Here is a 72,089-nt window from a genome sequence, read left to right as displayed (position 1 = left end):
CGGCCTGATGTCCGGAGCTGATGTCCTCAGCCTGATGCCTGGACCCTGTCAGTCGTTGCCAGTAGTCCGGAGTCCGATGCCATCGCACCCCGTCTTGGATCCTGGCGTGTCCTTGCATGCACCCTGCCTTGTACTCTTGTGTGTCTCTCAGCGCGCACCTTGTTTTGGACTCTGGCATGTCCTAGCATGCATCCCTTCTAGGAACTCTTGTGTGATCCCTAACACGTACCCTGCCCTGGACCGTGGTATGTTTTCGTGCACGTGTTATGCCTGGAACATTTGGCGTGCTCTTGCACGCATCTTGCCGTGTTTCACTGTTTCTGCCCTGCATCTGATTCCCTGCTTATGCCTTGCACCTGAATAAAGTGTGAAACCACCTTTGCTGAAGAAACTCTGTGACTTTGCTTTATGTTTGGTATCCTGTCCGTCCTGTTGCCAGACACTCAATAGTGTCTCCCTGAGCCGGCCGTCTGGTCCAGCTGACGTGGTGGCTCACCCCCTTGGTCCTGCCATTGACACTCCCTGTATAGGGGGTGGCTTCTCACTAGGTTAGCTCGCCCAAGGTGGGTGAGTGCCACGGCCCAGAGGGTCCACTCATTCAAGAAAAAATGACTCGGCGTAAGCTGACGCTCGTCACAGAGTCGGTAACAGATACTCTTCCTAAAGGTGTTTTCTTCACACCTGTATGACATTACTCAATTATAAGAGGGCAGCATGATACATGCAGGGCATAAAAATAAAATGCCAAAAGAGAAGGTCAAAGCAGGTTTTTTCCAGTGAGATCTAAGGAAACTGATATCTCCTCACTGTCAGTACTTACTGACATTGCAAATGCCGGGAGGGGATGAGAGCTGCAATGTATTGTCATTACATACAATCTCTCTCTGGATCCACAGTATCTCAGGTATCAGGGATGTAAAGCAGCAATGTCCATGCTGTGCAGTGAGTGATGAGGCAGTGACTCAAGCAAGTTCAGAAACAAAATGTGTTTAATGTCCAACAAAACTCACACAGTGCACAGCACCCTGCATCCTCTGGGTCGCAGCTGGGAAAACAAAGAGACGGTATGGGACTAGTTGCTGTGAACGACCGCACTGCCGTGTATGCAGGGGGCACCAGACCTTTTGGCTCCGCTTGGCCCTGTGTTGCTTCACACAGGAAATGGTGCTCTGCAGACCACCTGCTCTGTCTGCTTGCAAGACCAAACTGACTCACCCAAACTGTTCCTGCAGGTTTTTTTTCCTTCATTCCAATCTGTGGCCATAGGCCACTTATAAAATTTGGACTGGAGGAAACAGACCGGACCCCACTACCTTCCTGCAGTTTGTTTCAAAAATAAAAGCCCATACCGGGTTTTCCTGAACAAGCTCCTTCGTCAAAATAACTTGACCAGGTTCAAACTTACTTTTATTCTGCCTTGTGACTCACAGGCAACCTGCTGTGACCAGAAGGCACTCCAGCAGATCTAATACGCTAATGAGCGCATCCTGGGGGACACAGAGCGACCCTTATCTATGTCTCCGGTCACTGCCTCATAGGGAATAATAACCTAACACCTGGGATAGATCTAGAGCATTGTTACAAACACTTCTCACACTATCATCTTTATAACTGCTCCTCACTGCAGCTTTCCTCTTCCATCACTGTCATGTCATTACATCATGATTGTCTTTAAAGCACCATGAGAAGAGAGCTGAAGTGGAGATCAGTGAGGAAGATCATTGTGCGAGCAGCGTTTGTCACATACCTGCATTAGATTCAGAGCATTGTATCAAGGCAATATTCCCCAATGCCTGGGATAGATCCAAAACTTTTTATGTAATGTATTTCTCTTCCTATGCCAGCACTTCTAATGAGAGTTAGGACGCATTCAGATATTTTTATCTGGCAGCCTGATATCGGCCCCTGACAGCTCTATGTATTTTTATGAAGCTGTCACTTTCAAGTCAGAAGACCTGCTGCCAGTCCATGCATTGCGGTCTACTCTTGAACCAATTTTACGTAGGTCTCAATGAGCCCTAACTGAAAGAAGTGATGAAATCTCTTTGTGATAAGGTTAAACACATCAGTCTCCCCAGATCCCATGTTCTAACCTTCTCTATGGCTGTTTGCGCTTGTTTTCCCCTGCATGAGGATGGCTTCTTATGATTGGTCAACTTCAAACAGGAGAAAAAGTAAATGATCCCAAAGAAGAATCTCTATTACTGCTCTTTAATCGAAGGGCATATTAGGTACCCTCTACTTTATAAGCCAATATCCACACATATGAGAGATAAAATTAAAAAAGGAAAACCACATTTTATTTAGCTCTACAGCCCTTTCTGATGAGATAGCCAGTTTAAAAGCAAAAAAGTAGTAAAAGGTCCTCTTTAAATATGTAATAAACCCTTAAATAGCTGTCAGAGAATAGAAAAAAGGTCCTACTTTTTTTTTTCCTTAAAACAACACCACTCTTGACTGTAGGCTGTGCATGGTACTGCAACCCAGCCACATTTTATTAAATGTAGGTGAGATTTAAATCCGTTTATAGTCAATGGACAAGAGTCACACAATGGCCGGTCACACATAGCGACTCACCAGCGATCCCGACAACGATATGAACTTGTCAGGATCGCTGGTGTGTCGCTACATGATCGCTGGTGAGCTGCCAAACAGGCAGCTTCACCAGCGATCAGCACCAGCGACACGCGGGTAACAAGCGACGCACGTCGCTTAGTTAACCGCAGTGTATCGCTGGTGAAGGGAGCTGGTAACCAAGGTGCACATCTGGTTTCTAAGCACCGCGTGGTGCTTAGAAACCCGATGTGTACCTTGGTTACCAGCTCCCTGCACCAGCGCGCTGGTATCTAACGTACACATTGGGTTTCTAAGCATCGCGTGGCGCTTAGAAACCCAATGTTTACCTTGGTTACCAGCTCCAGCTTGCTGCAATGCGTGCTGGCCAGCAGGAGAACAGCGATCAAAAAAATGTCCTGGCCATTCGAGGACAATCAGCGATACCCGGCGGGGGGGCGGTTGCTGATAAGTGTCACACACAGCGATCTCGCTGGTGAGATCGCTGTTGCGTCACAAAACTTAACACTGGCTTAACACTGTTTTTAGAAAAAAAAATACCTTTTTTGTAATCTCAGACTTTTGTAACATATATTATCAAACCCAAAATAATCAGTATCAAAAGATAAGAATAGCGTGCGACAAGTCATCAACTTGCTTCTATCCGTTTCCAACATGAATTCTTATGGACTGACATTCTGGTCTCCAAATATATATATATCTGTGAAATAATACAGGGCCATGGACGCAAAAGTGAGTGTATAAATGATATACATATATTGTAGGTTGTTAAACTTTCTCAGATACAATGCAAGAACTCTCCTTGGTCATAAACCGAGCTCAGTACACGCGCACTATGAGCCAGCAGTGGCAAAAATGCAGCCACAGGAAAGAAAATAATAAAGAGGAAATATAAACTTGTGTTGATGCAGTTATTTTTTTTAGTGCTCCAGTCTCATCCTTGGAGTGCTATTGTTCTAGCTTTCATTTTAACATAATTGACTTATGACTTCCTGACTGGGTAAACCTGTAGTTATATGCTGAAGGCGTGCTGTATATTCTGCACTTATCTATTAAGACTATGGCAACATTAATAATATTTACTGCTTTGCGCTCGTCTTTTGGACGATTCGTTATCTCCGGTGATATACCCTTACAGATTGCTTTTTCTGACACTAAATTAAATAACATTTATGATAGATAACAGATAACATTCGGCTTTAATACAAAAACACAACAGAAAGCTCCTCGGAGAGTAGACTCTTCATATCCTATAATGTTCTAACGCTAGCAGAATATGTGCACAGAACAGAGACGATATCCAAAGGAAACGTAGAGCCTGGGACTCTTCAGCGACAAATTTAGTGCAGTTTAATGGTAGACACAATGGTTTTCATAGATGGGTATAAAACTACTGCTGAATGCACGTATAACAGTAAAATACTCAATATTATAAAAGTGGCATAAAGCAAAGAGATAATTGGCGACATTCATATTTGTCTTCTTGATGGCTGAGGCATCTCTCTGTGGTAAGGTGCCATATGGAGGCATGAAACGGCAGTACACAAAGTGCCTACAGCTCCGTCATACAGAGCGACAATGACTCTATGTGCCTCCCTACAGGCTTGCTACATTCTGGTCTGCCACGTGCCTAGGGTTTACTGGCAAAATTGCTTTGGAAAATGAAAAATGAATTGGAGAAAGTAAAGCTCTGTCCACACTGATGTCAGGCCTTCTAAAAGACAAATCCAAACGTCTGTCAATAGACACCATTGACTTGCTACCAAATGGTCAGTCATCTAGATTCTAAAACAAAACCGTTTATGGAGGCTCCTAATGCTAATGTAACTAGTGCCTAATTTACAGTATGTCTATACTTACTGTATATCAGCACATCACAAGTCCTTGCAGATTCAAAAATAATCACGCATGTTTCTTCTTTTTTATAATTATTATTATAGACACTGGGCAAAATTCCTCTATTTATGTTGCTTATCTGTAAATTTATGAAAGGTTACTTGGCAACCATAATTTTAGGACCAACCAAGATACCAAATCTTATAAATGTGAGTTTATTCAAGCACCATTCATATTAGGTAAAAACTTTCCAAAACAACAGGATTGGCCACCCATCTAAATGGTATGGGGCCTCTTGACTTTCCCCAGACAGATGTTGAGGGAGAGAAGCGTCCGACCTTTGGAATAGCAGCGGTCCTCTCACATAGGAATTAGGGTGTATTAAAAGGTTTGTCCACTACCTGGATAACCTTTTTTTAAAAAAAAATTAAGTACTCTCCCCTTCAAAATAAACTGGGCTATAGATTTCCTGCACCAGTGTCGTTACAGAGATGTCAGCGTGGTTCTCTCGGGGCCTTGCGTGACTTTGTTCTGCTAGTTATGCCAAGGGAGCTCTGCAGGAAATCGGCGACCAAGTGAAGTAGTGAGAGTACGTTAACACAAATGCGGCTGCTGATTGGTTGCAGGGTTCACATGACATAATGTCACATAAGCTCTGGGAGACCTAGTATGGCTAGAACAATGCCCGTGCAAGTGGTGAGTATATGTTATTTTTATTTTGCAAGGGGAATTCTTATTTTATTTTATCCAGGCACTGGACAACCCCTTTAAAACCTATAACATATATAGTATAATGAAGTTGTGAATGATGAAAACCAGTTGAGAGCTGGACTCTGCAGTGCAAGATCAATCAACAAGAAAACAGCCATCATACATGACTTAACTGAATGCCATGATTAAACATTTATAACTGAAACATGGCTCATTTCAAATGGAAGCCCACACTAGCATCTGTAATACGTAGGAACTTCGTTGTACCACACCATGTGAGATGAAGGAGAAAGGAAGGTGGAGTAGATATCTGTTTCAAATCCACTTTAAAGGTAAAACTGATAGAGGAGAACGTGACCAGACCAGTTTATCCTCCTCAAATTGTAAAATTCATCACATGGGAAAGCAGTTTTTTCCATTGGAGGAGGCTGATGTATAGGACTGGTCACATCCTTTTCACCCAACAGGTATTGTATCGACAGAAGTGCCTATCAGTTTGTCAGGAAAGCTGCACTTTCAATGTAATGGAACAACCATTTAAGGAGCGTAATTAAAAAAGGATTATATCAGTATCCGGCCTCTGTTGTTTAGCTACAGTGATGATGTCATGTTTAAATCACTGTAGCCATTCAATGAGGTCAGTGGCTCATGTCTTCTTCAATGGCAGAGCTGCTGAGTATAGATGAGCGAACATTGTCAGCTCTCTCCTTATTCGGCAAGCTATAGTGCGCCGCTTACTGAAGAAGCTGCATCGGGAACCCGGATGCCTGGAGCGCTCCTGATAATCAGCTGTTCGGTGCCACAGTTCCATGTGTCTTGGCTGTGTGACAGTCACAACACACAGGCTCTCCATGCATGTGTTGTGACTAGAGTTGAGCGAAACGGGTCGAAAAATTTCAAAAGTCGCCGACTTTTGGCAAAGTCGGGTTTCATGAAACGAAACCCGACCCTAGGATGAGGTCGGCCACGAGGTCGGCGACTTATGCACCAAAGTCGCGTTTCAAAAGTTTGTTTTGCGCTCTTTTTCAGCCAATCAGGATCCACGGACACTGTGGGCAACGTGATTACATAGGCACGGGTCACCACCATCTTTCAGAAGGGCATGCAAGTGATTGGCTTGCTTTGGGGGGGGTCACAGGGGGTATAAAAGGGCGTGCACGCCGACCGCCATGTTACTCATGCTGATCTCAGAATAGAGAGAGCTGCTGCTGCTGCTGATTTTGTAGGGAGAGCGTTAGGCAGGGAAGAAGACACCAAAAACTGCTTCTGCTGCTAGCGATTTTGCCTGTACAACACACCAGTCACTGTGTGTGCAGTGCAAGGGGAGGCTATATAGTGGTGTATCAGTGGTGTTGGTTGTTGGGCTGCCTTCTAAGGCTTCCTGACATTCCTGCATTGCTGTTTACCCACTGCTCCGCAAACTGCTTTTTTAAAAGCAATCCCAATTTTTTTTTTTTTGTCCTGCTGAGAAGAAAAAAAAACTGCTTCTGCTGCTAGCGATTTTGCCTGTACAACACACCAGTCACTGTGTGTGCAGTGCAAGGGGAGGCTATATAGTGGTGTATCAGTGGTGTTGGTTGTTGGGCTGCCTTCTAAGGCTTCCTGACATTCCTGCATTGCTGTTTACCCACTGCTCCGCAAACTGCTTTTTTAAAAGCAATCCCAATTTTTTTTTTTTTGTCCTGCTGAGAAGAAAAAAAAACTGCTTCTGCTGCTAGCGATTTTGCCTGTACAACACACCAGTCACTGTGTGTGCAGTGCAAGGGGAGGCTATATAGTGGTGTATCAGTGGTGTTGGTTGTTGGGCTGCCTTCTAAGGCTTCCTGACATTCCTGCATTGCTGTTTACCCACTGCTCCGCAAACTTCTTTTTTAAAAGCAATCCCAATTTTTTTTTTTGTCCTGTTGAGGTACTGAGCGTGCATTTTTTCACACCATACAGCGGTGTACGCTCCTCACACAGTACCGTGTAACGGCTGTTATCACAGCCACAGTGAAGCTATCAGTGTGTCACTCTGTGAGAATAAAACGAGGACATGTTCCGTTCTTACAGACCTGCACTCTAGGGAGATTCCTATTCTGCCCAATTCTACATACACCTTGTAGTTTATGATACACTAGCCAATTTCTGCCTGTGACATAGCGCTGTGATATTCAGTGGGCCTCACACAATCCATAAGTGTCCAGTGTCCACAAGTGTGTGCAGAAATTCAAAATCTCCCTTATCCTCTAGTCACTTTGGTCACAGCTGTGCCATCGAGCCTGTGACAGAGCGCTCAGATATTCAGTGGGCCTCACACAATCCAAAAGTGTCCAGTGTCCACAAGTGTGTGCAGAAATTCAAAATCTCCCTTATCCTCTAGTCATTTTGGTCACAGCTGTGCCATCGAGCCTGTGACAGAGCGCTCAGATATTCAGTGGGCCTCACACAATCCAAAAGTGTCCAGTGTCCACAAGTGGGTGCAGAAATTCAAAATCTCCCTTATCCTCTAGTAAATTTGGTCACAGCTGTGCCATCGAGCCTGTGACAGAGCGCTCAGATATTCAGTGGGCCTCACACAATCCAAAAGTGTCCAGTGTCCACAAGTGTGTGCAGAAATTCAAAATCTCCCTTATCCTCTAGTCACTTTGGTCACAGCTGTGCCATCGAGCCTGTGACAGAGCGCTCAGATATTCAGTGGGCCTCACACAATCCAAAAGTGTCCAGTGTCCACAAGTGTGTGCAGAAATTCAAAATCTCCCTTATCCTCTAGTCACTTTGGTCACAGCTGTGCCATCGAGCCTGTGACAGAGCGCTCAGATATTCACTGGGCCTCACACAATCCAAAAGTGTCCAGTGTCCACAAGTGTCTGCAGAAATTCAAAATCTCCCTTATCCTCTAGTCACTTTGGTCACAGCTGTGCCATCGAGCCTGTGACAGAGCGCTCAGATATTCAGTGGGCCTCACACAATCCAAAAGTGTCCAGTGTCCACAAGTGTGTGCAGAAATTCAAAATCTCCCTTATCCTCTAGTCACTTTGGTCACAGCTGTGCCATCGAGCCTGTGACAGAGCGCTCAGATATTCAGTGGGCCTCACACAATGCATAAGTGTCCAGTGTCCACAAGTGTGTGCAGAAATTCAAAATCTCCCTTATCCTCTAGTCACTTTGGTCACAGATGTGCCATCGAGCCTGTGACAGAGCGCTCAGATATTCAGTGGGCCTCACACAATCCAAAAGTGTGCAGTGTCCACAAGTGTGTGCAGAAATTCAAAATCTCCCTTATCCTCTAGTCATTTTGGTCACAGCTGTGCCATCGAGCCTGTGACAGAGCGCTCAGATATTCAGTGGGCCTCACACAATCCAAAAGTGTCCAGTGTCCACAAGTGTGTGCAGAAATTCAAAATCTCCCTTATCCTCTAGTCACTTTGGTCACAGCTGTGCCATCGAGCCTGTGACAGAGCGCTCAGATATTCAGTGGGCCTCACACAATCCAAAAGTGTCCAGTGTCCACAAGTGTCTGCAGAAATTCAAAATCTCCCCTGTCCTATAGACACCTTGTACCTTGTTTTACATTACTATATAGTTTGTTGGATTTTGTCTACATTTCTACCAAAAATGAGGAAGGCTGGTGGAAGAGGCCGTGGAATTGGGCGGGGGTTGGCAGCTGGTAATGATGGTGTTGGTGGTGGATCTGATGGTAGTGGCAAGAGCAAAATAGGACCGAATGCAGGAGGTGTTGAGCCTGCGTCATCGTCTGGCTACATAAGGCCTCGAACGCTTAGTTTTCTAGGAGTTGGCAAACCGCTTTTAAAGCCAGAGCATCAGGAAAAAGTTTTGTCTTACATTGCTGACTCAGCCTCCAGCTCTATCGCCTCCTCTTCTTCAGTTGTAAAAAGTAAAAGCACTGAGTCGTCATTGGAGGCTCATGTTCATGAACCACACCTTTCCTTGTGTCCTTCACCCCAACCAAGATTGAAGGATGATGCAGGCCATACTACTGATTACTCCATGGAGCTGTTTTCACATACCATGCCTGGATTATCAAGTGAAATGGTGAATTACCCAGGCCAAGATGAATCTAACATGGAGTGCACTGATGCACAGCCGCTGATGGATGATTCTGCTGGTACATTCACTCAGAGCACTACATTGTCCTCGCAGTGTACAGAGCCAGATTCTGACCCTGATGAGACTCAGGTGCCCCTTCCCGCACACTATACCACCATACACGGTGACACAGAGGAAGGTGCACATGACATAGAAGAGGAGGTGATGGATGACCCAGTTGTTGACCCAGATTGGCATCCATTGGGGGAAGAGGGTGCTGCTTCCAATAGCTCAGATGAGGAGCATCCACAGCAGACATCGACATCGCAACAGCTGTTATCTGGCAGGCCCGGAGCACTCCAAAGACAGGTTCCAAACATCAAAAGAGTTGCTGGACAGCTTGTCCAGAGGGTCAAAAGATCACAGCGTGCTAGGCCGCAAAATGTCTGCCAAAGAAGGAAGAGTGCAGTGTGGCACTTTTTTGACCAAAATCCTCATGATCAGGCCAAGGTTATCTGTAAGAAGTGCACAAAGACCTTTAGCCGAGGGAAAAATCTGAAAAATTTGAATACCAGTTGCATGCTTAGACATTTAACCAGCATGCACTTGCAAGCGTGGACACAACACCAAACCTCAAGTGCCACATGTGCAACTGATCACAACGAAGGTAGTCAGCAACGCTACATTGTTTCCCCCACTGTAAGCCCACCGGTTACCACAGCAGCAAATGTTGAGGTGTCATTGCAAGGCCACAGCAGTCAGGGAATCCCACTGTTATATCAACGAAAGACTGATTCTAGGCCATCAGAAAGAACAACAACTCCATCACCATCATCAACCCTCTCTCAGTCCGCCCTGTCCACCGCTACTTCCACCATATGCAGCTCTCAAGTCCAGCTCACCCTCCCAGACACTATGAGTAGGTCAAGAAAGTACTCAGTCTCTCATCCGCGTACACTGGGTTTGAACGCCCACATTGCCAAACTAATCTCGTTTGAGATGATGCCCTTTTCGGTTGGTGGAAAGCACAGATTTCCGCGATCTCATGGCCTATGCAGTACCACACTATGACCTACCCAGTCGCCACTTCTCTCGCAAAGCCATCCCAGCCCTCCACCATCATGTGAAAGACCGCATTGTCCATGCACTCAAGCAGTCAGTGAGCGGAAAGGTGCACCTCACAACTGATGCATGGTCCAGTCGGCATGGCCAGGGCCGTTACGTGTCCATCACTGTGCACTGGGTTAATGTGGTGGATGCAGGGTCCACAGGGGACAGCGGTGGTGGGACAGTGCTGCCTAGCCCACGGTATAGGAAACAGTTGGCTGTAGGCGTTTGACCCTCCTCCTCCTCCAGAATCGAAAGCTCGTCCACAGAGCGCAGTCGTACAAGCACTCCATCTGCAGCTGCCACTGTTGCACACGATGTGTCCCCCTATCGAGCAGCTAGTGGAAAGCGTCAGCAGGCTGTGTTGCAGATGATGTGTTTGGGCAACAGACACACCGCCGAGGTGCTGGCCGAGTACTTGAAGCGACAAACTGAGTCATGGCTGGGCAGTGTACATCTTGAGGCAGGCAAGGTAGTTAGTGATAACGGCCGTAATTTTGTGGCAGCCATAGCCCTTTCAAAACTCAGCCATATACCTTGCTTGGCTCACACCTTGAACCTGGTGGTGCAGTGCTTCCTCAAAAATTACCCGGAGTTAACAGCCCTGCTCCAGAAGGTGCGAAGACTGTGCGCGCACATCCGCCGGTCGCCTGTACACTCCGTTCGTATGCAGAAGCTGCAGCGATTGCTCCACCTTCCCAACCACCGCCTCATTATCGACAATGCAGCAAGGTGGAACTCCACCCTGCACATGGTGGAGCGGCTGTGCGAGCAGAGGCAGGCCATAATGCATTTGTGGGAGGATACACGGCCAGGCACTTTGAGAGCAGACATGGAGTTGACAGGTGTGCAGTGGTCGAAGCTGAAAGACCTCTGTAAAGTCCTTCAGTGTTTTGAGGAATGCACACGGCTGGTAAGCGCAGACGACGCCATCCTAAGCATGAGCATCCCACTTATGCGTCTGCTCATGCAAACTTTGACGCACCTTAAGGAGCAGGCATCTGCAGCCAATGTTGATGAGGAGGAAGAGGAGGAGGGAATCCCTGATGACATTCAGCCATTGTCTGCTCAGGGACCTCTCCTGGACGAGGTGGAGGAAGAAGAGGAGGAGGAGGATGATGGGGATGATAACTTAGGGGAGGAGGATGCATCTCGTGGGGCAAGTGAAAATGTTGGCATGGCAAGGTCTGGTACAGGGTTTGTGCGTGACTGGAGGGATGTGGATTTGCCAGAAAGTGCTCCTCCAACCAGCACTCGCAGTGCATCATTGACACCGGGAACATTGGCCCACATGTCAGATTATGCCTTGCGGATCCTAAAAAGGGACCCCCGCATTGCCAAAATGATGAACGATGACGACTACTGGTTGGCCAGCATCCTGGATCCACGCTATAAAGGCAAATTACAAAACATCATGCCACAGGAGAACCTTGACCTAATATTGGCTAATAAACAAGCAACTCTGGTAAATCGGTTGCTTGAGGCATTCCCAGCAAACAGCAGCGGTGATGGTTCTCACACGAGCCGTACGGGCCGGGGGCAGCTTGGCAGAGGTGTTCGTGGTGCACACAGCAGAAGTGGCGTTGGAGACAGGGGTTTCATGACAATGTTGTGGACTGATTTTTCAAATACCGCTCACACAACTGGTAATACTGCATCGATGGAAAGTGACAGGAGACAGCAGTTGTCAACTATGGTTACAAACTACTTTTCCTCCCATATCGATGTTCTCCCACACAGGTCATTCCCCTTTGACTATTGGGCTGCTAAACTGGACACCTGGCCTGAATTGGCCCAATATGCCTTACAGGAGCTCGCTTGCCCAGCTGCAAGTGTGCTATCGGAAAGAGTCTTCAGTGCAGCTGGATCAATCCTGACAGAAAAAAGGACCCGTCTGTGAACCCAAAATGTGGATGATCTAACCTTCATTAAAATGAACCATGCATGGGTTTCCAAGGATTTTGTCCCACCTTCCCCTGATGACACATAGGGTGACAGAAAAATGGCTTGCTTTGGTCCACCTCTTCCTGGGACTTCACCTATTTCGCCTTTTGCATCAGCTGAATGTCCAACATCAACATATGCCACTTTCTAAAACTCCATAACTGTGCTGACTCCCCCCCCATGGCCAGGGTCACCACCTAGCGCACGACACCGTGCGAGTGCCGTAGCCCTGGACAGGTGGGTAGGCCGACTCTTGGGTGCGGGCACTGGCACAGGGTCCCTCATAGTGCAATCAAGTGACTCTGACGGTGGTGGTGCACACCCGCCGTCAGACACACCGCTGTACTATGAGGGGCCCAGTGCCAGTACCGACGCCCACGAGTGGGCCCCCCTTGCTTGGTCAGGGCCCCAGCATTTGCAATCTTTACCTCTTCCTGCTCCTCCGCTGTGTAATCTGGGCCGTCAAATCCATACTGTGCCTGACACCATCTGAGCCTGCCTCCTGATGTATAGACATATATTTTGAATGTGTACGCTATCCATACATGTTATCCGGGGATACGGTACCCTTTCTCACCTTTGTGCAATCACCTGCAAGCCATACTGGGCCTAACTCCGTCTGAGCCTGCCTCCTGATGTATAGACATATATTTTGAATGTGTACGCTATCCATACATGTTATCCGGGGATACGGTACCCTTTCTCACCTTTGTGCAATTACCTGCAAGCCATACTGGGCCTAACACCGTCTGAGCCTGCCTCCTGATGTATAGACATATATTTTGATTGTGTACGCTATCCATACATGTTATCCGGGGATACGGTACCCTTTCTCACCTTTGTGCAATCACCTGCAAGCCATACTGGGCCTAATACCGTCTGAGCCTGCCTCCTGATGTATAGACATATATTTTGAATGTGTACGCTATCCATACATGTTATCCGGGGATACGGTACCCTTTCTCACCTTTGTGCAATCACGTGTAATCCATACTGGGCCTGAGAATGGCTGGCGAGCTGTTAAGCAAGCTACAGCACCTGTGGTTTGCACACGTAAGTTTTTCATTTTTTCAGGAATGACGGTTAGGCCTAATTCCGGAACTGCGGTTGACCTGCACTTACTGGTAAATCATCGTTCGCGGATAATAATTGTAATCACAGATCCCCATTCACTAACGTTGTTCAGCGGGTTATCTTCACCTGTAAGCGACAAACGCTGGCCTTTTCAGTGTAGCGCACATGCAGCCACGGACATGTAAGGGCATGACACACCAGTTATTGGCCAATCTCATGTGCCAGAGCCTCACGTGTCCCTCTAGTAAGCCGGACTCGGACCGTGGGGCATGACGGAGTCTCGTTCGTTAACGGAATTAAGCTTGCAATCTGTGCATCTTTTCTGTAGCTTGCATGGTTGAGGTTTCCCAGGTGGAGTCGAATTAAACCGTAGGCTCCACTCCTGGTGGTGCCCTTCTGGACATTCCTTTAAGGTTCAGCTTTGCAACCATACTGCCCACGTAAAACAAACACTTTGCCTTCATGAACGCTGTTTGGAGGGTCATGACTCGTGGGAATAACGCCGCCCAATCAGTTAACCTGCTAGAGAGATCGTTCGTTGCTCCCAAGCATGACATCACACTCCCTAGGAGGAAGGTAATGCCACTGTGGCGACCGTACTCCTGGGGGCGACACAAGTGCACTGATGCCCAGCCACTGCTTGATGAATCTGCTGGTACATTGACCCAGACCACTACATTCCCCTCGCACTCTACACAGCCTGAATCTGACCCTGATGAAACTCAGGTTACCCTTCCCATATACAGTTCCATCTTACACGGTGACAAAGAGGAAGCTGCAGATGAAAGTGCAGGTTCGGCCCACCCGCCATCAGACACACCACCGTACTATCAGGGGCCCTGTGCCAGTGCCGTCGCCAACGAGTGGGCCTCCCCTGCTTGCTCAGGATCACAGCACTTGCAAGGTTGAAATACTGTGCAGTGAGATGGAAGATGGGGACGACGAGGAGTCCAGACTAGTACAGGGATTCCCTAGCGAGGAGACTTATTTGATTGTTTTCAATGTTGGGACAGCAATTTTTGGGGAGCACTATACTCTGGAGAATGATAGATGGGGCCCACCATACACTGGAACATTCCAAAGGTGGACATCAGACACTGGAGCAGCATTTACAGGGCCCATTATACACTAGAGCATTAGAAATGGGGCCCATTATGTTTGGAGCATTATATGGGCCCTTAAGACAGTGGAGCTTCATCCATGGGGACCAACATATACTGTAGCATTATGTGGAGCTCATCATATACTGTTTCAAACATTATATGGGACCAATGATTCTGTATGGAGAAATAGATGGGCCTCGTCATGAGATGTAAAAAGTGAAGTATTTTTCATTGTACTATACCGCTATTTCTCTGCCGTATCGGAGCATGATGAGTTGTGGTATGTGTTAAAGGGGCGCTCTTTCGCCCAGGGCACATGAAAACCTGGAGCCAGCCCTACCCCCCCACAACTTTAGCCAAATAACCCCCATTTTTCAGTGCATAACTTGTATTATGAAGTTAATTAAGGTTGACAAGCTTAAGTAAGAAGAATTGATGCTTTTGGCATTCAAATGGGCACTGTAGGTGTGTTTCCTGTCCTCCTCTCACTGCCGACTTTTATTCCCCATTGACTTACATTGGGTTTCGTGTTTCGGGACGACCCCGACTTTTCCCTATAATCGGACGATCTTGCTCGACCTGACTTTTGGAAAAGTCGGGTTTCACGAAACGAAACTCGACCCTAAAAAACCAAAAGTCGCTCAACTCTAGTTGTGACTGTCACACAGCCGCAACACATGCAGCTGCTGCTCGGAACAGCTGATTATCGGAGCGCTCCAGGTATCCGGGTTCCCGATGCAGCTATTCAGTAAGCAATGCAGCTTGCCGAATAAGGAGGGAGCCGATGATATTTGCTCATGTCTACTGCTGAGCGCAATGGTTAGATGCAAACAAACAGCAGAATTCTTTTAATAGAATCCATGTGTTTAAGCTCACCGAGAGAGGTGGATCCTCTAAGCCTCAGGTCCAGATAGGCGCACAGACCACGGACGTTGGTGTGGTAAGCAGGAAGGCATGTAGGAAGCAAGGACTTCACACACTCAGGAATCTTGGAAGCAGTAAGATGCATGAAGTGGAACCCAGCAGGGATTGAAGCAAGGTAAAGCATAGTGTGCACAGAATGTGGAGTAGGCCAAATTAAAGACTTGAGTGTCAATCGTAAGACACAGATGTGTGTCCTAATGGTCCTTAACTAGGATTTGTGAGATGACATCACTGAGCCACACCGGGCAACCTGCAAAACCCTATGTGGAGCACAACAGAGGGCAGTGGTCCAAGGTGAAGGAAAGCAGAGGCCAGGATTTCCAGGACAGGTGTGTAACACTGTGAATTCATCCACAAAAAAAAGAACATGTGGGGAACCTAGTAGAACACAATGGGTACATGTTCTGTCTCTGAAAAAATGGATAGAACATGTACATGATTCATGGATGTCTAAATAAGATTTAAAATTTGTAGAATGTGGCTACAGATTATCATGATGTCTCCGATCAGAACACTCATGTATCAATTCAATTGGCAGCCAAAAAAGATGATTTCTGATTACTTCTGTATGCTGGATAGAAATTAAATGTAACGGGTTAATATTTTTGTGGTTTGTACCTTCTCATGCTGGTCATACACTAGTGGCTTTAGACAGGCACTTTTTCAATGTTCAGGCTTGGTTGACAACACCATAAGTTAAAATGACAAATTGCTGTTTGATTTGTGGCTTTATCTGTGACCCGGGCTGAGTTTCTATTGATGGGGTGCGCTCTGTCGTTACACTCAACTTTCCTAGTATTGCCACCAATTCCATCTGACAACAGCCAAAATAAAATTAAACACTGCAGAGTGACTGTTCAACACATATCTGTCTTCGGTAATGTTGCTCTTCGTCGAAGAGGCATTGACATTTAGAGGAAAATGTTCTCAATAAGTTCTATTGGCCGTCCAAAATCAATAACAAACTCCTTTCATTTGAGAAAATAGCTCAGAGACTTTTGGTGGAAATCACCTTTTCCACTGCAAAGGGGCATAACTCTAGTAGATGCTGGGGTTACAGATGCACCCGGGCCCTGGAGTATAAGGGGCCCAAATGGAGCCATTAGCTCATATAAGAAGACCAATACATTTACAGACCCATGATAGCTAATAATGATAATAATCTTTATAAAGCGCTAACATATTCCACAGCGCTTTACAGTTTGCACACATTATCATCACTATCCCCGATGGGGCTCACAATCTAAATTCCCTATCAGTATGTCTTTGGAATGTGGGAGGAAACTGGAGTACCCGGAGGAAACCCACGCAAACACAGGGAGAACATACAAACTCCTTGCAGATGTTGTCAATGGTGGGATTCGAACTCAGTACTCAAGAGCTGCAAAGCTAACCACTGAGCCACCGTGCTGCCCATTTAGGGGCTCTGTAAGAGATTTTGCATTGGGACTTAGATGCTTCAAGTCTCACCACTGTCCTCTGCTATATAATATTTGGATGACTTTTTCTTTAGTCACGATGTCCATGATAAAGGCTGTCATGAAATCACAAGCAGATTTATGAAACATGGTGATCACCTCCTTCTGTTAGATATGTTATATAACTTTTTCATTGACTGTCTTCCACAAGTAAATATCACCTCATGTCACCTGCAACCTCAAAAACATCTCTAGTATCCAACCTTTTCTTACCTTTGACACTGAAAAAACTCTTACTGTTGCTCTGATTCATTCTCACCCTGTGTACTGCTACTCTATATTAATCACATACTAGTCTCTCCCCTCTCAAATCCATCCTTCATTCATTAGTGAGGATCATATTTCTGTCCAACCACTACACTGATGGCACCATCTTGTGCCAGTTGTTGTACTGGTTTCCCATCCGCTACATAATACAATATAAACGTATCATACTTACACACAAGGCTTTCAACAGTTCTGTACCAACCTACATCTCCTTCCTCACCTCTACCAATGCTGTCCATTCCACTAATGACTTTAGACTAACATCTTCTATAACACTGGTCAACAGCATTTTTGGTGCCAAAGATATTTCATCGAATTTAGGGTATTTTTGGGGTGCTGATTCTGAATATGTCATCAGTTTTGCCAGATTGGCTCAAGTTTTTGAGATTTTTGGTATCTTATTTATAGCACTTGTTGGTAAATGCGACGCATCATCTCATTAATTTCTTTGGATTAGTACTTGAACTGAGCAGTTCTCAATATAGTTTTGTGTTAATTAGTGTTCTAAAAGTTTGTTCATAGCTTGATTTTTGCACTAACTTTATGTTGTTGTCTGTTTTCCAGTGAAAAGCATGAACTCATCATGAAGAAGTTGTCTTAACGATCCAGACTCATTCTGTTACATTTGTGGTGAATATACACTGCCAAAACATAGAAGAAACATAACAGACTTCGTAAAAAAAGTGTATTTTGCCTATTTTGGGGTTATGCTTGGGGACCAAGACAAGTTTTGGGCACCACACATAGTGTGCAAAGCATGTATCGAATTATTACGAAAATGGAGCAAAGGACAAAGAAAAAGCTTCAAATTTGGTGTTCCAATGGTGTGGAGAGAGCCAAAAAATCATCATGATGACTGTTATTTATGGTAAACACAGGTACAGGCACATCTTCACAATGAGGGACAGGCCTTCTTGCAGATTCCATGTTACTCCCATTTTCGTTTCTTATGCTTATTGAATCCTTGCACTTGCACTGCACAGAAATAACAGTCATCATGATGATTTTTTGGCTCTCTCCACACCATTGGAACACCAAATTTGAAGCTTTTTCTTTGTCCTTTGCTCCATTTTCGTAATAATTCGATACATGCTTTGCACACTATGTGTGGTGCCCAAAACTTGTCTTGGTCCCCAAGCATAACCCCAAAATAGGCAAAATACACTTTTTTTACGAAGTCTGTTATGTTTCTTCTATGTTTTGGCAGTGTATATTCACCACAAATGTAACAGAATGAGTCTGGATCGTTAAGACAACTTCTTCATGATGAGTTCATGCTTTTCACTGGAAAACAGACAACAACATAAAGTTAGTGCAAAAATCAAGCTATGAACAAACTTTTAGAACACTAATTAACACAAAACTATATTGAGAACTGCTCAGTTCAAGTACTAATCCAAAGAAATTAATGAGATGATGCGTCGCATTTACCAACAAGTGCTATAAATAAGATACCAAAAATCTCAAAAACTTGAGCCAATCTGGCAAAACTGATGACATATTCAGAATCAGCACCCCAAAAATACCCCAAATTCATTAAAATATTTTGGACACCAGAAAAAAAATTTTTTTTCGTTGACCTGTGTAATCCAAGCCTCCAACTATATTCCTCTTGTCCTGCACCAGTTTTCTGGAATGCACTACCCCACACAATCTGGTTAACTACACAGTTTCAAACATGCTTCAAAACACATTTCTTTAGCCTAGCCTATCCCCTCTCCTCACTAATCTATCTCTTGTTCTCTCTTCCAGGCACTGAGTAGCACATTGTATCTGTACTTATACAGATACTGGCTGTTAACCAGTTCATGCAGCGTTTTTTTACATGCCCCTATTTATAATATTGATGGCTGGACCATACAATCCAAGCACTTTACTTTTTCATTTTGTGTTACCCCTATTTCCTCAAAGATTGTAAACTTGAGATCAGAGCCCTCATTCCTTTGGGTATGCGTGAATCTATATGTTACTCAATAATGTTTTATATTTTGTCTGTACAAGTCCCCTCTGGTTTGTAAAGGCCGCAGAATATGTTGGCGCTATAGAAATAAAAATTATTATTATTATTATTATTAAGTAAAGGTGCCCATGCATAAAAGAGAAAAGTCGTCGAAGCCTCTGATTTCAGAGGAATTGGAGAACTATTTTCTATGGCCTATTTTGGTTGTCTTCTAACATCATTTGTCATGGAAAAGAAAGATTAGGTATGTTGAATTTCAGCATGCCCTATCCACTGTTCTTACAAAAGATAAGCTGCCATTGGACATATCTGACAGAGGCTTATTCTCCTTTCCAAATTGAAAACAAATGCACCTTTGGTCGAGCTAAACATACAGGTTGTCCACCCCTTAGGAAATTTTCAGCAAGCTCACCGGCATATTGAATCATATCGGTGTGAAATACACACACCATTAGGATTTAGCTGTGCTTACTCCTTCCACTGATCGCCAGATGACCACTAATATGTGATTTGAATAGTTGCAGTTACATGCCGATTGGAGACTCAGAAGGAGTGTCTGAGGATGTAGTCGCCACTTGAACCCAACTATACAAATCACGTTATAATGGTCACGGGACGACTGCTGGAACCAGTAAGTAGAGCTGAATCCTAATGGTGTGTACATTACACACCATTACAATGCGACGAGTTGCAGGGCATGCTGAAAATTTCTTCAGGGGTACACAGTCCCTTAAAACCACAAACCATAATAGAAAATATACAAAGTGAATACCATATTGATGATTATGCAATATAATAATTAGTACCCGGACACTTCATATACAGTACAGTATGCTTTATGGAGAATGTCAGTAAGCCTTTGAATACATTCAGGCCAGGTTGTTTTTCGAAAAATAAATGGATTTCCTTTTCATTCGTACTTGATAATAAACAGTCATCTTCTGATGCAGATCCAAGATCACTTATCTTCTTTTCATTGTTTGGATGGATTACAAGAGGCTACATGTCTTTCAGTCAATACAGCACAATGGGTGTAAATGCACCTAGCACAAAAGCATGGATGGCAAGAGAAGAATGGCCTGGAATTAGTCACTGAGACCAGAGCAAATTTCATTTCTCTGCAGGAAGCAGAAGCGTATGGCAAGTGTTTCACAAGGATTACTTTCTTTATGTTTGCTTTTCTTGGAATCAATATAACTATTAAAACAACAATAGCCGCTCATAGCCGTGCCTCTCAAACATTTTCATCTTTAAGAAACAGATAGCTAGAATTCATTGCCACCAATAAGTGCTGAACAATATCGAGCCCTAATAATAGTAGAGCTGCCAGAGACATAATTTTAGTATGTCCAACCTAGTCATTGAGGCCTCCTGGTTCCAGTAACGCTACTAGTTGTCCATGAGTAATATTAGATACGGTAAGTGTCTGCTCGCATCCAAGGCAGCCCATGCTTCCTACAAATGAAAACTCATTATTTAAATGGGTTAATAATCTTTTTTCATTTAAATGGATGCATTTTGGGATAAAAAATAACTTTTGCTATTGGGTGTCATTAAAAAATTTGCACCATTTGCTTTATTTAGCCACTGTCTATTGCTGGCTCAAAAATAAGAATTGAATGAGAATCCGTTAATCAGACAACAATGATGGTTTGAAGAGGTCCAAGGAGTATGTAACTCTTATCTCTCTGTCCGTCAGGCTCACCAGGCAAGGTGGATCCTTTAAACTTTACATCAGGTGGGCACACCGACCTCAGGCATTGATGCAGCAAGCAGGAAAGCACGTGGGTAGCAAGGACTTGTCACACACAGGAATCTAAGGAGCAGTAGGATGCATGAAGTGGTACCCAGCAGGGATAAATGGAAGGACAAACAAAAACACAGAGGAGCGCACCAAACATAGGACTAGAGTCTCAATCCCAAGACACAGTTATGTGCCTAAATAGACCATAAATAAGTCTAAGGATATTATGTCATTGATGCTTGGGAAAATCTGCAAAACCAGATGGGTAGAATAGAGTTGAGCGACTTTTGGTTTTTTAGGGTCGCGTTTCGTTTCGTGAAACCCGACTTTTCCAAAAGTCGGGTCGAGCAAGATCGTCCGATTATAGGGAAAAGTCGGGGTCGTCCCGAAACACGAAACCCAATGTAAGTCAATGGGGAATAAAAGTCGGCAGTGAGAGGAGGACAGGAAACACACCTACAGTGCCCATTTGAATGCCAAAAGCATCAATTCTTCTTACTTAAGCTTGTCAACCTTAATTAACTTCATAATACAAGTTACGCACTGAAAAATGGGGGTTATTTGGCTAAATTTGTGGGGGGGGAGGGCTGGCTGCAGGTTTTCATGTGCCCTGGGCGAAAGAGCGCCCCTTTAACACATACCACAACTCATCATGCTCCGATACGGCAGAGAAATAGCGGTATAGTACAATGAAAAATACCTCACTTTTTACATCTCATGACGAGGCCCATCTATTTCTCCATACAAAATCATTGGTCCCATATAATGTTTGAAACAGTATATGATGAGCTCCACATAATGCTACAGTATATGTTGGTCCCCATGGATGAAGCTCCACTGTCTTATGGGCCCAAATAATGCTCCAAACATAATGGGCCCCATTTCTAATGCTCTAGTGTATAATGGGCCCTGTAAATGCTGCTCCAGTGTCTGATGTCCACCTTTGGAATGTTCCAGTGTATGGTGGGCCCCATCTATCATTCTCCAGAGTATAGTGCTCCCCAAAAATTGCTGTCCCAGCATTGAAAACAATCAAATAAGTCTCCTCGCTAGGGAATCCCTGTACTTGTCTGGACAGGTGCTGTAGCTTGCTTAACAGCTCGCCAGCCATTCTCACGCCCAGTATGGATTGCACGTGATTGCACAAAGGTTAGAAAGGGTACCGTATCCCTGGATAACATGTATGGATAGCGTACACATTCAAAATATATGTCTATACAGTATGAGGCAGGCTCAGACGGTGTTAGGCCCAGTATGGATTGCACGTCATTGCACAAAGGTTAGAAAGGGTACCGTATCCCCGGATAACATGTATGGATAGCGTACACATTCAAAATATATGTCTATACAGCATGAGGCAGGCTCAGACGGTGTTAGGCCCAGTATGGATTGCACGTAATTGCACAAAGGTTAGAAGGGGTACCGTATCCCCGGATAACATGTATGGATAGCGTACACATTCAAAATATATGTCTATACAGCATGAGGGAGGCTCAGACGGTGTTAGGCCCAGTATGGATTGCACGTCATTGCACAAAGGTTAGAAAGGGTACCGTATCCCCGGATAACATGTATGGATAGCGTACACATTCAAAATATATGTCTATACAGCATGAGGCAGGCTCAGACGGTGTTAGGCCCAGTATGGATTGCACGTCATTGCACAAAGGTTAGAAGGGGTACCGTATCCCCGGATAACATGTATGGATAGCGTACACATTCAAAATATATGTCTATACAGCATGAGGCAGGCTCAGACGGTGTTAGGCACAGTATGGATTGCACATCATTGCACAAAGGTTAGAAGGGGTACCGTATCCCCGGATAACATGTATGGATAGCGTACACATTCAAAATATATGTCTATACAGCATGAGGCAGGCTCAGACGGTGTTAGGCCCAGTATGGATTGCACGTCATTGCACAAAGGTTAGAAAGGGTACCGTATCCCCGGATAACATGTATGGATAGCGTACACATTCAAAATATATGTCTATACAGCATGAGGCAGGCTCAGACGGTGTTAGGCCCAGTATGGATTGCACGTCATTGCACAAAGGTTAGAAAGGGTACCGTATCCCCGGATAACATGTATGGATAGCGTACACATTCAAAATATATGTCTATACAGCATGAGGCAGGCTCAGACGGTGTTAGGCCCAGTATGGATTGCACGTCATTGCACAAAGGTTAGAAGGGGTACCGTATCCCCGGATAACATGTATGGATAGCGTACACATTCAAAATATATGTCTATACAGCATGAGGCAGGCTCAGACGGTGTTAGGCCCAGTATGGATTGCACGTCATTGCACAAAGGTTAGAAAGGGTACCGTATCCCCGGATAACATGTATGGATAGCGTACACATTCAAAATATATGTCTATACAGCATGAGGGAGGCTCAGACGGTGTTAGGCCCAGTATGGATTGCACGTCATTGCACAAAGGTTAGAAAGGGTACTGTATCCCTGGATAACATGTATGGATAGCGTACACATTCAAAATATATGTCTATACAGCATGAGGCAGGCTCAGACGGTGTTAGGCCCAGTATGGATTGCACGTCATTGCACAAAGGTTAGAAGGGGTACTGTATCCCCGGATAACATGTATGGATAGCATACACATTCAAAATATATGTCTATACAGCATGAGGCAGGCTCAGACGGTGTTAGGCCCAGTATGGATTGCACGTCATTGCACAAAGGTTAGAAAGGGTACCGTATCCCCGGATAACATGTATGGATAGCGTACACATTCAAAATATATGTCTATACAGCATGAGGCAGGCTCAGACGGTGTTAGGCCCAGTATGGATTGCACGTCATTGCACAAAGGTTAGAAAGGGTACCGTATCCCTGGATAACATGTATGGATAGCGTACACATTCAAAATATATGTCTCAGGAGGCAGGCTCAGACGGTGTCAGGCACAGTATGGATTTGACGGCCCAGATTACACAGCGGAGGAGCAGGGAGAGGTAAAGATTGCAAATGCTGGGGCCCTGGCCAAGCAAGGGGGGCCCACTCGTGGGCGTCGGTACTGGCACTGGGCCCCTCATAGTACAGCGGTGTTTCTGACGGCGGGTGTGCACCACCACCGTCAGAGACACTTGATTGCACTATGAGGGACCCTGTGCCAGTGCCCGCGCCCAAGAGTCGGCCTACCCACCTGTCCAGGGCAACGGCACTCGCACGGTGTCGTGCGGTAGGTGGTGACCCCGGCCATGGGGGGGGAGGCAGCACAGTTATGGAGTTTTAGAAAGTGGCATATGTTGATGTTGGACATTTAGCTGATGCAAAAGGCGAAATAGGTGAAGTACCAGGAAGAGGTGGACCAAAGCAAGCCATTTTTCTGTCTCCCTATGTGTCATCGGGGGAAGGTGGGACAAAATCCTTGGAAACCCATGCGTGGTTCATTTTAATGAAGGTTAGATCATCCACATTTTGGGTTGACAGACGGGTCCTTTTTTCTGTCAGGATTGATCCAGCTGCACTGAAGACTCTTTCCGATAGCACACTTGCAGCTGGGCAAGCGAGCTCCTGTAAGGCATATTGGGCCAATTCAGGCCAGGTGTCCAGTTTAGCGGCCCAATAGTCAAAGGGGAATGACCTGTGTGGGAGAACATCGATATGGGAGGAAAAGTAGTTTGTAACCATAGTTGACAACTGCTGTCTCCTGTCACTTTCCATCGATGCAGTATTACCAGTTGTGTGAGCGGTATTTGAAAAATCAGTCCACAACATTGTCATGAAACCCCTGTCTCCAACGCCACTTCTGCTGTGTGCACCACGAACACCTCTGCCAAGCTGCCCCCGGCCCGTACGGCTCGTGTGAGAACCATCACCGCTGCTGTGTGCTGGGAATGCCTCAAGCAACCGATTTACCAGAGTTGCTTGTTTATTAGCCAATATTAGGTCAAGGTTCTCCTGTGGCATGATGTTTTGTAATTTGCCTTTATAGCGTGGATCCAGGATGCTGGCCAACCAGTAGTCGTCATCGTTCATCATTTTGGCAATGCGGGGGTCCCTTTTTAGGATCCGCAAGGCATAATCTGACATGTGGGCCAATGTTCCCGGTGTCAATGATGCACTGCGAGTGCTGGGTGGAGGAGCACTTTCTGGCAAATCCACATCCCTCCAGTCACGCACAAACCCTGTACCAGACCTTGCCACGCCAACATTTTCACTTGCCCCACGAGATGCATCCTCCTCCCCTAAGTAATCATCCCCATCATCCTCCTCCTCCTCCTCCTCTTCTTCCTCCACCTCGTCCAGGAGAGGTCCCTGAGCAGACAATGGCTGAATGTCATCAAGGATTCCCTCCTTCTCTTCCTCCTCATCAACATTGGCTGCAGACGCCTGCTCCTTAAGGTGCGTCAAAGTTTGCATGAGCAGACGCATAAGTGGGATGCTCATGCTTAGGATGGCGTCGTCTGTGCTTACCAGCCGTGTGCATTCCTCAAAACACTGAAGGACTTTACAAAGGTCTTTCAGCTTCGACCACTGCACGCCTGTCAACTCCATGTCTGCTCTCAAAGTGCCTGGCCGTGTATCCTCCCACAAATGCATTATGGCCTGCCTCTGCTCGCACAGCCGCTCCACCATGTGCAGGGTGGAGTTCCACCTTGTTGCAATGTCGATAATGAGGCGGTGGTTGGGAAGGTGGAGCAATCGCTGCAGCTTCTGCATACGAACGGAGTGTACAGGCGACCGGCGGATGTGCGCGCACAGTCTTCGCACCTTCTGGAGCAGGGCTGTTAACTCCGGATAATTTTTGAGGAAGCACTGCACCACCAGGTTCAAGGTGTGAGCCAAGCAAGGTATGTGGCTGAGTTTTGAAAGGGCTATGGCTGCCACAAAATTACGCCCGTTATCACTAACTACCTTGCCTGCCTCAAGATGTACACTGCCCAGCCATGACTCAGTTTGTCGCTTCAAGTACTCGGCCAGCACCTCGGCGGTGTGTCTGTCGCCCAAACACATCATCTGCAACACAGCCTGCTGACGCTTTCCACTAGCTGCTCGATAGGGGGACACATCGTGTGCAACAGTGGCAGCTGCAGATGGAGTGCTCGTACGACTGCGCTCTGTGGACGAGCTTTCGCTTCTGGAGGAGGAGGAGGAGGGTCGAACGCGTACAGCCACAGTGTCCGTGGATCCTGATTGGCTGAAAAAGAGCGCAAAACAAACTTTTGAAACGCGACTTTGGCGCGTAAGTCGCCGACCTCGTGGCCGACCTCATCCTAGGGTCGGGTTTCGTTTCATGAAACCCGACTTTGCCAAAAGTCGGCGACTTTCGAATTTTTTCGACCCGTTTCGCTCAACTCTAGTGTAGAACAGCAAAGGGCAGCAGACCAAGGGAAACAAAGAGGAGTCTGTGATACCAGGGACAGGTATGTAATGTATCACATTTTCTGAGCTCCTCTCCGCTGATTTATGTCTATAGATCAGAACAAAGTTGAATGTACACAAAAAGCCTGTAAAAGCCAAATGGTGCTAAATTTTGGATAATACCAAATACTCTAAATAATTTTTACTCCAATAATATGTGTATAAGTAAAAATAAAATTGTCCCCAAAGGTGGAGACCCCCTTTAATGCAGTCTACACAAGTAAGGCATTCATGCATATGGAGGGAACTATAGCTCAGAGTTCATAGAAGGAGACAACAGAACCTTCAGGATTTGAAAAGTGTTTGAGTGGAAGAATGGGACAGAATCACACCTGAGCAATGCATGCGACTAGTTTCTCCATGCAGAAGGCATCTTGAAGCTGTCATCACCAACAAAGGCTTATGTATGATGCATTAATTAAATCTCAGTACTTTTTCCTTATGTCATTTCTCATTATTAGACATAACTTAATTTATGGACATCTACAGTTTGATTTATTTGCCTGTGTGGATTGGATGGGTTGTTATAAACATCTGGGGAAAATTTCTTGCCAATAGCGCCTTTAGAAAACTATTTACTTAGAAAAATGGTGAAAATGTTCATTACTCTGGAATAAGACATCGGATCGCAGATATTGAGATATTTTTTAAACTTTCATACCTATATAGGAGGGTTGATCCTTATGACAGACTGCCTTTGTGAAGTAGAAGGTTTAAGACACAGAGAGACAAGGGAGACCTCAGACCTCATACACTAAACAAGAGGTTAAATAATTAAAAAGTTACAATAGTTTAAAGGGAACCTGTCAGCCCCCCGTGCCCCCAGAACCACCAGCAGTCTTGACTACATATGTAAGTACTCTGCCTAACAATCCCTGTACTACATTATATACAGAGGCACACTGCGCATGATCGGAAGTCTTCTACATTTCCGATCATGCGAAGCGCTTTTCTCTAAAGCCGGAACGCGTACACCCAGCCTCAGAGGATGATTGTTAGGGGGTGAAAGAAGCTGTGCACATACATGAGGTAATTAGAGCGCAGCGATGATGTTGGTGTCCATAGGGGCGTGATAACATCTAAATGGGCCGACTAGTCTGGGGACACTAATGCCCCATCGACTAATCAAAACCCTCATTCACATATCATAAATGGACTTTAGAAATACTTTTTATAAAGATCTGTTTATGTGTGTAATGCAATACAGGGACTGTTAGGCAGGGTATTTACATATGATGACACAACTGCTGGTGATTCTGGGGCAACGGGGGACCTGATTTCCTTTAATAATTAAATCAGCCATCATCTGTCAGGAAAGATCCAGGTCAAAGTCAGAGAGCCGACATATGACGAATCAGTATAGCATATGAAGGTAGGGTGTTAAAAACTGGCAAATCACGCTTCCCTTTAGCCGTGATTGGCAGCTCCATCATTTCTGGAGGACCAGAAATCTTGTGTATTCGTACATTCATGGTATTGTGCATAAGTGGAAAGCATATTATTTAAGCTGTTGTCCACAGCAGAGAGAGTACTACTTCTACATGCGGCCACTAGGGACTATTTTAAATATCATGACCAGTGCCATATTTGCTTTGGTGGCTATAAAGCTAATGAATGCATAGTAAAAATGAACAAATTTATTCAAGTGGAATTGAATTCTCCTCAAATGATATCAAAATTTAAATTTTCCAGAATACTGATATTTGTTGGCAAAAGGTAAAAAAAAAACATGCACCATATTTCTCACCTGTCCCGCTGCACTTGCAGCAGCTGTCCAGTCCTCGATGCCTCATCTTTTCAGTTTCCTTTGTCAGGCACATTTTCTATGGTCTGCTTCACTCTGGGCTACTACTTCTTGCCAATTAAGCCTCTGATGTCCCTGTGTGCACCTTGCACCAATGCACATTGCAACCAGAGGACATAATGACATGCACTTCTATGGCATGGCACGCTGGTACATCAATTGTCTAGGCGGCCAGAAACCAAGAAGACACACGGGACAGGAAAAGGCACAAAGAGGCACGGAGGACTAGACAGCAGGCTATGTGGGTGGTGGAACTGGTGAGTGGTGAGATGAGTATTGTGTTTTATTATGTGTCCTACTTTTATTATGTTGTAGGATCTATAGAGAAACTAAGAGTATAATGATGAACATTGAATTCGCATAGAATAGCTCTAATGCTAATTAAATTTCCTTGATAAATTTGTGTGATTTGCCAAATTCGAACCTCAACACATCCACTCATCTCTACTGGCTATGCTGTCACAGCCATGTATCTAGTGTAGGCCTTTCCACTGGTCTGCGGTAGACTTGAAGTAAAAACCTCACTGTTCTGTCACAGGACAGCTGAAGCTCGTGATTGGCTGCTGCAGTCTGGTGATGTCACCAGATGTTTTCTCTGATGTGTTATTCCAATCACCTGACCATTGCAGCCAATCACAGGCCTCAGCGACCAGGTGGATGGTGATGTCATGTCTTGCGGTCTGGCCTTTGGATCCTCTCACATACTGCTGACTTAAACCTATAAATCCCCTAAAGCTATGATTCTAATGAAAATCTCATTGTTTTGGCTTATTAAGTAGAACTTGAGCGGTCACAGGATTTTTCTGGACTTCGAGTTCATATATTTTTAAAGTTTTCTAAAAATGATGTAATATTTCTTTAGTATCATTCATATTTGAATAGGATTACATAGTCACAAGACTGGCTTTCATTACTTTCATGGCAAAACTTTGCTGAACTTAATTGAAAGCAGATAACTTTTTTAAAGTAGCTTATTGGATTTAAACTGACAGAAAACAAATGGTTTTCTCCTAAAATAATGCGCTTTACTTATTATCTGCAGAAGTAAATTAGCTAAATGTTTTTTCTAAACTCCCTTTTTAGAAGTACACTTCAATAACGGCACGACTTTGTGAAAGCTCTTTGTACTCACGGTGCCGGGACTGCGATGACCACATCTGGCCCAGCTAAGTGACCTAGTTCTGTGTATATCGCAGTAGTTAGGGACATTTATGGGACACAGGAGGTCACTTTTATGTAAGACGCTGCTCTGTTAAGAAACTGGTTGTGACAAAATATAGCAGTTTTATTTCTGTCTAAACTGCATTGTAGTCAATTGTGCACAGCCGGACTATTATTAATTGGTACATTTAGGACACCCGTGTCTCTTCTGTTGACTTGGTACATTCATCAGGAAGTTGATAATTTACAATGCTTCACTATATATACATTGCTCAAAAAAAATAAAGGGAACACTTAAACAACAGAATATACTGTAACTCCAAGTAAATCAAACTTCTGTGAAATTGAACTGTCCACTTAGGAAGCAACACTGATTGATAATCAATTTCACTTGCTGTTGTGCAAATGGAATAGACAACAGATGGAAATTATTGGCATTTATCAAGACACACTCAATAAAGGAGTGGTTCTGCAGGTGGGGACCACAGACCACATCTCAGTACCAATGCTTTCTGGCTGATGTTTTGGTCACTTTTGAATGTTGGTTATGCTTTCATACTCGTGGTAGCATGAGACGGACTCTACAACCCACGCAAGTGGCTCAGGTAGTGCAGCTCATCCAGGATGGCACATCAATGCAAGCTGTGGCAAGAATGTTTGCTGTGTCTGTTAGCATAGTGTCCAGAGGCTGAAGGTTCTACCAGGAGACAGGCCAGTACACCAGGAGACGTTGAGGGGGCCGTAGGAGGGCAACAACCCAGCAGCAAGACCGCTACCTCAGCCTTTGTGCAAGAAGGAACAGGAGGAGCACTGCCAGAGCCCAGAAAAATGACCTCCAACAGCCCACAAATGTGCATGTGTCTGCACAAACAGTTAGAAGCTGACTCTATCAGGATGGTCTGAGTTCCCGATGTCCACAGTTGGGGGTTGTGCTCAAAGCCCAACACCATGCGGCCCTTAAAAAAAAAATGCCACCCCACACCATTACTGACCCACAGCCAAACCGGTCATGCTGAAGGATGTTGCAGGCAGCAGATCGCTCTCCACAGTGTCTCCAGACTCTGTCATGTCTGTCACATGTGCTCAGTGTGAACCTGCTTTCATCTGTGAAGAGCACAGGGCACCAGTGGTGAATTTGCTAATCCTGGTGTTCTGTGGCAAATGCCAAGCGTCCTGCACGGTGTTGGGCTGTGAGCACAACCCCCATCTGTGGATGTCGGGCCCTCAGACAATCCTCATGGAGTCGGTTTCTAACCATTTGTGCAGACACATGCACATTTGTGGCCTGGCAGTGCTCCACTGTTCCTCCTTGCACAAAGGCGGAGGTAGCGGTCCTGCTGCTGGGTTATTGCCTTCCTATGGCTCCCTCCACGTCTCCTCGTGTACTGGCCTGTCTCCTGGTAGCGCCTCCAGCCTCTGGACACTATGCTGACAGACACAGCAAACCTTCTTGCCACGACTCGCATTAATGTGCCATCCTGGATGACCTGCACTACCTGAGCCACTTGTGTAGGTTGTAGAGTCCGTCTCATTCTACCACGAGTGCAAAAGCACAACCAACATTGTCTATTCCAGCGCTGCGGAATAGGTTGGCGCTATATAAATAAAGATTATTATTATTATTCCATTTCCACAACAGCATGTGAAATTGATTGTCAATCAGTGATGCTTCCTAAGTGGACAGTTTGATTTCACAGAAGTTTGATCTATTTGGAGTTATACTGTATTCTGTTGTTTAAGTGTTCCCTTTATTTTTTTTGAGCAATGTAAAAACTGTGCATATATATATATATATATATATATACTGTATATATATATATATATATATTGCTCTCGCAAAAATTAAGAGACCACTTGCAAATGTCCAGTTTTTCTCTTTATAGGTATATTTTTGAGTAAAATGTAAATTGTTCTTTTAGTCTACAAACTGCTGACAACATGACAACATGTCTCCGAATTTCCTTTTTTCTGAAATGAAAATAAAAAAAAAGCAGTGCTTTCAGACCTCAGACATGATTTCTAAAAACAGCTTTCATGTGTCTTGGCATGCTTGCCACCAGCCTTTCACACTGCTTCTGGCGCAAAAATGTAAGCAGTTCTTCTTTGTTTCATGGCTTGTGATTATCCATCATCCCCTTGATTACATTCCGGAGGTTTTCAATGGGGTTTAGGTCTCGAGAATGGGCTGCTCATGACAGGTTTCTGATGTGGTGGACTCTTAATTTTTGCCAGAGCTGTGTATATATATGTACAGTTGTGGCTAAAAGTATTGACACCCCTGCAATTTTGTCAGATAATACTCAGTTTCTTCCTGAAAATGATTGCAAACACAAATTCTTTGGTATTATTATCTTCATTTAATTTGTCTTAAATGAAAAAAACACAAAAGAGAATGAAGCAAAAAGCAAAACATTGATCATTTCACACAAAACTCCAAAAGTGGGCCAGACAAAAGTATTGGCACCCTCAGCCTAATACTTGGTTGCACAACATTTAGCCAAAATAACTGCCACCAACTGCTTCTGGTAACCATCAATGAGTTTCTTACAATGCTCTGCTGGAATTTTAGACCATTCTTCTTTGGCAAACTGCTCCAGGTCCCTGATATTAGAAGGGTGCCTTCTCCAAACTGCCATTTTTAGATCTCTCCACAGGTGTTCTATGGGATTTAGGTCTGGACTCATTGCTGGCCACCTTAGCAGTCTCCAGTGCTTTCTCTCAAACCATTTTCTAGTGCTTTTTGAAGTGTGTTTTGGGTCATTGTCCTACTGGAAGACCCATGACCTCTGAGGGAGACCCAGCTTTCTCACACTGGGCCCTACATTATGCTGCAAAATTTGTTGGTAGTCTTCAGACTTCATAATGCCATGCACACGGGCAAGCAGTCCAGTGCCAGAGGCAGCAAAGCAACCCCAAAACATGAGGGAACCGCCGCCATGTTTGACTGTAGGGACCGTGTTTTTTTCTTTGAATGCCTCTTTTTTTCTCCTGTAAACTCGATGTTGATGCCTTTGCCCAAAAAGCTCTACTTTTGTCTTATCTGACCAGAGAACATTCTTCCAAAACATTTTAGGCTTTTTCAGGTAAATTTTGGCAAACTCCAGCCTGGCTTTTTTATGTCTCGGGGTAAGAAGTGGGGTCTTCCTGGGTCTCCTACCATACAGTCCCTTTTCATTCAGACGCCGATGGATAGTACGGGTTGACACTGTTGTACCCTCGGACTGCAGGGCAGCTTGAACTTGTTTGGATGTTAGTCGAGGCTCTTTATCCAACATCCGCACAATCTTGTGTTGAAATCTCTTGTCAATTTTTCTTTTCCGTCCAAATCTAGGGAGGTTAGCCACAGTGCCATGGGCTTTAAACTTCTGGATGACACTACGCACGGTAGACACAGGAACATTCAGGTCTTTGGAGATGGACTTGTAGCCTTGAGCTTGCTCATGCTTCTTCACAATTTGGTTTCTCAAGTCTTCAGACAGTTCTTTGGTCTTCTTTCTTTTCTCCATGCTCAATGTGGTACACACAAGGACACAGGACAGAGGTTGAGTCAACTTTAATCCATGTCAACTGGCTGCAAGTGTGATTTAGTTATTGCCAACACCTGTTAGGTGCTACAGGTAAGTTACAGGTGCTGTTAATTACACAAATTAGAGAAGCATCACATGATTTTTGGAACAGTGCCAATACTTTTGTCCACCCTCTTTTTTATGTTTGGTGTGGAATTTTATCCAATGTGGCTTTAGGACAATTCTTTTTGTGTTTTTTCATTTAAGACAAATTAAATCAAGATAATAATAACAGAGAATTTGTGTTTGCAATAATTTTCAGGAAGAAACTGAGTATTATCTGACAGAATTGCAGGGGTGTCAATACTTTTGGCCACAACTGTATATGTATATACTGTATATATATATATACATATTACATATACAGTACACAGTATGATACCACTTTTCAGAGGTAATACTACATTTGCATGAAGTGGATTTATTTTCTCATTGGATTGAATACATTCACCATAAAACATATCCTGTATGCAACATATGTTTTATTATAAATGTTTAAGAATAAATAATTTCTAACACAATTTTTTATTGATCATCATAATCACTATAAAAGATAGAATAAAAAAAGGATTTAATCTTCAATTTTAATTGATTACCAAATTACCATGCACCTCCATGTTTAAAGGTAATCTGCTAATATAAAAATTCAGTATACAAACTTGTAGTAGAACATGCATGTTTCCACTACTGCATTTACCATTTTGCCCTATAGGTCACTGTCAATTACATGCTTCACTGAGAATTAACAAGAACATTCTCTACTGACACAAACCACTGTAAACCACTTATAAACAGCTGACATGTGCCCGCAATAGGCGCGAGTGGAATCGCTGTCCACTCGCGCCTATTAACTAGTTAAATCCGGCTGTCAAGCGCTGACAGCAGGCATTTAACTAGAGCTTCCGGCCGCTGGGCCGGAAGTAAGCTCATCGCCGACCCCCGTTATGTGATCGGGGGTTGGCAACGCATTGCCTGCACAACCAGAGGTCTCATAGAGACCTTTTTGGTTATTGCAGGCAGATTGCTTTGAGCGCCGCCTGGTGGTCAGAGCTCAAAGCACAGCAGTAAATCTGCTACATATGGGTGATCTGCTCATCGCCCATATGTAGCAGAGCCCATCGGGTTGTGCATGGTTCAAGCCTCTTATGGAGGCTATTGAAGCATGCCAAAAGTAAAAAAAAAAGTTTAAAAATAAAAAACCTAAAAGTTCAAATCACCCCCCTTTCGCCCCAATCAAAATAAAACAATAAAAAAAATCACACATGCACATATTAGGTATCGCTGAGTTCAGAATCTATCAATAAAAAAAAGAATTAGCCTGATCTCTAAATGGCGTAGCGAGAAAAAAAATCCAAAACGCCAGAATTACGTTTTTTTGGTCGCCACGACATTGCATTAAAATGCCATAACGGGCGATCAAAAGAACATATCTGCACAAACGTGGTATCATTAAAAACGTCAGCTCGACTCGGAAAAAATAAGCCCTCACCCAACCCCAGATCACGAAAAATGAACACGCTACGGGTCTCGGAAAATTGCACATTTTTTTTTTTTTAACAAACTTTGGAATTTTTTTTCACCACTTAGATAAAAGAGAACATAGACATGATTGGTGTCTATGAACTCGTAATGACCTAGACAATCATAATGGCAGGTCAGGTTTTGCACTTATTGAACCTAGCAAAAAAGCCAAGCAAAAAACAAGTGTGGGATTGCACTTTTTTGCAATTTCACCGCACTTGGAATTTTTTTCGTGTTTTTGAGTACACCACATGCTAAAATCAATGATGTTGTTCAAAAGTACACCTCGTCCCGCAAAAATTAAGCTCTCACATGGCTATATTTATGGAAAAATAAAAAAGTTATGGCTCTGGGAAGGAGGGGAGTGAAAAACGAAAATGAAAACTCGAAAAAAGCTCCAGTCATGAAGGGGTTAACAGATCATTTACATTTTAAGGAAAGTGTAGTTTTCTATTACCTACATCCCCATATAAAGGGCTTAGGAGGGTTCATCCTAGGCTAGTTTCACACTAGCGTTTATTCCATGCGGCACACGGCGCCGCTAAACCACGCCCCCTGCCGGCTCCCTGCCCGCCCCATCCGGTCATCGCCGCCTACTATCGCACACGGCTGCATGCGATCTGCGCACCCTATCTTCAGCATAGGGTGCGCAGATCGTGTGCTGGCCGTGCGCTAGTAGGATTTTAGCGTGCGCTGCGCACTTTTGAAGGTGCGCCGGTGTGCGCCGAGCGCAGCATGTTGCATTTTGGCGTGCTCAGCGCACCTTCAAAAGTGCGCAGCTCACGCTAAAATCCTACTAGCGCACGGCCAGCGCACGATCTGCGCACCCTATGCTGAAGATAGGGTGCGCAGATTGCATGCAGCCATGTGCGATAGTAGGCGGCGATGACCGGATGGGGCGGGCAGGGAGCCGGCAGGGGGCGTGGCTTAGCGGCGCCGTGTGCCGCATGGAATAAACGCTAGTGTGAAACTAGCCTTACTGCCAGATTCCGTTGAAAATAATAAATGTTAAAAGATTTCAGTTTCCATATGGGTAAATGGAGAGTAAAGTCATTCCATAATGAACTGACAACACAAAATTTAAAAGGGTTTTCCAATTTCAGAAAACCTCTGTCCCCTTTCTGCAGCTTGTTTTGAGAAAATAAACTGTTGTTTACGCACGCTCCCCGGGTTTAGTACTTTGTGTCCCCTGCTGCTCTTCGTGTCTGCAGCGCTAATGTCATGTAGACAGTGTTGCAGCCAATCAGTGAGCTCGGTGTCTTTATGAGCCCAGTTATTGGCTGCAGTGGTCTCAAATTATGTTAGCGAGGCAGACAATAACAAGCATGGTCACAAATGTATAAAAATAGTCTGAAAGAAAAATTGTCTTTGTTGCCCAAAGCTACCAATCGAAGTGCATCTTTCATTTTAACCAGAACTATTAAAAAAATAAAGCTGAGCTTTAATTGGCTACCATGGGAAACAAAGACAGTATATAGGCAGTTTTGACAATTGAGGCCTGTTTTTCCTATAGACTTAAGGTACTGTCACATTTAGTGATGCACCAGCAATCCCAACAATGATATGACCCGGTCAGGATCGCTGTTACATCGCTAAGTGGTCGCTAGTGAGCTGCCACACAGGCAGATCTCACCAGCGACATAGCAGCGGTCGGCGGTCGCTACTTACCTGTCAGACGCGGCGATGAAGACGTCCTCCCGCCCGCGTCCACGCGTCGCTCGTCGGCGCCAGCAGGAAGCGGCCGACGAGAAACGGCCCAGGATGTTCTCGCGCGATCAGCGATAATCAGCGGAGGAGCCGGTCGGAGGTAAGTATCACACATAGCGATATCGCTAGCAATATCGCTGCTGCGTCACAAAATCGGTGATGCTTTAGCGATATCGATAGCGATCTCGCTTAGTGTGACGGGGCCTTTAAATGTAGGTAATGAAACTAAATAGGCTTTCCTCTCAACAGATGATGATTATTAAAAATATTGACAGAATAAAAAGATTAAAATAGCTAATTTGTATGCTTGCCCATCACTTAAATCTAATTTGTGTGCTGGATAATTAGGTTCACTAGGTGACAAACTGAGGCTAATTTATTCACCAGGAAAGCCCCAGTGTGCAAGGTTAATATGTCATTCCAGACCGTCTTTCCAAACTTGGGCACATATGTATATCACTTGCTATACAGTCCCTGCGCCTCTTATATATGCACATACTAATCGTATAGAGTCTGAAATCGAATTTAATGGCTTAATTTTAATTTCACAATTGTTATCACTGATATCACTTAAGGAAATCAGTACTGCTTATTTGATGTCTCTCAGGACATACTCACTTTTAATATGATATTAATCAAATGTTATTTCTGTGAAATCTATTTTGGCAGATAATTATTAACAGATACGGTGACATGTAATGCTGCTCAATACTTGCTTCTTTGTGATTTGACCAAAATCACAAATTATCTCCTACTCATGAGTCATGCGATAACTTGCTGATCTTTGAGGGTCTCACTGGGGATGGGCAATTACGGTAATTTTCACAAGGGGCTGCAAAAGAGACCATAATTGTTGTACAGTGCCAAATAGGCTGAAATTAATTTTGGTCAATAATATTATATGCAAATTGCCTCTTCAGGCAACACCCCAAAACACCATGTCTACAAAATGAGATTCTGATTTGGCTTTTATCCTAAGTCATATTGCAAGAGTCGTTAGTGACTTGCAGGATTGCTACTTCCAACAGGTGGCACTATAGAGTTCTAGTCCTCTTTCTTTCTGAAGAGCAATTTGCATATTTAATTTCCCAGAGGAGCATTGCACGCCGAATAAGCCTCCTTACATTGGCATGCCAGGGTCCATAGGACATTCTCCACAAGGATCCAAGGGGTAACGTTCTTCCTTGCTCCTCTGGGAAATATGCAAGAGGAGAAGAGGACTAGAACTCTAGTGCCACCTATAGGAAGTAGCAATCTTAAAAGTCAATATCAACTCTCTAATGATCCTTGATACATGATTTAGGATAAAAGCTAAAACTCAATTTACAGACACTGTATTTTGGGGGTACTGCCCCTCCTAAATCATGTGACAAGGCTCGTTAGAGAGTCACATGGCACTAGGGTCCTAGTCCTCTTCCTCTCTGAAGAGACAATTAACATATTTCTCAGAGGAGCATTTCGGCTTAAACGTCTCTTCACCTTTTCATGATATTTTGGTTTGGGTTTTTATCCTGTGACAAGGCTCGTTAGAGAGTCGATATTGACTTTTAGGATGGCTGCTTCCTATAAGTGGCACTAGAGTTCTAGTCCTCTTCCTCTCTGAGGAGACAATCTCCACAAGGAGAAATGTTACCCCTTTGACCTCAGTCCAGAGCCTCTCAAATAGCCAAATCAGATCTCATACTTTGAACTTATAAGTGACAATAACCCGAAACACCGTGTCTTTAAATTGAGATTCTGATTGGAGCTTTATCCTAAGTCATATTGCAAGGCTTGTTAAAGGGTTGATAGTGACTTGTACAATCGCTGCTTCCAACAGGTGGCGCTATAGAGTTCTAGTCCTCTAAAACTGTACAGAGGCAATATACATATTCAATTTTCCAGAGGAGCATTGCATTGTAAATAAGCCTCTGTCACGGGTGTGTCAGGTGTGACAGACAGTCATCCTGGATTCGTCTGTAGAAGGTCATTGCGATTAGCTGTACAAGCACCTTCTTGATTTTTGCATCTCTGTTATGTAGTGATATCCTTCTCCCTCTAGGACCCAACAGTTACCTCCATCTTTTTCTGCTAAATAACGTACCATTGCTGAAGGTTTAAATACCTTCAGTCTATTCAGCAATGTGCTGGTGATAGCTCAATTTCCCTATGTCTGGTTGGAAGTTCTAGCAGTCGGCTAGTGTCTTCTTGAAGTACTCTTGGAGGATTGCTGGCATGATAGCTCAGTGGTCTTCTCAATCTAATTGTATCCCCTCATTTGTCCACCCTCTCTGTCTTTAGTAAGGTTCCTGCTCATCGATAGGTGTGGAACCTATTTAGGGATGGCAACGAGTGGGAATTGTGATTTCACTGTTGCAAGGGGATCATCAATCCTGGGCTTTTTCTTTGCCACAGGGTTCAATTTGTCTCCAGTCGGTTGAGGGGTTTTTGAGGGCTTTAGCCTTTATCTATGATGATTCTGACTGAATTCCTTGGCTAAATCCAGGCTGCAACGCCTTCAACAGGTAAATTGTTCAGTGGAGACTTTTAGCTCTGAATTCTGCAGGCGGGCAACCGATGCCAAATGGAATGATCCGGCTCTAAGATGCCAATTTTGACAAGGTCTTACTGAAAGGTTAAAAGATGCTTTTGGCTATGCATGAAACCCCAGAGTCATTGGAGGCTGCCATGTCATTGGCTATATTGGTGGATTGACGCCTGTGAGATTGATGAGTATCTCCACCTTCTCCTGAGCCCTCATTCCGGGACAAGACCCCTGTGCCAGGGGTACAGTACGGGATGAACCAATACTTGTGGAGTTAGGGGAACCCCTGCAGTTAGGAGGTGATTCTGCATTGTATGTCACCCCTGTCATTCGCACAAAAGGGTGTGTGTTTTTTTGTGGGAAGAAAGGACATTTTATTGGGGCCTGTCATTTGATTCCTAAACAAAAAGAGGCTTGATTAACCCTTGGGAGTCTGCAGTTTGCTAATCAAGAGATATGTTCATCATCAACCTGTTATTCTCGATTTGTCGTGACAGCAGAGATGGTGCTAGAGAGCAGGACTGAGAGAATTTCTGTGTTTGTCGACATTGCAGCTGGAGTCAGCTCATGAGCTTGCTTGCTCTACCTTAGCTAAACCTATTCCTATTTACTCCATCAACTTAGCACCACTTGATCAGAGAGCTTTGACGCAGATTGTTCATAACTAGTGTTGAGCATTCCGATACCGCAAGTATCGGGTATCGGCCGATACTTGCTGTATCGGAATTCCGATACCGACTTCCGATATTTTTTCAATATCGGAATTCGGCATCGGAATCGGAAGTTCAGTTGATTGACAGCCTGACGTCATCATGATGCGCGGTGTGTGCGCATCATGATGCGCCGTCATTTCGGGCCTTCCGGGGGTCTCTGCCGGCCTGCCGGGGGGCTGTGCCGGCCTGCCGGGGGGCTGTGTGGACTGCCCGGGGTCTGTACCGGCCTGCCGGGGGGCTGTGCCGGCCTGCCGGTGGTCTGTGCACCCTGTGGGGGTCTGTACCGGCCTGCCGGGGGGCTGTGCCGGCCTGCTGGTGGTCTGTGCACCCTGTGGGGGTCTGTACCGGCCTGCCGGGGGGCTGTGCCGGCCTGCCGGGGGGCTGTGCTGATGTCCGGGGGTCTGTGCAAGCATCGTCCGATGGGACTACAAGTCCCATCTGGCGATGCCTGCTACCATGACAGTGATTGACACATTAGCCAATGATGGGACAGTAGTAGTCCCATCATCCGGCTAATGTGTTAAATGTTAAAAAAAAAAAAATACTACATACATACTACATGCATGCTACATACATACTACATATATACTACATACATACTACATACATGCTACATACATGCTACATACATGCTGCATGCTACATACATACTACATACATACTACATACATACTACATGCATGCTACATGCATGCTACATACATACTACATGCATGCTACATACATACTACATGCATGCTACATACATACTACATGCATGCTACATACATACTACATGCATGCTACATACATACCACATACATACTACATACTACATATATACTACATGCATGCTACATACATACTACATGCTACATACATACCACATACATGCTACATACATACTACATACATACTACATACATGCTACATGCATGCTACATGCATGCTACATACATACTACATGCATGCTACATACATACTACATGCATGCTACATACCTACTACATGCATGCTACATACATACTACATGCTACATACATACCACATACATACTACATACTACATATATACTACATGCATGCTACATACATACTACATGCTACATACATACCACATACATGCTACATACATACTACATATATACTACATACATACTACATACATACTACATACATACTACATGCATACTACATACATACTACATGCATGCTACATACATACTACATGCATGCTACATACATACTACATGCTACATACATACCACATACATACTACATACTACATATATACTACATGCATGCTACATACATACTACATGCTACATACATACTACATGCTACATACATACCACATACATGCTACATACATACTACATATATACTACATACATACTACATACATACTACATACATACTACATACATACTACATGCATGCTACATACATACTACATGCTACATACATACCACATACATACTACATACATACTACATACATACTACATGCTACATACATACTACATATATACTACATGCATGCTACATACATACTACATGCTACATACATACCACATACATACTACATACATGCTACATACATACTACATATATACTACATGCATGCTACATACATACTACATGCTACATACATACCACATACATACTACATACATGCTACATACACACTACATATATACTACATGCATGCTACATACATACTGCATGCTACATGCATGCTACATACATACTACATACATACTACATGCTACATACATACCACATATATACTACATACATACAATACATTCATACAATCCGAAGCAGTCCACGAGTGTGTCCCACGACGATCTTGGGTAGAGAACTGCAGCATCAGATGATGCTGCCGTTCTCTACGGGCTGCAGGAATCCAATGACGGAAGGTAGGTATCCTTCCGCACTGTATTCCTCCGCCACTTAAAAAAAAAAAAGTCCCTAGTCTCACTTTATGCCATTGCTGTGTGGGACTGCTTCGGATCGTGGGTGAGTATTTTTGTGGTTTGTTATGTTAATATTTATTCCGGAAAAGACAATGGCTTCGGGGAACAATGTGACAAGTATTGGTAAGTATGTTACTCTATGTTATATGTACTGTATGTCTATGTATGTATTGTATGAATGTATTGTATGTATGTAGTATATATGTGGTATGTATGTAGCATGTAGTATGTATGTAGTATGTATGTAGCATGCATGTAGCATGCAGTATGTATGTAGCATGCATGTAGTATATATGTAGTATGTATGTAGCATGCATGTAGTATATATGTAGTATGTATGTAGCATGTATGTAGTATGTATGTGGTATGTATGTAGCATGTAGTATGTATGTAGCATGCATGTAGTATATATGTAGTATGTATGTAGCATGTATGTAGTATATATGTAGTATGTAGCATGTAGTATGTATGTAGCATGCATGTAGTATATACGTAGTATGTATGTAGCATGTAGTATGTATGTAGCATGCATGTAGTATATATGTAGTATGTATGTAGCATGTAGTATGTATGTAGCATGCATGTAGTATATATGTAGTATGTATGTAGCATGTAGTATGTATGTAGCATGCATGTAGTATATATGTAGTATGTAGCATGTAGTATGTATGTAGCATGCATGTAGTATATATGTAGTATGTAGCATGTAGTATGTATGTAGCATGCATGTAGTATATATGTGTTATGTATGTAGCATGTAGCATGCATGTAGCATGCATGTAGTATGTATGTAGTATGTATGTAGTATATATGTGGTATGTATGTAGCATGCAGTATGTATGTAGCATGCATGTAGTATATATGTAGTATGTATGTAGTATATATGTAGTATGTATGTTGCATGTAGTATTTATGTAGTATGAATGTAGCATGTATGTAGCATGTATGTAGTATGTAGTATGAATGTAGCATGTATGTAGTATGCATGTTGTATGTATGTAGCATGTAATTTTTTTTTTTTTTTTTTTACATTCAACACATTAGCCGGATGATAGGACTATTACTGTCCCATCATTGGCTAATGTGTCAATCACTGTCATGGTAGCAGGCATCGCCCGATGGGACTTGTAGTCCCATCGGACGATGCCTGCACAGACCCCCGAAGCCTGCACAGACCACCGGCAGGCCGGCACAGCCCCCCGGCAGGCCGGCACAGCCCCCCGGAGCCTGCACAGACCACCGGCAGGCCGGCACAGCCCCCCGGCAGGCCGGCACAGCCCCCCGGAGCCTGCACAGCCCCCCGGCAGGCCGGCACAGCCCACCGGAGCCTGCACAGACCACCGGCAGGCCGGCACAGCCCCCCAGCAGGCCGGCACAGACCACCGGAGCCTGCACAGACCCCCTGGCAGGCCGGCACAGCCCCCCGAAAGGCCCGTACAGACCCCAGAGAGGCTGTACAAGGGCAGGAAAGGGTTTTTCTTATTCCGATACCGGAAGTCCCATAGACTTGAATGGGGCTTCCGGTATCGGAATCGGCGATACCGATACTTTTTTTAAAGATCGGCCGATACCATCCGATACGATACTTTGAAGTATCGGACGGTATCGCTCAACTCTATTCATAACATAAGACTGAAGGTGGGGTCTTTGCACTATGAGGTAATTCCTTTGTATATCCTGCAGGGTCTCCCCACTCTAGTTGTACTGGGTTTATCCTGGATAGTGAAACATAATCCGATAGTGGATTGGCAATCCTGAGAAATTGTGGAGTGGAGAGAATACTGTCATAATAACTGCCTAAACATTTTTCTTTCTGAAGAATGTATGGGGACAGTTGTCTGTGTTTTTGTCTGGTTTTGAGGACGTGCATTCTGAGATGGCGTGTCAAGATTTTCCCTCCTATTGTGTATATGACTGTCCTATTAACCTGACTTCCAGAGCTAAACTGCCCAAGTCAAGATTGTACAATCTGACCAATCCTGAGAGACAAGCCATGAAAGATTTTATTATTGCGAGTCTTGAGAAGGAACATATCAAACCTTCATCTTCACCCATGGTGGCAGGTGTTATGAATGGGTCACTGAGAATAAATCAGACATCAGAGGTAACGGGTACTGATATTTAACCGTCATCTTGTTAAGGGAACAATAATCAATACACGGTCTTAATGAACCATCTTTCTTGGCCACAAAAAAAACCCAGCACCTAAAAATGACGAGGATGGTCTAATATGACCCTTCTCCAATGACTCCTTTGCACAGTCATAACTCCTTTGAGGAGGCAAAGACGCAGACTTACTCTCACTAAATACATCAGAAAAATCGGCCACATAATGAGGAATATCATGAGACTGAGGAGAGGTGGAGAAAACAGGAGCGTCCCTAAGAACACACTGACAACCCCAACTCACCACAGTCCCAGACTTCCAATCCAAAACTGGATTATGAGTTTGCAACCAGGGAAAACCCAGAACAATAGTATCATGCAAATTATGCAGCACCAAAAATTTACAATTTTCTTGGTGGTCTGGGGCAACTCGCATTATCACCTGGGTCCAAAACTGAGGTTTATTCTCCACCAAAGGAGTAGCATCAATACCCCTCAAAGGAATAGGCGTCCGCAGAGGCATCATAGAAAAACCACAACGTTTAGCAAAGTCCAAATCCATCAGATTCAACGCTGCTCCTGAATCCACAAAAGCCTTAGTGGAAAACATGGATAAGGAGCAGATCAGAGTAATTGCCAAAAGGAACTTAGTTTGTACACTGCCCACAGCAAATGTGTGTGCAAAACGTTTCTCTCGTTTAGGGCAGACAGAAATAGTATGAGAGGCGTCACCACAGAAAAAACACAGCTTATTACACCTTCTAAACTCCTGACGTTGCGCCCTAGACAAAACCCCATCACATTGCATAGGTTCAGACGTTTATTCAAAAGGTGGCAGCGCCTCCCGTGAAGTTTTACGTTCACGTAAACGCCGATCAACTTGAATGGCTAATGACATAGAATCATCCAGACCAGAGGGAACAGGAAATCCCACCATAACATCTTTTACAGTCTCTGATAAACCCTTCCGAAAGAGAGCTGCCAATGCACTATCATTCCATGTAGTAAGGACCGCCCACTTTTGGAATTTTTGACAGTATAACTCTGCAGAATCCTGACCCTGGTTTAATACCAACAGGGTTCTCTCAGCTTGATCAACAGCATTAGGTTCATCATACAACAACCCCAAGGTTTGAAAAAATGCATCCACATTAGTCAGAATAGGATTTTCAGGTGTCAGAGAAAAAACCCAATCCTGGGGATTGCCGCGCAGCAAGGAGATGACAGTTTTAACCTGCTGCACAGAGCTCCCCGATGAGTTAGGCTTCAAGGCAAGAAATAATTTCCAATTATTCTTAAAATTCAGAAATTTAGACCGATCCCCAGAAAACACATCAGGAGTAGGGATCTTAGGTTCAGCAGCATGTGACTGAATGAGGTAGGTGGAAATTCCCTGCACTTCAGCAAGTTGCTCCACATGATCAGACAATTGCTTAATATCCATTAGGAAAAAAAAATCCTCCTACGGCCCCAGAAAAAAAAGAGGAAAAAATACATAAAAAAAAATAAAATTCTGACACTTTTTTTTCTTCTTTTTTAACAACTTTCTCCTGCTTTTGAGTACCCTAGAATCTGTGGTATGGCTGGTGATTCTGTTATGAATGGGTCACCGAGGAGGAAAAAACAAAACAAACTAAGTCACAGAAAACCAGAGAGGTTGGTAACTATGCAGATTGCAGATCCCTGATCCTAACCACACAACTAGCAGCAGCCGTGGAGCATTCCTACGATGAGCCTAGACGCTTCATCACAGCCGGAGGACTAAATAAACCTAAAGCAAGAAAAGGGGAAAACTAACTGCCCCAGAGCAGACCCCAAAGGAAAGACAGCCCCCACACATGTATTGACGGTCAAACAAGATGAAAACACAAACACAGGCAGGAAAATAGGCTGAGCAAATGATGGGGCCCAAACTAACTAGAAAGGATAGGAAAGGAAAGACACTGTCTGCAATCTGCCAAAAACCCTAAGAAAATAATGTCCAACACTTCTGATAACAAAATTAACCCTGAAGTCACTAGACTTCTCCCACTATATCAGCACTCTGAAATATTCTGAGACAGAGCAAAAAGAGGCCAATCTAATAAGGAACAAAAAGCAAATTGGCAAATACAGATAAATAAGAGTGGAAATTCAGCACAGCCCCAGCCGGGGCTGACTGACCACAAAAAACTGAATAGACCAACAAAATCAAGTGTGAACATTAGCAGAAAAACTTAGCTTGAGCTGACTGGAACAGAGCTGAGATCCAAGACCTGACAAGCCAGAAGGAATAACCAGCACCAGAATAGGGCGTTGGCTGTCTTAAATCCAGTCTGAGATTCCTGAGGTCCAATCGTCATCCTCCTTATTAGGTGAGAGATCTCCACTGAATAAATCAGCCTCACTACCTCCTGTTACCACCAGAGGGATCCTGGAAGGAAAACTCACAACTGGTAGACCAGAAAATGAACTCACAACAGGCAGGGTTCTTTTTCTTGAAAAAGAAAGATCGCAGTCTCCGTCCTTGTTTAGATTTACAGGAATTGAATCTAATTACTATCGAAGATCCATATCCTCTTCCTCTGATTCCAGACTTATTCAACCTGGTTGTAGGAGTTAAGGTTTTCTCCAAGTTGGATTTAAGGGGGACACATAACCTGGTTAGAATCTGGAAAGGGGATGAATGGAAAGCGGCGTTCAATACACCTGAGGGACATTTCGAGAGTCTGGCTAGGCTTTTCGGTCTGACCAATGCACCGGCGGTGTTGCAGCATTTCATAAATTATATTTTCCATCATTTGGTGGGCAGGTTTGTGGTGATCTATCTAGATGACATTTTCGTTTATTCACCTGACGAAGCCACCATGCGTGGCGCAACGCGTCGGGTCATAACCCTCCTTGGTTCCACTCCTGTTTACATGTGATGCCTGTGCACTGAGCTATAGGCTCCATTATCGGGTGACATAGGTGATTATCATAGCTAGTGTCCATGCCACTCCAATTGGGGATGCAGATGGCCATCTGAATTGCTGTATGGCCCTGCTCACAAGATATTTGCATACAGATTATCTGAGGGCTGAATTCTGTTTTTTTACAGAGGGATATTAGATCCTTTACATTTAATCATGCATGCCCAGCCTGGTGTTTATGGGGCTGTTATAGGAACAACAGTGTGGTCACGGCTTTTATGACTGTTTTCTGTTATTACATTCTGCATTTAAACACTGGATAATCCTTCCATGATCGTACGCCTAAATACACATATGCATTAACTGCAATATTAATTTCAGGTTTTAGGGCGTTGCTCTCAGCCTCCATATTTACAACAATTGTCTTGCATGTGTATCAACAATTTGGTGTGCACTTTTTTCCATATATTTATGGTTACTGTGATTACATGTGGTGTGCTATTTATATAATATAATGTTTTAGACCATGCATTTAAAGTTCTAACAGGAGTGTTCAGCCAAGGGTGTGTGGCTCTATTATGAGCCCATGAGTTTGTGGATGTCTAATGAGTGACAATTTTTAATGTTTTTAAATTCTGTTTGTCATTTGTATCCAAATAAAGATTTACATGTTTTTGCCAAATCCAGTGTTGGGTGATCCCCTACGTATGACCTATACTTTCTTTCTTTATCTTGCATCTTCAGGTTTTCGGATGAATCCGGAGAAGGTTCATGCTGTACTTGATTGGGACCATCCCAAGAACATGAAGGCATTACAGCGTTTTCTGAGTTTTACTAATTTTTATCGGAAGTTTATTCAAAATTATTCAGTAATGGTGAAACCCCTTACTGACATGAAAAGGAAAGGGGTCTGATTTTTCTAACTTGTTGGATGCTGCTCCGCACGTTTTTTCCTCCTTAAAGAGTTATTTTGACACTGCACTTATACTAAGTCAACCCGATGTTTTTCAAGATCTTGAAAAAGACCTTATGTCGAAACACGTAGTTCTGTGTTTCCATGCAGTTTTGCCAGACATTATGTGCCTGAGAATATTTTAATGCAATTTTGATAATAAATATTGGTTTTTAACCGTCACCCGACATCGCTGGATCCTTCCATTTTTGTACCGATGTTTTTCAACTTTTGCCATAGAGGTGGATGCGTCGGAGGTGGGGGTTGGGGTCATGTTGTCTCAGGTTCCGTTCCCTGGTAAATGGCATCAGTGCACCTTCTTTTCAAAAAAATGATCCTCAGCTGAGAGAAATTGTAATAGTAATAGGGAGCTGTTGGCAATTAAATTGACATTTGAGGAATGGGAATATTGGTTGGAGGGGGCAGTCAATCCTATTACTGTTATGTCGGACCACAAGAACCTGTCATATCTTCTAAACATCTCAAAACTAGACAAGCTAGGTGGTCCCTGTTCTTTACTATATTCAATTTTGTGGTCACTTTCTATCCAGGAGTTAAAAACACCAAGGCGGATTCTTTGTCTCGGAGCTTCCCTGGTGGTTGTGACCATGGGGACCATGGACCCTGCCCAATTTTGCAGAAGGGGATAGTCATCTCAGCCTTATACCCTGACCTGGAAGGCAAGGTGTTGGAGGCTCAGGGGGATGCCCCTGCCTGCTGCCCTTCCCTTCGGGGAAGTTATTTGTACTGTCTGATTTGCACCGTAATGTAATTAGGGAACATCATAACGCTGTACTTGCTGACCATCCAGGTGGTAAGGCAACCGCGGACCTCATCAGTTTTGGTGGCTGGGGTTGCATTGGGATGTGGTTTAAGAGGTATCTGCTTGCTGTGTTTGCTTGCGTTCTAAAGTATCGCATACCTGTCCGCCTGATGCGTTAAAAATTATCGCATACCCGTCCTTCTGGTCCTCTTCTTCCTCTACCCATTCCTAGCAGACAATGGACACACTTGTCCATGAATTTATTACTGACCTACTGGTATCGGCAGGCAAGACTGGTTCTGGTGGTTATGGATAGGTTCAGTAAAATGGTCCATTTAATCGCATTACTGGCACTTTCCAGGACTCTTGCTCAGGTTTTTGCTTCATTGGGTTCCCTCCAATATGGTGTCAGATCGGGGAACCCAATTTGTTTCTAATTTCTGGAAAGCATTCTATACACAACTGGGGGTGCAGCTGTCCTTTTCCTCTGCGTTCCATCCTCAGACGAATGTACAGACCAAGCACACTAATTAGAATTTGGAGACTTGCCTCAGGTGTTTTATCTTCAAAAACCAGGAGGATTGGGCATTTTACTTGCAGCACTGGAAGGGTTATGGTTCAGAGAAGTGGATGTGGGTTTCAGCATCAGAGGTGAATGCCTCTAGACTAGTTGGTTCGTTCTATGTCTCTTATCCTGAGAAACCAAGTACTGAGGGTCCAGAGGCAACTCGTAGAAGGGGGGGTACTGTCATGGGAGTGTCAGGTGTGACAGTCATCCTAGATCTGGCTGTAGAAGGTCATTGTGATTATCACTACAAGCACCTTTTGGATTTTTGAATCTGCTGATGGCTTAAATACCTTCAGTCTCTTCAGCAAGGTGCTGGTGTTAACTCAATTTCCCTCAGTCTGGTTGGAAATACTAGCAGTCGGCTAGTGTTCTCTTGGAGTACTCTTGGAGGATTGCTGGCATGATATCTCTGTGGTCTTCTCAAGCTAATTTTCTTTAGTTGTAGTGGGGGCTAACTAGTGCTCTCCTATCCCCTTCCTGTCCAGGGCCTATTGCTAGGGTCAGGCAGGGATTAGGTTCCTGCTTGGCGATAGTTGCTGAACTATTTAGGGACGTCAGGCAAGACAGAATGTTATGTGATCTACCTAGGGGTCTACACTCCCCCCTTCCCTAGTGTTTGTGCTTCCCCTCCCTCTCCCAGTTGTTATGCACCTTGCTTCTCCTTCACTCAGCACGACAGCCTCATTACATTGGCATGCCAGGGCCAGTAAACTGCTCTCCACAAGGAGAAATTATTTTACCCCTTAGACCACAATATTATTCTAAACATATAATTATAATTATATCTTATTATTCTTACTTAATATTGAGCAGAATTAAGTATGCTGATATCCTTTTATATACCATATGAGCCAACACATAGCCTATAGTATGAGCCCCAACACAGGCCCTATATACAGTATGAGCCCTGACATAACCTCCTATATACAATACTAGCTGAAGAGCCCAGCGCTGCCCGGGCATAGTAACTAACTGTGGTTAGTTATAACAAATTATAATTATCCTCCATCCCATAGTCCCGTGCCCATATACGCATCATACTTATCCACCATCCCATAGGCCCATGCCCATATACTCATCATACATATCATCCATCCCATAATCGAGTGCCCATATACCCATCACACATCCTCCATCCCATAGTCCCGTGCCCATATACCCATCATACGTATTCTCCATCCCATAGTCCCATGCCCATATACCCATCATACATATTCGCCATCTCATAGTCGAGTGCCCATATACCCATCATGCATATTCTCCATCCCATAGTCCCATGCCCATATACCCATCATACATATTCGCCATCCCATAGTCGAGTGCCCATATACCCATCATTAGAGTTGAGCGACTTTTGTTTTTTTAGGGTCGCGTTTCGTTTCGTGAAACCCGACTTTTCCAAAAGTCGGGTCGAGCAAGATCGTCCGATTATAGGGAAAAGTCGGGGTCATCCCGAAACACGAAACCCAATGTAAGTCAATGGGGAATAAAAGTCGGCAGTGAGAGGAGGACAAGAAACACACCAACAGTGCCCATTTGAATGCCAAAAGCATCAATTCTTCTTACTTAAGCTTGTCAACCTTAATTAACTTCATAATACAAGTTACGCACTGAAAAATGGGGGTTATTTGGCTACAGACTGTGGGGGGGGAGGGCTGGCTCCAGGTTTTCATGTGCCCTGGGCGAAAGAGCGCCCCTTTAACACATACCACAACTCATCATGCTCCGATACGGCAGAGAAATAGCGGTATAGTACAATGAAAAATACCTCACTTTTTACATCTCATGACGAGGCCCATCTATTTCTTCATACAGAATCATTGGTCCCATATAATGTTTGAAACAGTATATGATGAGCTCCACATAATGCTACAGTATATGTTGGTCCCCATGGATGAAGCTCTACTGTCTTATGGGCCCAAATAATGCTCCAAACATAATGGGCCCCATTTCTAATGCTCTAGTGTATAATGGGCCCTGTAAATGCTGCTCCAGTGTCTGATGTCCACCTTTGGAATGTTCCAGTGTATGGTGGGCCCCATCTATCATTCTCAGACGGTGTTAGGCCCAGTATGGATTGCACGTGATTGCACAAAGGTGAGAAAGGGTACCGTATCCCCAGATAACATGTATGGATAGTGTACACATTAAAAATATATATCTATACATCAGGAGGCAGGCTCAGACGGTGTTAGGCCCAGTATGGATTGCACGTGATTGCACAAAGGTTAGAAAGGGTACCGTATCCCCAGATAACATGTATGGATAGCGTACACATTCAAAATATATGTCTCAGGAGGCAGGCTCAGACGGTGTTAGGCCCAGTATGGATTGCACGTGATTGCACAAAGGTTAGAAAGGGTACCGTATCCCCAGATAACATGTATGGATAGCGTACACATTCAAAATATATGTCTCAGGAGGCAGGCTCAGACGGTGTTAGGCCCAGTATGGATTGCACGTGATTGCACAAAGGTTAGAAAGGGTACCGTATCCCCGGATAACATGTATGGATAGCGTACACATTCAAAATATATGTCTCAGGAGGCAGGCTCAGACGGTGTTAGGCCCAGTATGGATTGCACGTGATTGCACAAAGGTTAGAAAGGGTACCGTATCCCCGGATAACATGTATGGATAGCGTACACATTCAAAATATATGTCTCAGGAGGCAGGCTCAGACGGTGTTAGGCCCAGTATGGATTGCACGTGATTGCACAAAGGTTAGAAAGGGTACCGTATCCCCGGATAACATGTATGGATAGCGTACACATTCAAAATATATGTCTCAGGAGGCAGGCTCAGATGGTGTTAGGCCCAGTATGGATTGCACGTGATTGCACAAAGGTTAGAAAGGGTACCGTATCCCCGGATAACATGTATGGATAGCGTACACATTCAAAATATATGTCTCAGGAGGCAGGCTCAGACGGTGTTAGGCCCAGTATGGATTTCACGTGATTGCACAAAGGTTAGAAAGGGTACCGTATCCCCAGATAACATGTATGGATAGCGTACACATTCAAAATATATGTCTCAGGAGGCAGGCTCAGACGGTGTTAGGCCCAGTATGGATTGCACGTGATTGCACAAAGGTTAGAAAGGGTACCGTATCCCCGGATAACATGTATGGATAGCGTACACATTCAAAATATATGTCTCAGGTGGCAGGCTCAGACGGTGTTAGGCCCAGTATGGATTGCACGTGATTGCACAAAGGTTAGAAAGGGTACCGTATCCCCAGATAACATGTATGGATAGCGTACACATTCAAAATATATGTCTCAGGAGGCAGGCTCAGACGGTGTTAGGCCCAGTATGGATTGCACGTGATTGCACAAAGGTTAGAAAGGGTACCGTATCCCCGGATAACACGTATGGATAGCGTACACATTCAAAATATATGTCTATACATCAGGAGGCAGGCTCAGACGGTGTCAGGCACAGTATGGATTTGATGGCCCAGATTACACAGTGGAGGAGCAGGGAGAGGTAAAGATTGCAAATGCTGGGGCCCTGCCCAAGCAAGGGGGGCCCACTCGTGGGCGTCGGTACTGGCACTGGGCCCCTCATAGTATAGCGGTGTGTCTAACGGTGGGTGTGCACCACCACCGTCAGAGACACTTGATTGCACTATGAGGGACCCTGTGCCAGTGCCCGCGCCCAAGAGTTGGCCTACCCACCTGTCCAGGGCAACGGCACTCGCACGGTGTCGTGCGCTAGGTGGTGACCCCGGCCATGGGGGGGGAGGCAGCACAGTTAGGGAGTTTTAGAAAGTGGCATATGTTGATGTTGGACATTCAGCTGATGCAAAAGGCGAAATAGGTGAAGTACCAGGAAGAGGTGGACCAAAGCAAGCCATTTTTCTGTCACCCTATGTGTCATCAGGGGAAGGTGGGACAAAATCCTTGGAAACCCATGCGTGGTTCATTTTAATGAAGGTTAGATCATACACATTTTGGGTTGACAGACGGGTCCTTTTTTCTGTCAGGATTGATCCAGCTGCACTGAAGACTCTTTCCGATAGCACACTTGCAGCTGGGCAAGCGAGCTCCTGTAAGGCATATTGGGCCAATTCAGGCCAGGTGTCCAGTTTAGCGGCCCAATAGTCAAAGGGGGGAATGACCTGTGTGGGAGAACATCGATATGGGAGGAAAAGTAGTTTGTAACCATAGTTGACAACTGCTGTCTCCTGTCACTTTCCATCTATGCAGTATTACCAGTTGTGTGAGCGGTATTTGAAAAATCAGTCCACAACATTGTCATGAAACCCCTGTCTCCAACGCCACTTCTGCTGTGTGCACCACGAACACCTCTGCCAAGCTGCCCCCGGCCCGTACGGCTCGTGTGAGAACCATCACCGCTGCTGTGTGCTGGGAATGCCTTAAGCAACCGATTTACCAGAGTTGCTTGTTTATTAGCCAATATTAGGTCAAGGTTCTCCTGTGGCATGATGTTTTGTAATTTGCCTTTATAGCGTGGATCCAGGATGCTGGCCAACCAGTAGTCGTCATCGTTCATCATTTTGGCAATGCGGGGGTCCCTTTTTAGGATCCGCAAGGCATAATCTGACATGTGGGCCAATGTTCCCGGTGTCAATGATGCACTGCGAGTGCTGGGTGGAGGAGCACTTTCTGGCAAATCCACATCCCTCCAGTCACGCACAAACCCTGTACCAGACCTTGCCACGCCAACATTTTCACTTGCCCCACGAGATGCATCCTCCTCCCCTAAGTAATCATCCCCATCATCATCCTCCTCCTCCTCTTCTTCCTCCACCTCGTCCAGGAGAGGTCCCTGAGCAGACAATGGCTGAATGTCATCAAGGATTCCCTCCTCCTCTTCCTCCTCATCAACATTGGCTGCAGACGCCTGCTCCTTAAGGTGCGTCAAAGTTTGCATGAGCAGACGCATAAGTGGGATGCTCATGCTTAGGATGGCGTCGTCTGCGCTTACCAGCCGTTTGCATTCCTCAAAACACTGAAGGACTTTACAAAGGTCTTTCAGCTTCGACCACTGCACACCTGTCAACTCCATGTCTGCTCTCAAAGTGCCTGGCCGTGTATCCTCCCACAAATGCATTATGGCCTGCCTCTGCTCGCACAGCCGCTCCACCATGTGCAGGGTGGAGTTCCACCTTGTTGCAATGTCGATAATGAGGCAGTGGTTGGGAAGGTGGAGCAATCGCTGCAGCTTCTGCATACAAACGGAGTGTACAGGCGACCGGCGGATGTGCGCGCACAGTCTTCGCACCTTCTGGAGCAGGGCTGTTAACTCCGGATAATTTTTGAGGAAGCACTGCACCACCAGGTTCAAGGTGTGAGCCAAGCAAGGTATGTGGCTGAGTTTTGAAAGGGCTATGGCTGCCACAAAATTACGGCCGTTACCAAACACATCATCTGCAACACAGCCTGCTGACGCTTTCCACTAGCTGCTCGATAGGGGGACACCTCGTGTGCAACAGTGGCAGCTGCAGATGGAGTGCTCGTACGACTGCGCTCTGTGGACGAGCTTTCGCTTCTGGAGGAGGAGGAGGAGGAGGAGGGTCGAACGCCTACAGCCAACTGTTTCCTATACCGTGGGCTAGGCAGCACTGTCCCACCACCGCTGTCCCCTGTGGACCCTGCATCCACCACATTAACCCAGTGCGCAGTGATGGACACGTAACGGCCCTGGCCATGCCGACTGGACCATGCATCAGTTGTGAGGTGCACCTTTCCGCTCACTGACTGCTTGAGTGCATGGACAATGCGGTCTTTCACATGATGGTGGAGGGCTGGGATGGCTTTGCGAGAGAAGAAGTGGCGACTGGGTAGGTCATAGCGTGGTACTGCATAGGCCATGAGTTCGCGGAAAGCTGTGCTTTCCACCAACCGAAAGGGCATCATCTCAAACGAGATTAGTTTGGCAATGTGGGCGTTCAAACCCAGTGTACGCGGATGAGAGACTGAGTACTTTCTTGACCTACTCATAGTGTCTGGGAGGGTGAGCTGGACTTGAGAGCTGCATATGGTGGAAGTAGCGGTGGACAGGGTGGACTGAGAGAGGGTTGATGATGGTGATGGAGTTGGTGTTCTTTCTGATGGCCTAGAATCAGTCTTTCGTTGATATAACAGTGGGATTCCCTGACTGCTGGGGTCTTGCAACGACACCTCAACATTTGCTGCTGTGCTAACCGGTGGGCTTACAGTGGGGGAAACAATGTAGCGTTGCTGACTACCTTCGTTGTGATCAGTTGCACATGTGGCACTTGAGGTTTGGTGTTGTGTCCACGCTTGCAAGTGCATGCTGGTTAAATGTCTAAGCATGCAACTGGTATTCAAATTTTTCAGATTTTTCCCTCGGCTAAAGGTCTTTGCGCACTTCTTACAGATAACCTTGGCCTGATCATGAGGATTTTGGTCAAAAAAGTGCCACACTGCACTCTTCCTACTTTGGTAGACATTTTGCGGCCTAGCACGCTGTGATCTTTTGACCCTCTGGACAAGCTGTCCAGCAACTCTTTTGATGTTTGGAACCTGTCTTTGGAGTGCTCCGGGCCTGCCAGATAACAGCTGTTGCGATGTCGATGTCTGCTGTGGATGCTCCTTATCTGAGCTATTGGAAGCAGCACCCTCTTCCCCCAATGGATGCCAATCTGGGTCAACAACTGGGTCATCCATCACCTCCTCTTGTATGTCATGTGCACCTTCCTCTGTGTCACCGTGTATGGTGGTATAGTGTGCGGGAAGGGGCACCTGAGTCTCATCAGGGTCAGAATCTGGCTCTGTACACTGCGAGGACAATGTAGTGCTCTGAGTGAATGTACCAGCAGAATCATCCATCAGCGGCTGTGCATCAGTGCACTCCATGTCAGATTCATCTTGGCCTGGGTAATTCACCATTTCACTTGATAATCCAGGCATGGTATGTGAAAACAGCTCCATGGAGTAATCAGTAGTATGGCCTGCGTCATCCTTCAATCTTGGTTGGGGTGAAGGACACAAGGAAAGGTGTGGTTCATGAACATGAGCCTCCAATGACGACTCAGTGCTTTTACTTTTTACAACTGAAGAAGAGGAGGCGATAGAGCTGGAGGCTGAGTCAGCAATGTAAGACAAAACTTTTTCCTGATGCTCTGGCTTTAAAAGCGGTTTGCCAACTCCTAGAAAACTAAGCGTTCGAGGCCTTATGTAGCCAGAAGATGACGCAGGGTCAGCACCTCCTGCATTCGGTCCTATTTTGCTCTTGCCACTACCATCAGATCCACCACCAACACCATCATTACCAGCTGCCAACCCCCGCCCAATTCCACGGCTTCTTCCACCAGCCTTCCTCATTTTTGGTAGAAATGTAGACAAAATCCAACAAACTATATAGTAATGTAAAACAAGGTACAAGGTGTCTATAGGACAGGGGAGATTTTGAATTTCTGCACACACTTGTGGACACTGGACACTTTTGGATTGTGTGAGGCCCACTGATATCTGAGCGCTATGTGACAGGCTCGATGGCACAGCTGTGACCAAAGTGACTAGAGGATAAGGAAGATTTTGAATCTCTGCGTACACTTTTGGACACTGGACACTTTTGGATTGTGTGAGGCCCACTGATATCTGAGCGCTATGTGACAGGCTCGATGGCACAGCTGTGACCAAAGTGACTAGAGGATAAGGGAGATTTTGAATCTCTGCACACACTTTTGGACACTGGATGGACACTTTTGGATTGTGTGAGGCCCACTGATATCTGAGCGCTATGTGACAGGCTCGATGGCACAGCTGTGACCAAAGTGACTAGAGGATAAAGGAGATTTTGAATCTCTGCACACACTTTTGGACACTGGATGGACACTTTTGGATTGTGTGAGGCCCACTGATATCTGAGCGTTATGTGACAGGCTCGATGGCACAGCTGTGACCAAAGTGACTAGAGGATAAGGGAGATTTTGAATCTCTGCACACACTTTTGGACACTGGACACTTTTGGATTGTGTGAGGCCCACTGATATCTGAGCGCTATGTGACAGGCTCGATGGCACAGCTGTGACCAAAGTGACTAGAGGATAAGGGAGATTTTGAATCTCTGCACACACTTTTGGACACTGGACACTTTTGGATTGTGTGTGGCCCACTGATATCTGAGCACTATGTGACAGGCTCGATGGCACAGCTGTGACCAAAGTGACTAGAGGATAAGGGAGATTTTGAATCTCTGCACACACTTTTGGACACTGGATGGACACTTTTGGATTGTGTGAGGCCCACTGATATCTGAGCGCTATGTGACAGGCTCGATGGCACAGCTGTGACCAAAGTGACTAGAGGATAAGGGAGATTTTGAATCTCTGCACACACTTTTGGACACTGGACACTTTTGGATTGTGTGAGGCCTACTGATATCTGAGCGCTATGTGACAGGCTCGATGGCACAGCTGTGACCAAAGTGACTAGAGGATAAGGGAGATTTTGAATCTCTGCACACACTTTTGGACACTGGACACTTTTGGATTGTGTGAGGCCCACTGATATCTGAGCGCTATGTGACAGGCTCGATGGCACAGCTGTGACCAAAGTGACTAGAGGATAAGGGAGATTTTGAATCTCTGCACACACTTTTGGACACTGGATGGACACTCTTGGATTGTGTGAGGCCCACTGATATCTGAGCGCTATGTGACAGGCTCGATGGCACAGCTGTGACCAAAGTGACTAGAGGATAAGGGAGATTTTGAATCTCTGCACACACTTTTGGACACTGGACACTTTTGGATTGTGTGAGGCCCACTGATATCTGAGCGCTATGTGACAGGCTCGATGGCACAGCTGTGACCAAAGTGACTGGAGGATAAGGGAGATTTTGAATCTCTGCACACACTTTTGGACACTGGACACTTTTGGATTGTGTGAGGCCCACTGATATCTGAGCGCTATGTGACAGGCTCGATGGCACAGCTGTGACCAAAGTGACTAGAGGATAAGGGAGATTTTGAATCTCTGCACACACTTTTGGACACTGGATGGACACTTTTGGATTGTGTGAGACCCACTGATATCTGAGCGCTATGTGACAGGCTCGATGGCACAGCCGTGACCAAAGTGACTAGAGGATAAGGGAGATTTTGAATCTCTGCACACACTTTTGGACACTGGACACTTTTGGATTGTGTGAGGCCCACTGATATCTGAGCGCTATGTGACAGGCTCGATGGCACAGCTGTGACCAAAGTGACTAGAGGATAAGGGAGATTTTGAATCTCTGCACACACTTTTGGACACTGGATGGACACTTTTGGATTGTGTGAGGCCCACTGATATCTGAGCGCTATGTGACAGGCTCAATGGCACAGCTGTGACCAAAGTGACTAGAGGATAAGGGAGATTTTGAATCTCTGCACACACTTTTGGACACTGGACACTTTTGGATTGTGTGAGGCCCAATTAATATCTGAGCGCTATGTGACAGGCTCGATGGCACAGCTGTGACAAAAGTGACTAGAGGATAAGGGAGATTGGATTGCTTTTAAAAAAGCAGTTTGCGGAGCAGTGGGTAAACAGCAATGCAGGAATGTCAGGAAGCCTTAGAAGGCAGCCCAACAACCAACACCACTGATACACCACTATATAGCCTCCCCTTGCACTGCACACACAGTGACTGGTGTGTTGTGCAGGCCAAATCGCTAGCAGCAGAAGCAGTTTTTTTGTCTTCTTCCCTGCCTAACGCTCTCCCTACAGAATCAGCAGCAACCTCTCCCTATACTAAGATCGGCAGAAGTAAGATGGCGGTCAGCGTGCACGCCCTTTTATACCCCCTGTGACGCCCACCAAAGCAAGCCAATCACTTGCATGCCCTTCTGAAAGATGGTGGTGACCTGTGCCTATGTCATCACGTTGCCCACAGTGTCCGTGGATCCTGATTGGCTGAAAAAGAGCGCAAAACAAACTTTTGAAACGCGACTTTGGCGCGTAAGTCGCCGACCTCGTGGCCGACCTCATCCTAGGGTCGGGTTTCATTTCATGAAACCCGACTTTGCCAAAAGTCGGCGACTTTTGAATTTTTTCGACCCGTTTCGCTCAACTCTACCCATCATCACACATCCTTCATCTCATAGTCCCATGCCCATATATCTATCATATATATTCTCCATACCATAGTCCCTTGCCCATATACCCATCATACATATCCGCCAACCCATAGTCCCGTGCCCATATACCCGTCATACATATCCTCCATCCCATAGTCCCGTGCCCTTATACCCATTATGACATCATCATCACCATGGCAACCGTTATGACATAACCGTCACCATTGCAACCTATTAAGACATCATCGTCACCATGGCAACCATTGTGACAGCATCTTCGCCTTGCAACCTATTATGACATTAGCGTCGCCATGGCAACCATTGTGACATCATAATGAGGGGCGGTGCTTGCAACCTATGATGACATCAGCATCGCCATAGCAACCATTATGACATCATAATGAGGGGCAGGGCTTGATACACACACACTTTTTCTCCATTATTATGAATTTCCCCATGGTGGGACGATTAAAGGATTATCTTATCTTATGTAGATAGGGGCAAAATTGTTTGGTGAATTGGAATGCGCGGGGTTAAAATTTCGCCTCACAACATAGCCTAGGACACTCTCGGGGTCCAGACGTGTGACTGTGCCAAATTTTGTGGCTGTGGCTGTAGCTTCGATGATGCGGATGCCAATCCCGGACATACATACATGCATACATACATACAGTACATACACACTTGAGCTTTATATATTAGATGAGCCCACAAATGGCCCATATATATACAGTATGAGTCCCCACATAGCCTCTTTTTATATACTATGAGCCCCATATAGCCCCCTATATACAGTGTGAGCCCCCACATAGCACCCTATATACAGTATAAGCCCCCACATAGCATCTCTCTACAATATTAGCCCCCACATAGGCCCCCATATACAGTATGAGACTCCATATAGCCTTCTATATACAGTATGCGCATGCATATAGCCTCCTATATGTAGTATGAGACCCCACATAGCTATATATATATATATATATATATATATATAATTAGCTATGAACCCGTTCTATGCCCGGGTGACAAGCATTTTTATTGGTATATGGTCTCCCATCCTGGTATGTGCTGCCCCCCCTGCTATCCTGGTGTGCATGGCACCCCTCATCCCTATCCTGGGATGCATGATACCTTCACCCCCCCAATCCTGGTAAGCAGGCACCCTATTCCTCATCCTGGTATGCATGGTCCCCTCACCCCCCGATCCTGGTATGCATGGAACCCCCTTATCCCTATCTTGGTATGTATGGTCCCCTCAACCCCCTATCCTGGTATGCATGGCCCCTCACCCCCCAATCCTGGTATGCATGGTCCTCTCACCCCCCCAATTCTGGTATGCATGGTCCCCTCATCCCCCTATCCTGGTATGCATGGTCCCCTCACCCCCCTATCCTGGTATGCATGGTCCTCTCACCCCCCCTATCCTGGTATGCATGGTCCTCTCACCCCCCTATCCTGGTATGCATGGTCCCCTCACCCCCCAATCCTGGTATACATGGTCCCCTCACCCCCCTTTCGTGGTATGCATGGTCCCCTCACCCTCCTTTCGTGGTATGCATGGTCCCCTCACCCCCCTTTCGTGGTATGCATGGTCCCCTCACCCTCCTTTTGTGGTATGCATGGTCCCCTCACCCCCATTTCACGGTATGCATGGTCCCCTCACCACCCTTTCATGGTATGCATGGTCCCCCTCACCACCCTTTTGTGGTATGCATGCTACCCCTCACCCCCCTTTCATGGTATGCATGGTCCCCTCACCCCCCAATACTGGTATGCATGGTCCCCTCACCCCCCAATACTGGTATGCATGGTCCCCTCACCCCCCTAGCCTGCTATGCATGGTCCCCTCACCCTCCTTTTGTGGTATGCATGGTCCCCTCACCCCGCTTTCCTGGTATGCATGGTCCCCTCACCCCCCTTTCCTGGTATGCATGGTCCTCTCGCCCCCCCCCCCTTCCCTGATATGCATGGTCCCCTTGCAATTTTCAAACTTTGAATGTTTATACCCATAATCAGTTTAGGCAGTGCTGCTGTTTTTCTGGATTTTTACAATCCAGATAATCATACCACACAAAATAGGGTAAATGTTATTTATTTACTATCTCAACCTTACATCAGAACCATTTGTCAATTGTCCTTTCTTTTTGTTAGGTTGTAAGAAGATTTAAAAATGTATCAGCACTTGGGTTTAATTTTTGTCATCTATACTTGTTACCTATATTAATGCATTTTGCAGTTTGACTCACCAATATAGATTAAGGTCCCTTTCACATATCAGTTTTTTGCCATTAGTCACAATCTGTCGAATTTTGAAAAAAACGCATCCGGCGACTGATGCCGCTGGATTCGTTTTTTTCTCATAGACTTGTATTAGCGACGGATTGCGACGGATGGCTGCACGTTTCATCCATCGCTCGACGGATCCATCGGAAATTCTTTGTCCGTCGGCCGGAGACAACGGTTGAAAAATCGAACAGCGCCGGATCCGTCACAGTCCGATTTTTGCTAGAATACAAGCCTATGGGCGACGGATCCGTCGCCGTCTGACAAATGATGGAATCTGTGCATTGTTAGAAATCCAACAGAGCTTCCCCTCTACTTGGGTCTTTCACAAAATAACCCATAAAACTATTATGTAAAAAGATGAATATTTTTTCCCCTTTGCAAGTTGAAGCAAAATTTTGATCCTAATCAATATAATACAGTATGGGAAGTTAAAATTTCCTATAATCACTACTGTGTCTGTCTGTGTAGCCCACATCATATGACTATGTTGCTGATTTTCCTACTTCTCATTCATTTTGGAGGGTCTAATAGCAGTGATGGCGAACCTTTAAGAGACCTCGTGCCCAAACTGCAATCTAAAACCCGCTTATTTATCGCAAAGTGCCAACACGGCAATTTAACCGGGATACTGAGGTTTTAGATTAGAAAAACAACTCCTACATTAGCGCGCTATAGCGACTAAAGCAAAGAGCTTGTAAGCGCTGCACTCCAAGCTTAAGATACTAGCCACCAATTGCAGTGGATGTCTGTTCTTGAAACTGAAGAGGATTTTTATTCAAAAGTAAAATTGACAAGTTGTTTGTTTTTTACATCCTCTTTGCAATTGTTACCCTTTATCATGATGAGAATAACTCTTTTAGAATGGGATGTAAAACTAAATACACACGGGTAAAAATTAAAAGATTTAACAAAGTCGCGGGCCAACCTTGATATTTGTTAAAAAAATGTCTACAATTGAGGAACTTTTTCCTTATCAAATAAAACGAATAACTTTTGGAATTATAGTGGAATAATATAATGTTATGTAACAGCAGAGAAAAGCGTATGGCCTAATGGCCGGATATAAATATATAAAGGATACATAAACACAGTATTCCTCCATATACTGTATGATGACCCTACTTTATCCCCCTCCCTCAAGTCCCCCAACAAAGAATGATGACCCAATTACAGTGTAATTATCCAAAGCTAATCCCCACATAGCTCTGCATACACTATAATGTGCACAAAATGTCCTCCATAGAGTACAATGGTTCCACATAGTCCTTCATACAGTGTCATGGGCCTCACATAGTGCTCCATAGAGTGTAAAGGGCCCTACATAGTCCTGCATAAAGTGTAATGGGCTCCACATAGTGCTCTATAACAGTATAAGGAGGCCCTGCATTGCCTTCCATATAGTATTAGGGCCCCACATAGTGCTTGATATGGTATTATGGCCCCACATGATGCTCCGCTCTGTATAATGGCCCCACATAGCGCTCCATACTGTATATTGGTCCCACATGGTGCTCCATACTTTCTAATGGTCCCACATAATGCTCCATACTGTATAATGGTCCCACATGATGCTCCATTCTGTATAATGGTCCCACATGATGCTTCATGCTGTATAATGGTGTTAGAGTTGTGGATCACACTAAATATAAAATAAAAGGAAGTGCGATCGCAACCCGGGGTCCACCGTGCAGAGATGGAAAACTGCTGCCCAATAATGGCGGAGTACCAACAAAGTACTGGCGGGTTAACCGCTGACCCAGTGTGTACGGGAGCGAACTCTGTTACTTGACAGAACCGCTGTAACAAATGCCAGAGCCTGTTAATATCACAGGACTCGGCAAAGTGAGCGCTAGTGTACAGTCTCAGGACGCAGCCCCAAAGCTGCTGGGTTAGAGTCCTTCTAGACCACTAGCACTCTGCGCCGCAACTGCGGTGCCAGGTAGAAGCTCAACTAACAGAAACCGCACTGAAGTGCATACAGTGCCGTACTGGCGGACGCCACTAACCAGCCTAGACTCAGGGCTGGAAAGCACACTCTAATGGCACAGAAGTGCGCACGGCGCCACTCTGACAGGCGCTGCAGTAGATGCAGTACAGTGGTGCCTTATAGCTTGGCACACACTGGTGCTAGCATGTGTGAGGAGCAGGGAGCACTGCTGCGCTAGGCAGTGTCAGAACTCGGCGCTGACTGTAAACTCTAACCCTACCAACATGCGTTTCAAAGGGAAGGGATTTCATAATAAGTCAGTCAGCGTTTCACAAGCATCCATCAATACACAAACCTCTACCAAATACTGTGTCATGCGGCCATGCGAACCTTTTATAGCAGCGTCCTTCCAGGACCTTCCTTATGGTCCAATCCGAGCTGGAGCAGGACCTGAGCATGTGACCTCCGATCTCCAATGAGAGATAGCCCCACGGGCATGCTAAGTAGACCGAAAGGAGGACTTAGTCCCTGGAGTAGCTCTCTGCTGACCAGCATGCATTGCTATAGCTGGACCACAGGTGGCAGCAGCAACCAAACCCACATTGCTAGTCTGAGCAGAGCGCTGGGATCGACGAGTCTGCTGAGCAGGCTCCTCTGCGGCTGGAGAGGAATGGGAGACCGCTGAAGGCAAGGCTCGGAATTCCTGCTGTGCAGCGACAGGAACCTGACGCCTAACAAATGGTCCAACATGATGCTCCATACTGTATAATAGTCCCACATAATGCTCCATACTGTATAATGGTCCCACATGATGCTCCATACTGTATAATGGCCCCACATGATGCTCCAATTCGGTATAATGGTCCCACATGATGCTCCATACTGTATAATGGTCCCACATGATGCTCCATACTGTTTAATGGTCCCACATGATGCTCCATACTGTATAATGGTCCCACATGATGCTCCATACTGTATAATGGTCCCATATACTGCTCCATACTGTATAATGGCCTCACATTTAAAAAAAATACTCACCGCTGAACGTTCCAACGATGATCTGGTCTCATCATATATCAGTCCTACGTGTTGGCACACACCCCATCTCGGCAAAAGCACCTCCACTCTCCTCAGCCCGCACAAGATCCCCATCCTCAGCCCACCCACAGACTGATGGAATGGCGCGTGGCCTGATGGGAGAGTTAGGAGCAGAGGGGCGTGGCCACGGTGCTATTGATGAGGGAGATTACAAGCAGGCTGAGGAGAGTGGTGGCGGTGCTATTTTCGAGGAGATGCCGCACGTGTCCCCTTTGGCACGCGTGCCATAGGTTCGCCACCACTGGTCTATAGGTTACAATAAAAATAACTTTTCAGCATTAAACACCTTATTTAATTCCAGCCACAAAGTTTCAACACTCTCACAACTTTACATCTGTGTTGTATGTATCAGTTGCTTTATATCACTCCTAGCATCCAGACATATTCCTCCTCCTTTGGTCCTCTGTTTCCAAGGAGCATAAAACAAAGATTCACTGCCTAATTATAAATCCAACCATGTCTCAGCAGAACCAAGTACATCAATGTGTTCCTCCAGTTTTAAGAACTCAGGCTCTCTCATTTTCTTTGCTAGCCTCCTGGTATTTATGAAGATACACCTAAGGTCTCCATTTTTCCTACATTTACTTACAGAAATGCTGATTTCCAAAACTTCGTGGGTATATTTATCTTCACTATTTATTTCTAACACATGAATCTCCTTTTCCACTGACCTAATCCTTCCACCACAGTCCACTTTTCCAATCTCCTGTAAAGCCTGACCCCTTTCTAAACTACTACCTACCCATTTATTTTCTGCCCTGTTCTCTCCTTTCCTCTATAGTTTAAATATTCCATCAAATCTGCAAGAAATCTCTTCCCAGAACAGCAAGATCCCCTTCCATACTGGTGCAATTTATCTGCCAAATTCTTCAATAAAATGTCAGCCCAGAGCTCTAGGAACCCAAATCCTAGACTGGTAGGAAGAGGTTGTTTAATGATTTAAAGAGTTTGGCTGCAGAATGAAGGAAAGGACATCCAATATTCTCTGAAATATTGCCTTTGCCAAGCACATAAAAGGAGAGACAGAGGGACCCTATGGAGTTAAACACAAGGCCGAGTCTTGGTGCAGAGCAGAAGGATTTGGGTTCCCTGAGCACTGGGCAGATTTTATATATTTAGCAGATACAGTAAATAGCACCTGAATGTAAAGGGGTCCGTTGTGCAGGTGGAGAGTATTGTGACAGGGATGGTGGAGTATTTACACTAAGACCGAGGTGGGATGACAAGACGCAAAATAAAGGGATGACTAGGCTAGAGTGGAGTCAGACTTTATTAGGAGGTGGAAAAGAGGAATGTGGGGAGAAGATTAGAGCAGTGGATCAGGAGATCCATGGGTTACAAACAAACAAAAAAAGCAAATTGTCCCACAACATTTCAGGAATCAGCAATTCAGAAAGTGAATGCGGAAGCTTAGGACTCGATTCATTAAGATCGGAGATTTTCTCACTGGTCTTGATGAGAGGGCATGTTGGAGCAGACACTTCTGATTCTTTTTGCATCAGATGAGGCGGGTAGTTGCATACATCTCTGTGTGTGCCTCACCACAAATCTTACTCCAGTCCTTGCTGGAGTATGATTTGTAGTGTAGCGAATGCCGCCGCTCCTCATGAATTTGCTGAACAGGGGTTGTCATGCCCTCTCATGCCTGTGTCTCACCTCACTTCCGCCCACTTTGTTAAAGCTAGGGAAAATTGCGTGAAAATTACAAAAGTCACATTATTTTTGCACAACCTCACATTACGTATAAAAAATTGCGAGTTTTGAAAACCTTTTTTGCCAGAAATCTGTCAAAAAACCTTTGATGAATCACCCCCTAAGTCTATGTTCACAAAAGCCAGGAGACAAGCATAGCCAAGTGGGAGAGCTTTAGGCCTTAGTACTTGATGTTGTTGTTATAGCTGAGACATGCTTGGACAAGATCGGGCATTAAATCTTCCTGTTTTTACAATTTCGGAAAGGGCAAATAGGAAATGAGGAGGAGACGTGGCTGCCACAGGTTAGTACAGCAAGTGATTGCGGGAGATTTTCACAAATCAGATATTGACTGAGGCTCTCATTCAACTGCAAAGGTGAGGACATTTGTCAACTTGTTGAAAGATAATTTTATGGGCCAGTTCATGGAAGATCTGAGAAGAGGCGATGTTCGGTTGGATCTGGTCATTTCTAACATTGCAAAGTTTGTTGGAAATGTCACTGTTTGTGAAAACCTCAGTATCAGTCATAGCAATAGCATTTCATCTTGTAAAACTATACAAAGCACACTTTGGCAGGGAGATGCAAAATCACATTTTAAAAAAAGCCATTTTTCCCATGGTGAATGCTGAAAATCAGGACATTGATTGGGATCAACTACTGCCAGATAGTCATAATGATGATGATGATAAATGGAAGCTCTTTAAGTCCAAATCGTATCCTTTGTGATGTATACAGCAATCTCAATGCATCTTTTGTAACGTATAAACAGCAGTAACATGCTTGATACAAAGTTATGTACCCACAATTTTGGAAAGGTGCAAACAATTTTGCCCCTCCCATTTTTGGGATATTGTGTGAAATTATGTTCAATTTGCCTTTTTTTCTTTTTTCGTTTTGTTCCAATACACACAAATGAAATAAATGTGTATAGCAAAACGTATGTAACTGCAATAATGTTTTGGGAGAAATACTTAATTTTCTAGAACAATTTCACACGCTTGGTCATGACTGTACCTACTGATGGAAAGGTGTAAAATTCTTTGCATGTTGACCAAGTCAATAGACGAGTAGGATCAGTTGGGAAAATGCTCTCTTTTAGGGCAGATTGGATCATTCATTATGGTATCTCATTCCCTCTTTCCTTTCTCTCCTCTCGATTGAACTTGATGGACGTGTGTCTTTTTACAACATTAATAACTAATTATAACCCTGCTAATGCAGCCATGATAGATATGTGCCACTATTTGCAATATCACTAATCATTCATTGGTGTTTCGAAAAGCTGCTATGCTTAAATGCAGCCAAACATCTGCTATACTCTATGACTTTAACTAAGAGGAATCACTCATCATTTGCATTTTTTCCTTCAATTTCCAACATTTTGATTTGGTCAGTTTCTTAAGAGAGATCACAGAAAATGGAAATTAAACAGAAGGATTTAACAGAATCTGTGCTATTTCAATTCTTGCACTTTACGTCTGGAGAGATGGTTGACGATAACAATATGTGTGACAAGATAAATTATAAAACACATATGCCACAAATAATATGTGCCACAGATTGTCTCCATCAACTGTTTTCAGACATAATTATATAAAATCTTGAAAAGACTAAGTTGATGTATCACTGTGTGGTGAAGACAACACCAGAATTGATCTGACACTGTTCAGCAAACACTATTACTAATGTAACACTGCGCGGTACAGCAGACACCAGAATGGATGTAGTGCTTTGTGGTAAAGCAGACACCGGAAGTGATGTCAAACAGTGCAGCACAGCATTGATACAAGGTGTATCCAGTGTCGGACTGGGGTGCCAAGGGCCCACCAGTAACATTGACTTTGAGTGGCCCACTTTTCACCTGCATACAAATACACTTCTCTCATTCAGAAATGTCCTATATCTCTAAATAATAATAAGCTAGGTAGTTTGATTAATGAATGATCAGATGCTACTTTTTTCTGTACAGAGTAAATCTAGTGAATTATGCCAACTACTATCCATATAGTGGGGTTGGGGACCCAGATCTGCACAGGGGCCCACCGGCGGATTCCCCTGTTACCCTGTGGGCCAGTCCGAGCCTGGGTGTATCTCATGCACCACTCCTCGCCCCGTGCAGACTTGGCACAGCTCCTTCACTAGGCTGTAAAAATTGCACGTACTCCAAAAATCCAAGGCACTGGGTATCTTCCTTCCACAAAAAATATTTTTATCTACAGCAATGTACACACATGAAAAATAGCAACGTTTTGGCCACGCAGGGCCTTTGTCAAGCCAAGAAAAAAGGAAAACTATGCATTTTTTTTCTTGGCTTGACTAAGACCTGGCATGGCCGAAACGTTGCTATTTTTCCTGTGAGTACACTGGTGTCAATAGAAATAATTTGTATGGAAGGAAGATACCCGGTGCCTTGGATTTTTGGAGTACAGTGCAGCACAGCAGATACTAAAACTGATGCAGCACCATGCAGTGCAGCAAATACCAGAATCGGTAGACATCAGAATTGATGTAACACTGTGCGGTGCAGCAGAAACTAGAACTAATGTAACATTGTGCGGTGCATCACACACCAGAATTATTAGACACCAGAACTGATGTAACGCTGTGTGATTCAGCAAAAGAAAAAAAAAAAATCCAGATCTGCTGTAATTCTGTGTGGTGCATTAAAATCAGAACTTTTCATTTTTGGAAGAAATGCTTGGAACCTCATGATGGCTGCAGCTCTTCAGTGTGTATGCCCAGGCTTAGTGTCAGAAATAATTACTAGCTTCCCAGAACTATGGAAATATCTAATAATATGTCTAAAAAATAATCTCTTAAGGTGCTGGAGCAGAGAATGATTTTCCACAACCAATTGTAACGAAGCTGAAGTCGCTGTGGCTTTTTGCAGACATAAAGCTCCTGTCAGGGCTTTCTAAATACAAATTGAATCCCTGATTAGTTAATAAAAAAAGTTATAAAGTGATCAATCATTTAGCTTTTAGAAATGATCTAATCTTTTTAATTTGCCAGGTTTGGTGAATTTTGTAAAAAAAATTTGATTTACAGCAAATACATTTGGCATGAATTGCATGTTCTCCTATTGCCCTGAAAAGATGTGTGACGTGTAGAACCCCTGAGGCTTCCTAGGACTGTATCCAACCCTTTTTAATCTCTTTATCGCAAGCACAGCTTTAGTAAAGTCAAAGTGACCTCATCATAGAAATGGAAGGTGCCCGGGAGTAACCAAAAGACTATTAAATAACGCAGCACACAAACTTTCATGCTGTGTAGATGTCCTGAAGACTGACGCAATTGGATGCTGTCGCTGTTAGGCCGGGGTCACACTTGTGAGTGTGATGCAAGAAACTCACGTGAGTCTCTCACATCAATACCCGGCAGCGGCACTTGGGACCGGAGTGTGCGGCTGCACAGAAATACTTGCAGCTTCACACACCGGTCCGATTGCTGGCGGCAATGCCAGGTATTGAGACTCGTACCACACTCGTAAGTCTGACCCCGGCCTTAGAGGTGTTGTGGCAGACAACTATTGTATTGTTTATTCCAGAAAATCCCCTGGTTCCATCAGTAATAGAAACAGAGTTATTAATATTTGGTTGTTACTCTAAAGGCCCCGTCACACTAAGCGAGATCGCTAGCGATATATGCTTAAGCGTCACCGATTTTGTGATGCAGCAGCGATATTGCTAGCGATATCGCTATGTGTGATACTTACCTCCGACTGGCTCCACCGCTGTCTATCGCTGATCGCGCGAGAACATCCTGGGCCGTTTCTCGTCGGCTGCATCCTGCTGGCGCCGATGAGCGACGTGTGGACGCGGGCGGGAGGAAGTCTTCATTGCCGCGTCTGACAGGTAAGTAACGACCGCCGACCGCTGCTGCATCGCTGGTGAGATCTGCCTTTTTGGCAGCTCACTAGCGACCATTTAGCGATGCACCAGCGATCCTGACCGGGTCGTATCGTTGTCGGGATCGCTGGTGCATCACTAAGGCTGGTTTCACATTTGCGCTTTTGTGCGCAGCGCATCGTGCGCACCCGTGCGCATGCGCACTGCGCACCTATGTTTAACATGACGTGCGCATGGTCTTGCGCACACTTGCGTTTTCGTGCGCATGCGTTTTTTTGTCTTTTGCGCCAGGCGCGCCAGACGCAACATGTTGCATTTTTTGGTGCGCCCTGTCTCGGCAAAAAAACGCATGCGCACGCTTGCGCACGGAATGCGCAAAAACAACACATTGAAGTCTATGGGAACGCATGCGTGCGCATGGTCTTGCGCATGGTTGCGTTTTTTTTGCGCATGCGTTTTTGAGTGAAACAAGTCTAGAATGTTCTCTAGACAATGGAAAAAATATCACACCTAAAAACGCATGTGCAAAAAAAACGCAAACGCATGCAAAAACGCATGTAAAACGCAAGCAACGCTGCGTTTTTTTGACGCATCAGCGTGCGCATGACGTTAAAAAAACGAGCGTTTGTTTTGCGTTTTTCTTTGCGTTTTTTATGTGCACGATGCGCTGCGCAAAAAAACACTAATGTGAAACTAGCCTTACTCCCTTTTAGCAACTTATTTTATGCTTTGGGTAAATATACTACCTATATAAAATGTGATTATTACACAAGATATTGACAGTTTTGGGCACCACATTTTAAAAAAGACATCAACAAACTGGAGCAAGTTCAGAAAAGAGCGACCAGAATGGTGACCGGTCTGCAAACCCTGTCTTATGAGGAAAGGTTGCAGGATTTGGGAATGTTTAGCTTGCAGAAGAGAAGACTGAGAGGAGACTTAATAGCTGTCTACAAATATCTAAAGGGCTGTCACATTGTAGAAGGATCAACTTTATTCTCATTTTACAAGGAAAGACTAGAAACAATGGGATGAAACTGAATGGGAGGAGACACAGATTAGATATTAGAAAAAACTTTTTGACAGTTAGAGTGATCAATGAGTGGAACAGGCTGCCACGAGAAGTGGTGAGTTCTCCTTCAATGGAAGTCTTCAGACAGAGGCTGGACAGACATCTGACTGAGATGATTTAGTGAATCCTGCTTTGAGCAGGGGGTTGGACCAGATGGCCCAGGAGGTTCCTTCCAACTCTACGATTCTATGATTCTATGATTCTATACTTACACTTGTATTGTTTATTATCACTAATGTAAAAATAAAATTTTCCTATGTCTTTGCCACCTTACGTACTCTCTCAACCTGTGATATTCCTTGGCAAGAGTAGTGGTAAAATGCAATTGTTCATACTTTTCCAGGTGAAAGAACAGAGGAGAGCCACAATCTAGACCCCTTCCTGACATTTGTCATACTTTTATATCCTATTTTTAAGCGTGTTCTCTCAAATGGACGAACTGTTACATAGTGGTGATCATGCAAGCACAGGAGTTGTTCCTGCAATTATTGCTGACGACTTGGCTTAATTGATAGCTGGTACATTGCAATGTGTTATACCAGTGATCAGAGTGATAAAAGGTAAAGTCTCACAGAGGGACTAGGTAAAAAAAGTGAAAATAGAGTTTAAAAAACTTGTAAAAATCTAAAAAAAATTTCACAAAATAAAGAACAAAACAAAAAGGAAAAAATATATCAATAAAAACGTATATTTATGCAAAAACAAAAATAATTTTAAAAAATACACATATTTGTTATCTCGATAATGACCTGATCTATGAAACTGTCATGCTGGTTAATCTCTTCACTGAACACCGTAAAAAAAATAAATATAAATCATGGGAAGAAAAAGTATGCTTTTTCATCATACAACCGAGCAAAAAGTGGAATAAAACTAAATTAAAAAGTTGAATGTAAATGTAAATGGTGTCTTTGAAAACATCATCTTGTCCTGCAAAAAACAAACCCTCATTTAGCTACATCAACAGAAAAAATAAAAAAGCTATAACTCTCAGATTATTGAAAAAATATTTTATGGTGTAAAAGCAATAAAAGACATATAAATGTGGTACTGCTGTAATCATACTGAACCAAAGTATAAAGCAATCTTATCACTTTAACCACATGGTGAATGATATTAAAAACAAACTTATTTCTGAATTGCTGTTTTACTCATTCTGCCTCCCAAAAATTGGAATAGAAAGCGATCATAAAATGATATATGCCCGAAAGTGGTACCAATAAAAACTAAAACTCGTCACGCAAAAAATAAGCTGTCAAATGCAGAAATATACAAAAAATTATAGCTCTCAGAATATGGTTATGGAAAACCTTTTTTTTGTTAAAAAAAGCATATTTTAGAGTGTAACGGCAGCCAAACATAAAAACAGTATATAAATCTGATATCGCTGTAATTGCAACGACACGAAGAATAAAGTCATTTAATCACTTACACCTCATGAGGAATGTCATAAAAAATAAAGAAAAACAATTCCTGTTCTGCTGTTGATTTGCTTATTCTGCCTCCCACAAATGGCAGTAAGACATGACTCACATTTGTCTTGCGCTCTACACTGAGCTTTTACACCAGAGTTTCCATGTAAATCTCTGAAGTATTTGAATCAGATTGATCTCCCGGTGGAAGATTCCCTATAATGAGGCAGGTGGAGACACTGTGGACTCTGTCTGGGCTATGATCTACCACATTGCATCTTTTTAGGCATGCACAAAAGTGCCGTCA

This window comes from Dendrobates tinctorius, unplaced genomic scaffold, assembly GCF_039654945.1.
Source record: "Dendrobates tinctorius isolate UK_male_01 unplaced genomic scaffold, ASM3965494v1 ptg000145l, whole genome shotgun sequence".
Taxonomy (NCBI): Eukaryota; Metazoa; Chordata; class Amphibia; order Anura; family Dendrobatidae; genus Dendrobates; species Dendrobates tinctorius.
Note: the sequence above shows the minus strand (reverse complement) of the source record.